This window comes from Sphaeramia orbicularis, chromosome 24 (assembly GCF_902148855.1).
Source record: "Sphaeramia orbicularis chromosome 24, fSphaOr1.1, whole genome shotgun sequence".
In the NCBI taxonomy this organism is placed as follows: Eukaryota; Metazoa; Chordata; class Actinopteri; order Kurtiformes; family Apogonidae; genus Sphaeramia; species Sphaeramia orbicularis.
In genome coordinates this window covers 1,947,646-2,019,734 of record NC_043979.1, presented here as the reverse complement: position 1 = coordinate 2,019,734, position 72,089 = coordinate 1,947,646, and the positions used below count along the sequence as shown (strand labels likewise).

The 72,089-nt window shown below is 38.8% G+C and overlaps 3 protein-coding genes across 4 annotated transcripts in view; 2 read left to right on the top strand and 1 right to left on the bottom strand.

The window, feature by feature from the left end:
- The first annotated feature begins 14,602 nt into the window (after positions 1-14,602).
- Positions 14,603-33,346, top strand: ptger2b (prostaglandin E receptor 2b (subtype EP2)). Its single transcript, XM_030128064.1, has 2 exons — positions 14,603-15,446; positions 32,101-33,346. The coding sequence occupies exons 1-2, from the start codon at positions 14,652-14,654 to the stop codon at positions 32,428-32,430; spliced, it is 1,125 nt and encodes a 374-aa protein (XP_029983924.1). The 5' UTR covers positions 14,603-14,651; the 3' UTR covers positions 32,431-33,346.
- A 7,042-nt stretch (positions 33,347-40,388) lies between these two features.
- Positions 40,389-57,688, top strand: psmc6 (proteasome 26S subunit, ATPase 6). Its single transcript, XM_030128062.1, has 14 exons — positions 40,389-40,521; positions 41,019-41,098; positions 42,147-42,186; positions 42,270-42,322; positions 43,200-43,267; positions 45,067-45,181; positions 48,754-48,841; positions 49,294-49,355; positions 50,804-50,927; positions 51,041-51,102; positions 52,147-52,267; positions 55,472-55,552; positions 57,263-57,334; positions 57,442-57,688. Exons 1-14 carry the CDS (start codon positions 40,437-40,439, stop codon positions 57,558-57,560), a joined length of 1,170 nt encoding a protein of 389 aa, XP_029983922.1. The 5' UTR covers positions 40,389-40,436; the 3' UTR covers positions 57,561-57,688.
- Positions 57,689-60,485: 2,797 nt separating this feature from the next.
- The window catches only part of cgrrf1 (cell growth regulator with ring finger domain 1), a 12,171-nt gene continuing 567 nt past the window's right edge, over positions 60,486-72,089 (bottom strand). Inside the window, exons 2-7 of one of the 2 annotated variants that reach the window (XR_003934716.1) lie at positions 68,332-68,468; positions 68,071-68,248; positions 66,665-66,812; positions 65,110-65,217; positions 61,783-62,370; positions 60,486-60,499 (exon numbers count right to left, since the gene is read on the bottom strand). Coding sequence is in view for 1 of the 2 variants with exons in the window: in XM_030128065.1 (XP_029983925.1) it covers positions 62,008-62,370; positions 65,110-65,217; positions 66,665-66,812; positions 68,071-68,248; positions 68,332-68,468 (934 nt within the window). In the remaining variant the exon portion in view is untranslated. Of the gene's footprint in view, positions 60,500-61,100; positions 62,371-65,109; positions 65,218-66,664; positions 66,813-68,070; positions 68,249-68,331; positions 68,469-72,089 lie in introns of those variants that run through there. The other variant, XM_030128065.1, reaches the window with a different exon arrangement.

Sequence of the window (72,089 nt, the reverse complement as noted above, 5' to 3'; positions counted from 1 at the left end):
CACTCGGTCAGATCATCCACTCACACAGCTTCTCATATCATTGCTATGCTGATGATACCCAGCTCTATCTGTCATTCCCACCTGATGACTCCACAGTCTCAGTGCGGATCTCAGATTGTCTCTCTGACATATCTGCATGGATGAAAGCCCATCACCTTCAGCTGAACCTGTCCAAAACTGAACTGCTGGTCTTCCCAGCTAAGCCAACCATACAGCAGGACATCTCCATCACTATTGACTCCATACCTCTGGCTCCTACCAGTGTAGTACGTAACTTGGGAGTCATGATTGATAATCAGTTGACCTTCACGGATCACATTGCCTCTGTCACCCGATCATGCCGTTTCACTCTGTTCAACCTAAGAAAGATCAGGCCATACCTAACCGAACAGGCCACCCAGCTCCTGGTGCAGACTATGGTTATCTCCACCCAGCTCCTGGTGCAGACTATGGTTATCTCCACCCAGCTCCTGGTGCAGACTATGGTTATCTCCCGTCTTGACTACTGCAATGCTCTTCTAACGGGCCTCCCAGCTTGTGTTGTCAAACCACTACAGATGGTCCAGAATGCAGCAGCGCATCTGGTCTTCAATCAGCCTAAAAGGGCACATGTCACCCCCTTACTCATTGCGTTACACTGGCTACCCATAGCTGCCCGCATCAAATTCAAATCTTTAATCCTAGCCTACAAAATTCTCCGTGGGTCTGCTCCTGTCTACTTAGGTGCACTAATAAAAGCTTATGTCGCCCCACGACCACTCCGCTCGTCTGGGGAACGTAGTGTGGTGGTCCCCAGACCTTGTACAAGACAATCCAGGCTCTTTTCATGGGTCGTTCCACGTTGGTGGAACGCTCTACCAAGTGCTACAAGAACAGAGTCATCCCTGCCTATCTTCAAGAAGCTCCTGAAGACCCAGCTCTTCCGAGAGCACCTCCTGTCCTAGCACTTTCAAACATTCCATTTTAAATATTCTAATAAGGTTTTTCCCAGGACAACCACAGATTCTTTCACGATTATCTCTGGACCTGCTGCGGTGGTCCGGCCTCTTCCCTGCCCTCATCATCACCACTCACTTATCCTCAACACCTCCATGTGTCTCCCCCTACTCCCCCCTTCTCCCCCTTTCCCCCAGTCCCTATCTCTATCGCTCTCTCTTTTTCCCCTTCTCTACTCTCTCTCTTTAACCCCAACTGGTCAAGGCAGACGGCCATCCTCCAGGAGTCTGGGTCTGCTCCAGGTTTCTGCTGTTAAAGGGAAGTTTTTCCTTCCACTGTCACCAGTCACAAGTGTTTGCTCCTGGAGGATTCTGTTGGGTTTCTGTAGAATTGACTTAGAGTCTGGTTTTGACCAACTCTATATATAAAATGTCAAGAGATAACTTTCTTGTGATCTGGCGTTATATAAATAAAATTTGATTGATTGAGTGATTTAATTGGTTTTCCCCTGTAAGTCGCTTTGGAAAAAAGCGTCTGCCAAATGCGTAAACATAAACATCACCTGGTCTGTAGACTCAGATGGACCCAGATGGACCCAGACCACACAGTGAAACTGGATCAATGCCTTATCAACATTAGTTATTGACAGGATCAGACATAGTTTTACTGTGTTTGCGTCACTGCTCAGACTGGACTGAGGTCAGCAGAGCTGTGGAGGACACTTCTGCAGGCAGAGGTTTGGATACAACAACAGGTGGTGGTGGGCCAGAAGACCAAACTGCTCTCCCTCTGAAGGTAAAGCAGGGCCAACACCAGCTGGAAACACACCTTTAACCAGGTCACAGTCTAAGAGCACGTCATGTCACGGCACAGGAACAAAGCCCAGTTCTGTTCCCTGCAGAACCACAAAATCACCAGAGTCAGAGTGAGACCAAAAAGGCAACACTGACTGAGCAATGAACGAATGTTTAGCCCCAGTGTCCCACCACACCTTGATGTCCACGCCCCTAGGGATGGGAATGGATAAGAATTTAACGACTCCGATTCCATGATCGATTTTGCTTATTGATCCGATTCCTTTTTGATTCTCTTATTGATTCTCATTGGGTGAGGGAATAAAAGAGTACAAACGGGTGTGTTTGCATGAACTGTCTTTTATAGTTCCATCTCTGCACAGACAATATACCATACTGACATGATAAAATCATGTCAAAATTTATTTATTTAAGTTATTGACAAGTTTCAGGACAAGATCTCATTATCTGTTCTATTAGTTATAGAATCTTTACCTGAGGGTCTCCAGTCTGCATCCTGGACTCGTCAGTCCATCTGACAGTATCTTCAGTCCTGAATCCTTCAGGTCATCGTTGCTGAGGTCCAGATGTCTCAGACTAGAAGACTGGGATCTGAGAACTGAGGACAGATCTTCACAGTCTCTGTCTGACAGGTTACAGTCACTGAGTCTGAACAAAACAAAAGGCATGAGTATAAAGTTATTGATCTGGTTGAAACGATACGTACTTGAGGTTGTTTGATCCAACTGTTTGTTCTCACACAGCTTTGTTGGAGGCTTTGACCACTGGCAGCAGCCTCAGAAGAACCTCCTCTGAACCAGAGTATTCCTTCAGGTCAAACACATCCAGGTCTTCTTCTGATGACAGTAAGATGAAGGCCAGAGCTGACCACTGAGCAGGAGACAGTTGTTCTGTGGACAGACGTCCTGATCTCAGGCACTGTTGGATCTGATCCACCAGAGATCCGTCCTCCAGTTCATTCAGACAGTGGAACAGGTTGATGCTTTTCTCTACAGACAGTTTCTTATTGATCTTCTTCTTGATGTACCCAACTGTTTTCTGATTGGTCTCTGAGCTGCTCCCTGTTGGTTTCACCAGACCTTGTAGGAGACTCTGATTGGTCTGCAGTGACAGACCCAGGAGGAAGCGGAGGAACAGGTCCAGGTGTCCATTTGGACTCTGTAAGGCCTGGACCACAGCGGTCTGGTAGAACTGTGCCTCTGCAGATCCAGACCTCTGGGATGTGGTTCGTCTCTTTGACACCAGATTGACTCCAGTGTTGGTGAAGGTCTGATGGACATGAAGAGCAGCCACAAACTCCTGGACACTCAGATGGATGAAGCAGAACCTCTTGTCCTGGTACAGTCCTCTCTCCTCTTTGAAGACCTGTGTGAACACTCCTGAGTACACTGAGGCTGAGCTGATATCGATGCCACACTCTGTCAGGTCGGATTCATAGAAGATCAGGTTTCCTTTCTCCAGCTGCTCAAAGGCCAGTTTTCCCAGAGACTCAATCATCTTCCTGGTCTCTGGACTCCAGTGTGGATCTGTCTCAGATCTTCCATCATACTTGACGTTCTTCAGTTTGGCCTGAACCACCAGGAAGTGGATGTACATCTCAGTCAGGGTCTTGGGCAGTTGTCTTCTGTCTGTGGTCTTCAACACGTCCTCCAGAACTGTAGCAGTGATCCAGCAGAAGACTGGGATGTGACACATGATATGGACGCTTTGTGACCTCTTGATGTGGGAGAGGATTGTTTTGGTCTGTCTTTTATCTGTGAACCTCTTCCTGAAGTACTCCTCCTTCTGTGGGTCCTTGAACCCTCTGACCTCTGTCACCATGTCCACCCACTGAGCAGGGATCTGATTGGCTGCTGCAGTTCGTGTGGTTATCCAGAGGCGAGCAGAGGGAAGCAGGTTCCCCCTGATGAGGTTCATCAGCAGCACATCCACTGAGCTGGACTCTGTCACATCAGTCAGGATCTGAGTGTTGCTGAAGTCCAGAGGAGGTCGACACTCATCCAGACCGTCTAAGATGAACACCACCTGGAGGTCCTCAAAGATCCAGATTCCTGCTTCTGTGGTTTCAGTGAAGAAGTGATGAACCAGTTCCACCAAGCTGAGCGTCTTCTGTTTCAGCACATTCAGCTCTCTGAAGGTGAATGGAAATATGAAGTGGATGTCCTGGTTGGCTTTGTCTTCAGCCCAGTCCAGACTGAACTTCTGTGTGGACACTGTTTTCCCGACGCCGGCCACGCCCTTTGTCAGCACCGTTCTGATTGGCTGATCTCTGTCAGCTGGTGTTTTAAAGATGTCTTCACATGTGATGGTTGTTGGTGGTCTGTGTGGGTTCCTGGATGCTGTTTCAATCAGTCTGACCTCATGGTCCTGGTTGACCTCTGTAGCCCCTCCCTCTGTGATGTAGAGCTCTGTGTAGATCTGGTTCAGGAGGGTTTTGGGGTTTCCTGCTTTAGCGATGCCCTCAAACACACACTCAAACTTCTGCTGCAGGTTACGTTTCAGTTTCCGCTGCTGACCTCCAGACTGACTTCCTGAATGCAGACCCAGATCAAACATCAGTCTCACAGTAAATCCAGTATTTTCATCTGTTCAATCTGTACAGAATGGTCTTACTGCGGTGCAGACGCTCAGCCAGCTCCTCCTGCTTCAGCCTCCTCAGGAAGTTCAGTGTGATCTGCAGAAAAGCCTCAGAGCTCCTCCTCTGCTCTTCATCCTCATCCTTCAGACTCTCGAAGCATTCTGGGTAATCTGGACTCAGAACCTGCTGGAACTTCTTCAGTTCATTCTTGACAAAAGTGCAGATGTTCTCCTCCAGCAGCTGGAACACAAAACACAATGAAAGACACAAAGTCCAACATGGACCAAAGCTCAGGTCCATGTTGGACACAGTGACGCCCACTGGTCTGAAACCAGCAGCAGGACATGATTGGACAGAACAGATGGACCAGTAGATGTTGGACATGTACACACCTTAAATATGGAGTCCAGCTGAGTCTGATCCTGTAGACCAGTGGGAACCTCTGAGCTCTGCTGCTCCACTCTGTGGACCAAACATCAACAATGAGCTCACATTATGTCTGTCCACACTGACACCAACAGGTGGACACAGGGTGTGATTTGTTGGGGGTGATGGGGGGGGGGGTCCCTACTTCTGCTGAATGAATTTCATCCCCGATTAAAAACCAACTGAAATAACAGGCAGGTTGTGACTGACTTTTCTTCCACCTAGAGCCTACATTGCTGGCTCTAAAGGCTTCCATAGTCGGGCATACTTGACTCCGCAGACATCTGCGCATACTTGAGGTGGACCCAAAGCAGACGTCAGCCAGACACGTCCGTGCAAAGCTCAGTTTTTATGCCCACACAGACTCCGTGTATGCGTGCTCAGTGTCACAACATAAGATCATGTAAATGTAGGAAATTGTCACAAGAAATGTGGGAAATTGGTACACTCGACTATGAAACCTCAAACATCTGCAGACAGTGCACAGAGTCAGTGCTGCACACAGTACACCTGACTCTGTGGGAGCTATAGCTTTCACCTGAACCAAACTGTCGGCAGTCTCAGAATTCACAAACATCCCCATGCATGTAAATACATTGCATGCCATACTTATCTCTCTCTCTGTAGGCTGTATATCAGTCTCTGTCTGAAAGTAACTTTTTTTTTACCTGCCCCAGCTCGACCCATGGGTTACCCACTGGTAACCCACCGGTCTGTGTCCCTATGTCCTGTTGCCTGTCTGATTGCCTACCTGTGTATGACCCGGTTCTGCCACTGACATCCCTCTGCTTCTCCCTAGTCGGATTACTGACGGGCTCTACCGATCCGGACTGTGGGTTTTCGTCTCCGGTCCGGTGTACTAACCCAAAGAAGAACCCGATGCTTGTTGTCCTCAAGATTTTGTTCATTATTATTATTATTATTATTATTATTATTATTATTATTATTATTATTAGTGAACTGTCAGTGAGCTTGGTGTTTAATAAACACTGTGAACTTTTACATCTGTCTCTGGGTCGTGCATGTGGGTTCAGTTTACGTACTCTGAGCATAACATCATGTGGATTAACCTACCTCTATATTTACTGTCATCTTCCACATCTGTTTTTTGTAAACTCAGGTCACTGAGATAACTGTCTGACCAATCAGTGGTCTGCAGTGTTCATACGTCACGTTTTAGTATCTGGTCCCCAGTCTTGGAACCTCAGCAGAGGTGATACCAAAAAACTAGTACCAGGTACCAGATTCCAGGTCCTTTTTCATAATGGAAACGCAAAAAGACAGAGGCGAGTCGAGCCGATACCACATAGTGGAAATGTGGCATATGTCAAGAGGTAACATCAGTTTGATTGATTGAATGTCCATTTATGTCATACTCATGAAACCTTTTGATGATAAATGATGTGAAGAATCTGAGCTGAAAATGAACACGTTATAAACCTTCAAACTAAAGTCGATATTAAGTATACATTTAATAAACGGTCGACACAAACTTACGTCTCTGCAGAAAAGCAGAGTGGGTTCTCCTTGGACCGGTCACTCCTGAAGGACACACAGCTGGGTCCAGGTCCCGGATCAGGTCCAGAGGACTCTGGTCTCTGGTGGATCCTTTTCATCAGTAAATATGATGTGAACAGTTACCTGTGTCCAACTTTACCTCCAGTTCAGGAAGGAACACTCACGTCATGTTTTAAACCATTTAGTGCAACAAATGGTAATACTGTTCAACTTGGCGCTGGAGGCTCTGCTCTTGGATACTTCCTGATTTTTTTAGCTCAGGCCAGGGGCGGATCTAGGAAAACATTAGTGGGGTGACAAGAGGGGGGTGGGAATTTCTGAGGGGTGGCAACATATGACAGACGTATATATACTGAGGCAGTTATCACAGTTTGATGAGAAATAGATAATAATATAATTTACACTCAAGAAGTTCTTTTTTTGCTCATCCTTCCAAAGATTGAGCTATTTTTGTCTACATTTGTCTTGTTCTCTGTCCATGCAAACTTTGCATTAACATGACCTTCAGATCTGGCATGAGAACAGAAACCACTGTCTTTCATTGTAGCTTTTTTCCAGTTGCGATTACCCTCGAATGAGGTGAAAACAGCATCGGGGAGGGAAAAATGTCTACAAGCAAAACAGTTAGCTACATCTCTTGATTGTGAGTATTCTAATCAGGGATGAGATTTGTACCAGTCACTGCAGAAGCTTCGTCTGGCTTCTCCCTGGAGGGTCTTCTGGAAACTTTTTCACCTTGGCTGTGCTGGTACCTCACACCTGGACTTGGATACCAGAGTTTTTGATATATATCAGAGTAGCGACACTTCCATAGACTCCCGCTGTATAAAATGGTGGACGAAATATGCACCTACTTCTGGGTTTGGGGGGGCCGGTAGGTCCTACACTGAGTGTAACGCTGTCAGAACACATTTCTGTTGCAGCTGATCTAGCAGTTCCACTGCTAAGTTAATACGACATCGTCATCTTTCAAATGATCCAGTGTATTTCCTGTATTAGTGACATTTATGTTGTAAATTCTGTTTTCTTTGGTATGTGTTAGCGTTTGTATAAATTTATATCTTAAACAACTGTTATGTTGGATTGTCAGCTGTAGTCCTATAGTTTGCTAGCTTGACTTGTCCAGATGTTGAGATTTAACCACTATGACGACAAATTATGGAGTTGTTATGATAAGGTAACGTTAGTACAAATGTAGTTATTAGTGGGTTTTATTTTAGTTGTTTTGCTGAACCTGGTGGTGTTTGGTTAAATTTGTCTGCTGAGGTCATGTGATCATTAGGAGGAGAGTTACTGTAGAGCTGAGCTCTGATAAATAAAAGTTCATTAAAGTTATTATTCATGAGTTAAAGGAGGACAAACTTCTGTCACTTGGTGTTTGTAAGATCTGACTCATCCTATACGAATTCTGTTGAGTTTTGAGTTTGTTAATGTTGAGTTTTTAATGAGTTTAGTGTCCATGCTAATGCTAACATGCTAAGGTAGCCGCTACACTATCCACCGGTTAATGCCTTATTGTGTGTGTCTCGTGCTGCATTCACTGTTATTGGACATCCGAGTGTCGCACTCATAAATGTTAAATTGGCCATAACTTTTCTTTGAATTCATTGCTGCCAACTGGGGTGGCAGCAGGGGTGGCAAGGGTTTATTTTAGGGTGTCATTTGCCCCCCTATGCTACCCCGCTAGATCCGTCCATGGCTCAGGCTGAGGTGGTCAGAAAGCCTGATGTACAAAGCATAGGCATCCAATAAGAAGAGGCTGTTTAATAAACAATGGACACACCTGACATTTACATCACACTTACGTCTCTGCAGAAAAGCACAGTGGGTTCTCCTTGGACCAGTCACTCCTGAAGGCCACACAGCTGGGTCCAGGTCCAGGCCCAGGTCCAGGCCCAGGTCCAGGTCCAGGTCCAGGTCCAGGTCCAGGTCCAGGTCCAGGTCCAGGCCCAGGCCGGTGAATGTTGATGTCAGTGGTTTTAGTGCTGAGGTCTCATGTGGAACACTGGTGGACAAATCCAAATGGTGGTCTCACCTCTGAGCTTTGGGGTGTCTGTCAAGTCCAGGTCCTGTGGGGGTCCCATCTGTGGTCTTTGGGGGAGGGGTTCCTGTGTCCTCACACTGATCCATTCTGATACATCCAAGACACAGACATTTCCCATCTGATCAGTGTGTTTTACCAGTTTGTTGGATCTGTTTTATACAGTTTAATTAAATACTTCCTGTTTTAGTGAATGAGCTGCATGAATCTGCCTCTCAGGGTCTTATAACTGTGGATCTATTTGACAGATCAGCATTTTCAAAAACAGGTTGCAGAAAACGGCCAAAAAATTCTGAACTAAAATAACAAGAATAATTTTATGAATTAAACATAAGGTGCTGCACACTTTTAATCCCCCTCGGCCAAATATAGTGTTAGATTCTGTTGAAAGTTCCAGCCCTATAATTTAGATTGGATTGTCTTTGGGGAAAATGTATTATATGTTTATACTTGAAAGTACTCAGATATTATAAATGCACAAGGACATTGGACTTTGAAAAAGTAGGTCAAGGTCACCTATTTTCAATATTCTTCTGCTCCATGTCTAGATGCATCCACAGTATAAATGTGGTGTAAATAACTATATTGCCAAAAGTATTTGTTCACCTGCCTTGACTCACACATGAACTTAAGTGACATCCCATTCTTAATCAATAGAGTTTAAAATGACATTGATCCACCCTTTGCAGCTCTAACAGCTTCAACTCTTCTGGGAAGGCTGTCCACAAGGTTTAGGAGTGTGTTCATGGGAATTTTGGACCATTCTTCCAGAAGCGCATTTGTGAGGTCCCACACTGATGTTGGACAGAAGGCCTGGCTCTCAGTCTGCGCTCTAATTCATCCAAAGGTGTTCTATGGGGTTGAGGTCAGGACTGTGTGCAGGCCAGTCCAGTTCATCCACACCAGACTCTGTCCTCCATGTCCAAATGGACCTTGCTTTGTGCACTGATGCACAGTCATGTTGGAAGAGGAAGGGGCCGGCTCCAAACTGTTCCCACAAAGTTGGGAGCATGGAATTGTCCAAAATGTCTTGCTTCAGCTTACCAAGATATACCAGCATAACCAAGTTTGTTGTAGATGAATATTTTGAAGATTCGTCGTTAACTTTGAGAAACCCAGATGTCTTGTTTCCCAGGGTATGTGCCAACTCCCATCATGCCTTTCCCCAGCCCTGCCGTCTGTGTCTGGGGCACTCCGTCATATACTTGCTGTTCAGTGGAATGTCTTAAAGCTGCTGTCGTTGCTCTTAAAGCTGTCTACCTCTGATAAATAATGTTCACTGAAGCATGAGATAAACGCCTTCATTCACATTTTGTGTTTAAACAGTGTTCAGACTTCACTTCTTAACGCCGTCTGACACTCGTCTTGATGTTATTTGCACGTTAGACCCAAACATCAACCTAAACCATCTACTGATCTAAACTGTTTCATTCCTGTTGATCCACTAATCCTATCAGTCCATGTCAATAATTGGTGTCAAATACAGTTCTTCATCTTTTCATGGTCATCAGATATGACCCATTTGGACATTCAGAGGCTCCGTAGTTACCGTGGAAACCAGTGGCGGCTGCTCGTCTTTCAGAGGGGAAGCTCACTGTCAGCTTACATCAAAAAAAAATTGTCAAGTTATTTAAACATAAATTTGTCCTCCATTCCTTTTTAAGAAAATGGCCAGTGACCTTCGTACCAAGTAAACAAGAAAACACTGAAATTATGTTAAATTGAAACAAGGAAGTACAATGAGTGTGTTTTATTTACAGTGAAAGAAATGAACAAGTAATTTGGTAGTGGTCTCTCTGATTTCACAGCAGAATGTGTGACGGTATTAAACTGAACTGTGTCAGTGAAGGAGCAGATCTGAAAACAGCTGTCAATCAAACGGGATTCAGCCTTTGGACTCATCCTCCAATCAGCACGTGGAAGCTCAGCGTCCGGCCCGGCCGAGCTCCGCCCACAGCTCCATTCACCCCCAGAGACGCTGAGCGTCCGCGGGCGGGACAACATGGTGTCATTTATCCAATAGGCGTCCAGTTCAGAGTCGTTGAAAAAGCCAGTTCCACTCAGTCCCATTGAAGTGCATGGACGCTGAGCGTCTACGGACAAATGCACTGAGCAGAGATGGAGGAGAAAACACAGACACGGGAATGGAGGAGAAGTGAACAACATCCAGTCCACTGATCTGGGATCAAACTGATTCTGAACCAACTGGTCTGAGAGATGAACGTGTTCCAACACATTTGGAGTCAATGAAATGAAAACAACTGAACAGATTTGAGCATTTAATGGGAGTCATTTTAGGGGAAGAGGAGCTTCACCTGCAGTCTGACACTAAACACCTGTGGTGGAAACACCGTCATCTTCTACAACATTGATTCTCCAGTCAAACCCATGTAGTTGGATCAATGACAGTGTATGGACACACCAGGTTTATGTTCAGTTAATGATATTTTACTTTAAAAGTTCGTTTTTCTTCAGTTTTCTCTGTTTTTGATATAATAACCCTCAAATATAGTCTCAGCTGATGATTAAAGTATATGATCAGTAAATTAAAAATCAGAAAATTGCTGATTTTCACTGAAAAATGCAACATAGAGAGGATAATATTATGATAAATCATTTAAGAAAGGTTAAATAGTGAGAAAAATGAATCTGGGGACTGGAACAAAAGTATCTCTGGGTGTTTATGGGTTAATGCTTTTATTGAAGCTGTTCTGTATCATTGGTTTCTTCTGGCAGTGTTCATCATTTTCCATTCGTGGCACTCAGAGGACCAGTGGGATGTGGTGGTGTGTTCCTGAACTGGACAGTTTTTCTCTGCAGACCTCTGCTGTTCACTGACAGACCACAGAACGTGGGCCCTGACGTAACTACAAAGTCACATGATTAAACAAATGTGTTTATTTGATCTAGAAAAAAGGGAAATGGGATTTTCAGTTATAAGCAGCGGAGGCTCGTCAACAGAGGGCGCTATAGCACCGCCCCACCTGTCTCACATGAAGAAGAAGAAGACGACCATCAGAATCATATGAAATAATTTTACAAACATTCATATTTAAGGGGATGACACGGTGGTGCCAGAAGGTCCTGGGTTGGATTCCAACACCAGTCCATGGGGGTGGGTTCTCTCTGTGTGGAGTTTGTATGTTCTCCTCATGTCTGTGCAGGTTCTGTCTGGGTGCTCTGGCTCCGCCCACCATCCAGACACATGCACTGATAGGTTCATGGGTTCATCTAAATTGCTCATAGGTGTGAATGTGACAGTGATTGGTTATTTGTTTCTGTGTCAGCCCTGAGATGAACTGGGTGGGAACAAGGTGAACTCCGCCTTCACCCATACGTAGCTGGGATAGGCTCCGCCCCCATGACCCTATTGAGGATGAATCAGGTTCAGAAAATGAATTAATTAAGTTAAGATTTCGAGTTAAGACTTCTCAAAATAAGCTAAAGTTGATATGCATTTTGAAATTTTTAAGAATATGGTTTTATTCAGAAGAGAATTTCCCTCCTCAGACCCAGAAAAGGACAAGTTTGGGCGGATTTTAATTCAATAATTGCTGATGTTGGAAACATGATGATACAGAAGTTTTTTTCAGATGCATATTTAAAACATTTTATGGGATGTCCTTTACAGTGGACGGTTTGTATATGTGTGTGTGTGTGTGTGTGTGTGTGTGTGTGTGTGTGTGTGTGTATATATATATATATATATATATATATATATATATATATAAACTTGTGAAGCTCTTGTCCAATGGTGGGCAGTAAACCCATGTGTGGGTCTGAGGAGGTTCATTTTATCAGATCTCAGATCAGTCCACATTCTCCAACTCAGATGATCCTTTAGTTCATTGTCTGTCTGAGGGTCTGTACAGACTGAACCCATGTGGTCTGGACTAAATTACCTTTAGAACCCTTTGGAATGTCAGTTCAACTATGGGTCCACAAATAAATATGGACGTCATGAATGGAAGAGTCAATAAATATTTAATGCATGAAGACTCAAACATGCACACTGCAAAACATGCCCTCCTAGAAATCAGCCTCATATTCCTAAATCTGGTCTAATTGTCTTATATTGAGCAAAAAATCTGCAAGTGGGGTCAGAAAAACAATCTTGTCTAGAATTCTTAAAACATGCAAAAAAAAAAAAAAAAGTCTATCAACTAAAAACCATAATGTGCCTTAAAACGAGACAAAAATGCTAGAATTTTATCAGACAATACTTAGTACAAGAATTAAAATCCCACTCATTTCAGACAGAATGAGTTCAAATGTTGAATTAGAGTGTGTGACTGAGCTGGAGATGAGAATTCAAAGGTGTGGGAGACTTTCATCACCAGTTTTTCCTCAGATCTGTCCATCCTCAGTCATATCCTCAGTATCATGAATCTGTTAGTCCTTCTGTCATTTCTCAGCTGAATCTCTTGCATCACAGTGAACAGTTTCTTAGTTCCATCCACCAGAAACAAACCATGTGTTTACAAACAGAGCCAGGAGGGAACTAGGGGGTCTTTGGAATTTTGTTGTGACGTGCATTGTGGGAAGTGAAGGCTCATGCAGTCAGCTGACAGCAGCAGCTTCCACAGACACCACACAGAAACGGCAGGAACTCCCCTCTGCATGCATATTCCTGCTGCTGTTTCTGCGTCGTGTTTGTTTCATTCATATAATATCATATGGTTCTGCTGCCGCTGTCAGGTGGCTGCACAAACCTCCGTTTCCCACAATGCACGTCCCAAAAAAATTCCAAAGATGCTCGAGTTTCCTCCTGACTCCATTTGTAAACACATGGTCTGTTTGTGGTGGATGGAACTAAGAAACTGTTCACAGTAATGCAAGAGATTCAGCTGAGTAATGACAGACAAACAGATTCATGACGCTGAGGATATGACTGAGGATGGACAGATCTGAGGAAAACTGGACCATGACAGTCTCCCACACCTTTAAGTCTAAAAAGAAGAGCAACGGGGAGGAAAACACTCTAAAACTAGAAAAGTACTGGGAGAGCGCACACCTCTGCCAAGGCAGACCGAATGCAAAGGGTGTTGTGTAAACAAAGGAAGAAGGAACACGACAGTTCAGAGAAGGATATCACACACGTCTGTAGCCCCTCCTTCCATTTTTAATGGATCCACCACTGACTTAATTGGAAACTGCATAATACAGCATTTTTGGGGTTTTTTTTCCAGATACATTTTTGAAATTATTTGTATTTATTTATTTATGGAATGTCTGATTGCAATGGACAGCATATTTTAAGTAAAACTGTCAAAAATTTGTCCTGTACGGAGGACAAAAATGCATTGCTGGGTCTCAGGAGGATACACACACACATGTGCACACAACTATATAAATATAGTAAGTAAGTAAAGTTTATTTTTAACCTCCTCAGATCCAGGAAATGTTAGCAAAGTACCAGGTTTTTTTTTTTGTTTTTTCTTAAATCAGTGCCTCTATTGGAAACATCCTAATGCAACAGTTTTTTCAGATGCAGTTTTTAAAATTTTTATGGAATGCCCTTTGTGGTGGACAGTTTTCTTTTTTTTTTTTTTTTTTTTGTATAAAGCTGTGAAACTCTTGTCCACAAATGTGGACAGAAAACCCAGAGCTGGGTCTGAGGAGGACACACACACACACACACACACACACACACACACACACACAACAATATAAATATAGTAGGTAAAGTTGATTTCTAAAGCGCTTTTCACAAATAAAAATCACCAAGTGCTGTACATAAAATGGGTGCAATAAAACGACATAAGAATAATTTAATAAAATAAATTTACATTTATGCATTTGGCAGATGCTTTTTTCCAAACCAACGTACAGGGGAAAAACCAAAAATGAAAGAAAAATACAAGAATAGATTAAGAACATAAAACAGCTGTACAATTAAAACAGTGTCGTACAGAAGAATAAACAGCAAAATAATCTACTAAAGTACAAGAATAGATTAAAACGACATAAATGCAGCTGTACACTTTAAAACAGTGAAATAAAAATACCAAGTAAAAAACAGAATAGACATGATAATCCATTTAAAATGGGATGAAATAAATAAATAAATAAATAAAAAGGATAAGTCCATCAACCCAAAGCTGCACATATTCACAACAGGAAAGTGAAACTCTACCCATACATTTACATATGGGTCTTTTTTCCACATGTCCACTCTCCAAACCCCTAAACTGGGCTCTTGGTCATGTGCTCCTCAGATGTTCCATCCAACTCCAGATCCCACAACAGCTGGAGTCCCGCCCACTCAGGTCCACAGCTGCGCGTCCCGTGCGTCCACGCGCACTGTCCCACTGCGTCCCGTGTCCTCGGAGGGTCTATGGAGCGGAATTCTTCTCATGTCCTCTGTCATGAGGCTGAGGACGTGGGCCCCGGGAAGCCCGCCGTCCCTGCCGTCATGTTCTCGGTGGGTGTGGTGGGAAACGCGGTGGCGCTGGTGCTGCTGGGGCTGTGGCGCACGAGGACCACTCTGTACCACATCCTGGTGCGCGCGCTCCTCACCACGGACCTGCTGGGCTCCGTGTCCGTCAGTCCCGTGGTCCTGTGCGCGTACGCGTGGGGGAAGACTCTGTTGGGGATGAGCGGGGACATGAAGGTGTGCGTGTACTTCGGCTTCAGTATGACCTTCCTCACCTTGTCCACGCTCGGCATCCTGTGCGTAATGGCACTGGAGCGCGTGCTCTCCATTGGACACCCGTACCTGTATGAGAGACACCTGAGCAAACGCGCAGGTCTGGTCGCCGTCGTCCTCATCTACGGGGCCAGTGTCGTGTTCTGCGTGGCTCCGTTTGTTCAGGTGGGGAAATACGTGCAGTACTGTCCCGGAACCTGGTGTTTCCTGGAACTGGAGAGGACGGAGCTGGATGCAGAGGGCCGCGCGTACGTGCAGCTTTACGCGTCCATCATACTCCTGCTGATCTCCAGCACGGTGCTGTGCAACATAACCGTGATCGTGTACCTGGTGCAGATGTACAAGAGGCGCAAGATGCACCGAAGGGGAATGACGTCACACTCCCGCTACCGGAGGTCCCTATCCATGACGGAGGAGGTGGAGCATCTGCTTCCGCTGGCCATCATCACTGTGGTGTTTATGGCCTGCACCATCCCGTTAGTGGTAAGAGCAGAGGCACGGACGAACGGAACCACAACACACACTGTAGCACCAGGTCTGTCTGTGTAACCCACACTGAAAAAACATCCTGTTTTTACGCAAAAAAAAACTGGCAGCTGTGTTTCCAGAACAATACTGTAAAAAACACATCCAACTGTAAACATATGTACAGAGTAACATGTAGATTCAACAGGTTAAACATGTAGATTTAACAGTATAAACATGTAGATTTAACATTTTAAACACAGATTTAACAGTTTAAACACGTAGATTTAACATTTTAAACATGTAGATTTAACAGTTTAAACATGTAGATTTAATATTTTAAACATGTAGATTTAACAGGTTAAACATGTAGATTTAACAGTATAAACATGTAGATTTAACAGTTTAAACACAGATTTAACAGTTTAAACATGTAGATTTAACAGTTTAAACCTGTAGATTTAACAGTTTAAACATGTAGATTTAACATTTTAAACATGTAAATTTAACAGTTTAAACATGTAGATTTAATATTTTAAACATGTAGATTGAACAGTTTAAACATGTAGATTTAACATTTTAAACATGTAGATTTAACAGTTTAAACATGTAGATTTAACAGTTTAAACACGTAGATTTAACATTTTAAACATGTAGATTTAACATTTTAAACATGTAGATTTAATATTTTAAACATGTAGATTTAACAGTTTAAACACAGATTGAACAGTTTAAACATGTAGATTTAACAGTTTAAACCTGTAGATTTAACAGTTTAAACATGTAGATTTAACATTTTAAACATGTAAATTTAACAGTTTAAACATGTAGATTTAATATTTTAAACATGTAGATTGAACAGTTTAAACATGTAGATTTAACAGTATAAACATGTAGATTTAACAGTTTAAACACAGATTGAACAGTTTAAACATGTAGATTTAACATTTTAAACATGTAGATTTAATATTTTAAACATGTAGATTTAACAGTATAAACATGTAGATTTAACAGTTTAAACACAGATTTAACAGTTTAAACATGTAGATTTAACAGTTTAAACCTGTAGATTTAACAGTTTAAACATGTAGATTTAATATTTTAAACATGTAGATTTAATATTTTAAACATGTAGATTGAACAGTTTAAACATGTAGATTTAACATTTTAAACATGTAGATTTAATATTTTAAACCTGTAGATTTAACATTTTAAACATGTAGATTGAACAGTTTAAACATGTAGATTTAACATTTTAAACATGTAGATTTAATATTTTAAACATGTAGATTTAATATTTTAAACATGTAGATTGAACAGTTTAAACATGTAGATTTAATATTTTAAACATGTAGATTTAACAGTTTAAACCTGTAGATTTAACAGTTTAAACATGTAGATTTAATATTTTAAACATGTAGATTTAACATTTTAAACATGTAGATTTAACATTTTAAACATGTAGATTTAACAGTTTAAACCTGTAGATTTAACAGGTTAAACCTGTAGATTTAACAGTTTAAACATGTAGATTTAATATTTTAAACATGTAGATTTAACATTTTAAACATGTAGATTTAACAGTTTAAACATGTAGATTTAATATTTTAAACATGTAGATTTAACAGTTTAAACCTGTAGATTTAACAGTTTAAACATGTAGATTTAATATTTTAAACCTGTAGATTTAACAGTTTAAACCTGTAGATTTAATATTTTAAACATGTAGATTTAACAGTTTAAACCTGTAGATTTAACAGTTTAAACACAGATTTAACAGTTTAAACCTGTAGATTGAACAGTTTAAACATGTAGATTTAACATTTTAAACCTGTAGATTTAACAGTTTAAACATGTAGATTTAACAGTTTAAACATGTAGATTTAATATTTTAAACATGTAGATTTAACATTTTAAACCTGTAGATTTAATATTTTAAACATGTAGATTTAACAGTTTAAACCTGTAGATTTAACAGTTTAAACATGTAGATTTAACATTTTAAACCTGTAGATTTAACAGTTTAAACATGTAGATTTAACAGTTTAAACATGTAGATTTAATATTTTAAACATGTAGATTTAACATTTTAAACATGTAGATTGAACAGTTTAAACATGTAGATTGAACAGTTTAAACATGTAGATTTAATATTTTAAACATGTAGATTTAACAGTTTAAATGTGTAGATTTAATATTTTAAACATGTAGATTGAACAGTTTAAACATGTAGATTGAACAGTTTAAACATGTAGATTTAATATTTTAAACATGTAGATTGAACAGTTTAAACATGTAGATTTAACATTTTAAACATGTAGATTTAATATTTTAAACATGTAGATTTAACAGTTTAAACCTGTAGATTTAACAGTTTAAACAAGTAGATTTAACAGTTTAAACCTGTAGATTTAACAGTTTAAACCTGTAGATTTAACAGTTTAAACCTGTAGATTTAACAGTTTAAACATGTAGATTTAACATTTTAAACATGTAGATTTAACAGTTTAAACACGTAGATTTAACATTTTAAACATGTAGATTTAACAGTTTAAACATGTAGATTGAACAGTTTAAACATGTAGATTTAATATTTTAAACATGTAGATTGAACAGTTTAAACATGTAGATTTAATATTTTAAACATGTAGATTTAATATGTTAAACATGTAGATTTAACATTTTAAACATGTAGATTTAATATTTTAAACATGTAGATTTAATATTTTAAACATGTAGATTTAACAGTTTAAACATGTAGATTTAATACTTTAAACATGTAGATTTAATATGTTAAACATGTAGATTTAACAGTTTAAACATGTAGATTTAATACTTTAAACATGTAGATTGAACAGTTTAAACATGTAGATTTAACAGTTTAAACACGTAGATTTAACATTTTAAACATGTAGATTTAACAGTTTAAACATGTAGATTTAACAGTTTAAACATGTAGATTTAATATTTTAAACATGTAGATTTAACAGTATAAACATGTAGATTTAACATTTTAAACATGTAGATTTAACAGTTTAAACATGTAGATTGAACAGTTTAAACATGTAGATTTAACAGTTTAAACATGTAGATTTAACAGGTTAAACATGTAGATTTAACATTTTAAACATGTAGATTTAACAGTTTAAACATGTAGATTGAACAGTTTAAACGTGTAGATTTAACATTTTAAACGTGTAGATTTAATATTTTAAACATGTAGATTTAACATTTTAAACATGTAGATTTAACAGTTTAAACATGTAGATTGAACAGTTTAAACGTGTAGATTTAACATTTTAAACCTGTAGATTTAATATTTTAAACATGTAGATTGAACAGTTTAAACATGTAGATTTAATATTTTAAACATGTAGATTTAATATTTTAAACATGTAGATTTAACAGTTTAAACCTGTAGATTTAACAGTTTAAACATGTAGATTTAACAGTTTAAACACAGATTTAACAGTTTAAACACGTAGATTTAACATTTTAAACATGTAGATTTAACAGTTTAAACCTGTAGATTTAATATTTTAAACTTGTAGATTTAACAGTTTAAACATGTAGATTTAACATTTTAAACCTGTAGATTTAACAGTTTAAACATGTAGATTTAACAGTTTAAACACAGATTTAACAGTTTAAACACGTAGATTTAACATTTTAAACATGTAGATTTAACAGTTTAAACCTGTAGATTTAATATTTTAAACCTGTAGATTTAACAGTTTAAACATGTAGATTTAACATTTTAAACCTGTAGATTTAACAGTTTAAACATGTAGATTTAATATTTTAAACCTGTAGATTTAACAGTTTAAACCTGTAGATTTAACAGGTTAAACATGTAGATTTAACAGTTTAAACACAGATTTAACAGTTTAAACCTGTAGATTTAATATTTTAAACATGTAGATTTAACAGTTTAAACCTGTAGATTTAACAGTTTAAACATGTAGATTTAATATTTTAAACATGTAGATTTAACATTTTAAACATGTAGATTTAACATTTTAAACATGTAGATTTAACAGTTTAAACCTGTAGATTTAACAGGTTAAACCTGTAGATTTAACAGTTTAAACATGTAGATTTAATATTTTAAACATGTAGATTTAACATTTTAAACATGTAGATTTAACAGTTTAAACATGTAGATTTAATATTTTAAACATGTAGATTTAACAGTTTAAACCTGTAGATTTAACAGTTTAAACATGTAGATTTAATATTTTAAACCTGTAGATTTAACAGTTTAAACCTGTAGATTTAATATTTTAAACATGTAGATTTAACAGTTTAAACCTGTAGATTTAACAGTTTAAACACAGATTTAACAGTTTAAACCTGTAGATTGAACAGTTTAAACATGTAGATTTAACATTTTAAACCTGTAGATTTAACAGTTTAAACATGTAGATTTAACAGTTTAAACATGTAGATTTAATATTTTAAACATGTAGATTTAACATTTTAAACCTGTAGATTTAATATTTTAAACATGTAGATTTAACAGTTTAAACCTGTAGATTTAACAGTTTAAACATGTAGATTTAACATTTTAAACCTGTAGATTTAACAGTTTAAACATGTAGATTTAACAGTTTAAACATGTAGATTTAATATTTTAAACATGTAGATTTAACATTTTAAACATGTAGATTGAACAGTTTAAACATGTAGATTGAACAGTTTAAACATGTAGATTTAATATTTTAAACATGTAGATTTAACAGTTTAAATGTGTAGATTTAATATTTTAAACATGTAGATTGAACAGTTTAAACATGTAGATTTAATATTTTAAACATGTAGATTGAACAGTTTAAACATGTAGATTTAACATTTTAAACATGTAGATTTAATATTTTAAACATGTAGATTTAACAGTTTAAACCTGTAGATTTAACAGTTTAAACAAGTAGATTTAACAGTTTAAACCTGTAGATTTAACAGTTTAAACCTGTAGATTTAACAGTTTAAACCTGTAGATTTAACAGTTTAAGCATGTAGATTTAACATTTTAAACATGTAGATTTAACAGTTTAAACACGTAGATTTAACATTTTAAACATGTAGATTTAACAGTTTAAACATGTAGATTGAACAGTTTAAACATGTAGATTTAATATTTTAAACATGTAGATTGAACAGTTTAAACATGTAGATTTAATATTTTAAACATGTAGATTTAATATTTTAAACATGTAGATTTAACATTTTAAACATGTAGATTTAATATTTTAAACATGTAGATTTAATATTTTAAACATGTAGATTTAACAGTTTAAACATGTAGATTTAATACTTTAAACATGTAGATTTAATATGTTAAACATGTAGATTTAACAGTTTAAACATGTAGATTTAATACTTTAAACATGTAGATTGAACAGTTTAAACATGTAGATTTAACAGTTTAAACACGTAGATTTAACATTTTAAACATGTAGATTTAACAGTTTAAACATGTAGATTTAACAGTTTAAACATGTAGATTTAATATTTTAAACATGTAGATTTAACAGTATAAACATGTAGATTTAACATTTTAAACATGTAGATTTAACAGTTTAAACATGTAGATTGAACAGTTTAAACATGTAGATTTAACAGTTTAAACATGTAGATTTAACAGGTTAAACATGTAGATTTAACATTTTAAACATGTAGATTTAACAGTTTAAACATGTAGATTGAACAGTTTAAACGTGTAGATTTAACATTTTAAACATGTAGATTTAATATTTTAAACATGTAGATTTAACATTTTAAACATGTAGATTTAACAGTTTAAACATGTAGATTGAACAGTTTAAACGTGTAGATTTAACATTTTAAACCTGTAGATTTAATATTTTAAACATGTAGATTGAACAGTTTAAACATGTAGATTTAATATTTTAAACATGTAGATTTAATATTTTAAACATGTAGATTTAACAGTTTAAACCTGTAGATTTAACAGTTTAAACATGTAGATTTAACAGTTTAAACACAGATTTAACAGTTTAAACACGTAGATTTAACATTTTAAACATGTAGATTTAACAGTTTAAACCTGTAGATTTAATATTTTAAACTTGTAGATTTAACAGTTTAAACATGTAGATTTAACATTTTAAACCTGTAGATTTAACAGTTTAAACATGTAGATTTAACAGTTTAAACACAGATTTAACAGTTTAAACACGTAGATTTAACATTTTAAACATGTAGATTTAACAGTTTAAACCTGTAGATTTAATATTTTAAACCTGTAGATTTAACAGTTTAAACATGTAGATTTAACATTTTAAACCTGTAGATTTAACAGTTTAAACATGTAGATTTAATATTTTAAACCTGTAGATTTAACAGTTTAAACCTGTAGATTTAACAGGTTAAACATGTAGATTTAACAGTTTAAACACAGATTTAACAGTTTAAACCTGTAGATTTAACATTTTAAACATGTAGATTTAACAGTTTAAACATGTAGATTTAACAGTTTAAACATGTAGATTTAACAGTTTAAACATGTAGATTTAACAGTTTAAACACAGATTTAACAGTTTAAACATGTAGATTTAACATTTTAAACATGTAGATTTAACAGTTTAAACCTGTAGATTTAACAGGTTAAACATGTAGATTTAACAGTTTAAACACAGATTTAACAGTTTAAACCTGTAGATTTAACATTTTAAACATGTATTTTTAACAGTTTAAACATGTAGATTTAACAGTTTAAACATGTAGATTTAACAGTTTAAACATGTAGATTTAACAGTTTAAACCTGTAGATTTAACATTTTAAACATGTAGATTTAACAGTTTAAACCTGTAGATTTAACAGTTTAAACATGTAGATTTAACAGTTTAAACACAGATTTAACAGTTTAAACACGTAGATTTAACATTTTAAACATGTAGATTTAACAGTTTAAACCTGTAGATTTAATATTTTAAACCTGTAGATTTAACAGTTTAAACATGTAGATTTAACAGTTTAAACATGTAGATTTAACAGTTTAAACCTGTAGATTTAACAGGTTAAACCTGTAGATTTAACAGGTTAAACATGTAGATTTAACAGTATAAACATGTAGATTTAACAGTTTAAACACAGATTTAACAGTTTAAACCTGTAGATTTAACATTTTAAACATGTAGATTTAACAGTTTAAACATGTAGATTTAACAGTTTAAACATGTAGATTTAACATTTTAAACATGTAGATTTAACAGTTTAAACATGTAGATTTAATATTTTAAACATGTAGATTTAACATTTTAAACATGTAGATTTAACAGTTTAAACATGTAGATTCAACAGGTTAAACATGTAGATTTAACAGTTTAAACATGTAGATTTAACAGTTTAAACATGTAGATTTAACATTTTAAACATGTAGATTTAACAGTTTAAACATGTAGATTTAACATTTTAAACATGTAGATTTAACAGTTTAAACATGTAGATTTAACATTTTAAACATGTAGATTTAACAGTTTAAACATGTAGATTCAACAGGTTAAACATGTAGATTTAACAGTTTAAACACAGATTTAACAGTTTAAACCTGTAGATTTAACCGTTTAAACGTGTAGATTTAACAGTTTAAACACGTAGATTTAACAGTTTAAACATGTAGATTTAACAGTTTAAACATGTAGATTTAATATTTTAAACATGTAGATTTAACAGTTTAAACATGTAGATTTAACAGTTTAAACCTGTAGATTTAACATTTTAAACATGTAGATTTAACAGTTTAAACCTTTAGATTTAACAGTTTAAACATGTAGATTTAATATTTTAAACATGTAGATTTAACAGTGTAAACATGTAGATTTAACAGTTTAAACATGTAGATTTAACAGTTTAAACATGTAGATTTAACAGTTTAAACATGTAGATTTAACATTTTAAACATGTAGATTTAACAGTTTAAACCTGTAGATTTAATATTTTAAACATGTAGATTTAACAGTTTAAACCTGTAGATTTAACAGTTTAAACATGTAGATTTAATATTTTAAACATGTAGATTTAACAGTTTAAACCTGTAGATTTAACAGTTTAAACCTGTAGATTTAACAGTTTAAACATGTAGATTTAATATTTTAAACATGTAGATTTAACAGTTTAAACATGTAGATTTAACAGTTTAAACATGTAGATTTAACAGTTTAAACACGCAGATTTAACAGTTTAAACCTGTAGATTTAACAGTTTAAACACGTAGATTTAACAGTTTAAACCTGTAGATTTAACAGTTTAAACCTGTAGATTTAACAGTTTAAACATGTAGATTTAACATTTTAAACATGTAGATTTAACAGTTTAAACATGTAGATTTAACATTTTAAACATGTAGATTTAACAGTTTAAACATGTAGATTTAATATTTTAAACATGTAGATTTAACAGTTTAAACATGTAGATTTAATATTTTAAACATGTAGATTTAACAGTTTAAACCTGTAGATTTAACAGTTTAAACATGTAGATTTAACAGTTTAAACACAGATTTAACAGTTTAAACCTGTAGATTTAACATTTTAAACATGTAGATTTAACAGTTTAAACATGTAGATTTAACAGTTTAAACATGTAGATTTAATATTTTAAACATGTAGATTTAACAGTTTAAACCTGTAGATTTAACAGTTTAAACATGTAGATTGAACAGTTTAAACATGTAGATTTAACAGTTTAAACACGTAGATTTAACAGTTTAAACCTGTAGATTTAACAGTTTAAACATGTAGATTTAACAGTTTAAACCTGTAGATTGAACAGTTTAAACATGTAGATTTAACAGTTTAAACACGTAGATTTAACAGTTTAAACCTGTAGATTTAACAGTTTAAACATGTAGATTTAACAGTTTAAACCTGTAGATTTAACAGTTTAAACATGTAGATTTAACAGTTTAAACCTGTAGATTGAACAGTTTAAACCTGTAGATTTAACAGTTTAAACATGTAGATTTAACAGTTTAAACCTGTAGATTTAACAGTTTAAACATGTAGATTTAACAGGTTAAACATGTAGATTTAACATTTTAAACATGTAGATTTAACCGTTTAAACATGTAGATTTAACAGTTTAAACATGTAGATTCAACAGGTTAAACATGTAGATTTAACAGTTTAAACCTGTAGATTGAACAGTTTAAACCTGTAGATTTAACAGTTTAAACATGTAGATTTAACAGTTTAAACCTGTAGATTTAACAGTTTAAACATGTAGATTTAACAGTTTAAACCTGTAGATTTAACAGTTTAAACCTGTAGATTTAACAGGTTAAACATGTAGATTTAACATTTTAAACATGTAGATTTAACCGTTTAAACATGTAGATTTAACAGTTTAAACCTGTAGATTTAACAGTTTAAACATGTAGATTTAACAGTTTAAACCTGTAGATTTAACAGTTTAAACATGTAGATTTAATATTTTAAACATGTAGATTTAACAGTTTAAACGTGTAGATTTAACAGTTTAAACGTGTAGATTTAACAGTTTAAACGTGTAGATTTAACAGTTTAAACGTGTAGATTTAACAGTTTAAACATGTAGATTGAACAGTTTAAACATGTAGATTTAACAGTTTAAACATGTAGATTTAACAGTGGATTTAAATGGTAAATGTTCTGCACTTCTTTAGCTCAGTTTCTCCTCCTTCATGGTGTCCACAGCTCTTTCCAAATCCACCAGGTCCAACTGGGACCAGTTTAGGGTTCAGTGTCTTCCATGGACACTTGGACATATGGACAGTCAGAGCCAGGATTGGAACCAACAACCCTTTGGTTATTGGACGAGCCGCTCTACCAACTCTACCAACACATTCATTTACACATTTAAAATAGTACATTGTTAAATGTTTAATTTTTTATAACTTTTTATATATACATACATACATACATATATATATATATATATATATATATATATATATATATATATTTTTTTTTTTTTTTTTTTTTTTTTTTTTTTTTAAAGCACATTATTTCAACATTACACTCTTTGCAGTTTAAACGGCATCACATTGTTTTTCAATTTACAGTTTTATTTTCTAAAAACATCAGAAATCCATCATTTCTTCATCCACATCTGCTATTGTTCACATACTCTTCCTGTAAAAACTACAGCTATATTGGATTCAATCGTTAACACAAAAATCTTTTCAAGTAGACAACTTTGCTTTGTATTGTCACTTACAGTTTTTTATGTTGCAATTTTTCAACTTTTTGGCGTTAATTCTACAGTCATTTTTTTACAGTGCAGAGTTTCTCAAACTGTGGGGCGAGTCCCCCAGGGGAGGCATAAAGACTTGCCAGGGGGGTCATGGGATCACTCCTGGGTGTTTTGTTTTTTTTTTCTTCAGGTTAGCACATGTAGCAGGTGGAACTAATGTTTTAGCATTGGAGCACCCTGGAATTCATTTTAGGGATGCACAACAGACAAATGTCCTGCCATGGTGATCTGACACTAGACTAAACGAAGAGTTTAGGTTTGGAGAACGGACAAGGATTTGACTGCAGTGTTTCTGTTTTTGCATAGTTTATACAGTTTTCACTTTAATGTTCTGAGATGTGCAATGTAAACAGGCTCACTGCAGCCTCTGATATTGTGAAAATCTTTGTTACCAAAATTAGTTTGTTGTTCTAAAAAAACTTACTTTATTGTCATAATTATAAGATAATTGTGCATTTTCTATTTTTATTTGGAAAAATATTGCCTCAGGGAGCAGTCTGGTTGAGTTTATTTGTATTATTCAAGCAAAAATCTAAGTTATTAATTATTCAAGGAAAAGCAAAAAGTATGTTTACAATATTGATGTTTCTGTCAATAAAAGTTGTAATTGCCTCACTGTTGCAATGTTGTTGGGGTTGAGGGGGGCCTGGAGATTTTTTGTACTCCAAAGGGGGGGCCCACAGAAAAAGACTGAGAACCACTGGTTTAACCCAAGGGGTCAAACATGTGGCCCACGGGCCAAAACCGGCCCACCACAGGGTCCGGTCTGGTCCGCCACATGGTCCAGTCCGGTCCACCACAGGGTCCAGTCGGATCCGCCACAGGGTCCAGTCCGATCCGCCACAGGGTCCAGTCCGGTCCACCACAGGGTCGAGTCCGGTCCGCCACATGGTCCAGTCCGGTCCACCACAGGGTCCAGTCGGATCCGCCACAGGGTCCAGTCCGGATCCGCCACAGGGTCCAGTCCGATCCGCCACAGGGTCCAGTCCGGATCCGCCACAGGGTCCAGTCCGATCCGCCACAGGGTCCAGTCCAGTCCATGGGATGAATCTGTGAGATGAAAAAATTACACTGAAGATATTAACAATCATTTTAGTTCAGGTTCCACTTTCAGACCAACTGAGTGTCAAACGGGTCAGAGCAGTAAAATACTGTCATAATACCCTATAAATAATCACTCAATCAAATTTAATTTACATAGTGCCAAATCAGAACAAAAATTCTCTCATGACACTTTCATATAGAGCTGGTCAAAACCAGACTCTTCAGCCAAATAATGACAGTTCAGATATTTTCACTTTGTAAATGCAAAAATGTTCATGCAGTTTTACTGTATTTACACTAAAACAAACCAACATTTCACAAAAAACGTGCAGAACTTAAATACTCAAATATGAACAACCTGAAATGTCTTAAGAGAAGTAAGTGTAATTTTAACAATATTCTGCCTGTTATTTACCCTTTCATGCATGAATTATGAGAACCTAAGTCAATATTTTTTTCTTGAGTGATTTTATTCCTTCATACTTTTCTTTTTTCTTTTGTTCAGAACAAAAGAAAAAAGAAAATATAATTACATTAACAGAAGACAAAATGAATGTCATTAGCCTGATTTTATTCCTCTGTAAGCTTAAAAGAACAATGCAATTGAACATTTTTTCAATGAACCTATTTTTCATGGAGTTACAAAAATGTCCTCTCAGCTGGACACCATGCATTTAATTTTTGAAGCAAAGAAACATGTATTTAAAACCCATCATCAGACAGTGATAAACTGTGTGAAAACTATGAAATAAAAACATTTTTAATGCTACTAATCTGATGTTTTCTTACATTTTAACATACTCTAATACTGGTTATTACTCACTTCATGGAGATGATATGCAAAAATAAATAAATAAATAAGAAAACTGTTAATTACAGTTTAATAAGAATTACTGCGGATCAGGTTTATCAACAACAGCAAAGTTAAGTAATGGTCTGAATGTCAGTGTATGGGATGGTGTGTAAGTGTTCACTGTGTTGGCTGATATGGAACTAAAACAACAAAACCCATGAATATACAAGAGAACAGCTGGAGAAGAACTGTCCACTGGAGTGACCAGTATGCATGACAGGGTTAAGTGTTTTTTGCATTTGTAGATCCATGTTATAATGAACATGTGTAAATAAGAAGCTGAGGTGGAAAATTTTTTCTTGGTAAGTTTTAGTTTGTTCATGGTTGTTCTTGGTATTCACATGTTTTTACAGGACACTTTGTAGATATAAACGTTTCATAATTGTACTTTTTTCACTCTAAAACACAGAAGTTAGGAATAAAAAGTCTGGAAGTGACATTATTTCTATATTATGATGTAACTAGAAAAGCACTTGGAAAGCACAGACCTCCTCTGAGGCAAATCGCACACACCCCCATCACCACCAAAATGTAATCATTTGTTCCTTGTGCCAGTATCAACATTTCCTGAAAATTTCATGAAAATCCATCCATAACTTTTTGAGTTATTTTGCTAACAAACAGACAGACAAACAGACAGAGCCCATTGAAAACCTTACCTCCACTGACCCACTGCAGGTTATACTGGGCTGAATGTGGAGCCTGAACTGACCTGAGTTTGACCCCCGTCACATGACCAGCCTGATTCTACCAACATCACAGGCACCAGTCTGATTACCTCCACCAAGGAGGTTATGTTTTTGCAAGAGTTTGTTTGTTTGTTTGTTTGTTTGTTTGTTTGTTTGTTTGTTAGCAACGTAACTGAAAAAGTTATGCATGGATTTTGATGAAATTTTCAGGAAATGCCTGGAATATGGACGAGTAACAAATGATTAGATTTTGGGAATGATCCGGATCACTGTCTGGATCCAGGAATTTTTAAAAGGATTCTTTATCACTGGGAGATAGGGATATTTTCAACATATATATATATGTGTAACTCCACAATGAATGGTCAGAGTGCTTGGTCAAAGAAAATATATATACTCAAAATAAGTTCCCAACAGGTTTTACAGGATATTGAAGACTGATTCATCATGTGTAGCAAAAGTGATATAGTTGTTTGTCTGTTAGCAAGATAACTCAAAAAGTTATGGACGGATTTGGGTGAAATTTTCAGGAAATGTTGATACTGGCATAAGGAACAAATGATTACATTTTGGTGGTGATCGGGGCGGACTGATCTGCCTTGGCGGAGGTCTGCGCTCTCCAAGTGCTTTTCTAGTTTATTATCTGACGCACACAAGTGTATGTTTCACACATGGAACCACAGACCAAGGACAGACGGACGCAGAAGGAGAAGTTTTCCCTGTTAGAGTAGGAGGTTGAAGTCAGTGAAGGAAGGGGAAATCCCCAAATCACAGCGGAAATAAAAAATAGAAACCATGACCCATGACATAAAGGAGACGACGCACAGGAACGTCTATTTATAGTCACTGCACTGTTTAGGCCTTTCACAGACTGGTGTTTGTATCAGGTATGACCAGCAGATGCATTTATTCCCTGTCAGTTCTATATTTTATATATAATTATAGTCAAGGCAGTAGGTTTGATTCTGACATTGGTGGGAACACAAAAGTGCTCCAAGGCAGCACTCCTGAAAGTTGATGGTTTTTTTTACCTCCACCATGATGTATTGTGATCACTTTACTTTGTTTGTTTGTTTGTTTGTTTTTTAGCAACTTTAGGGGAAAACTCTTCCCCCCATCTTTCCCAGATCTTCCCCACAGATAGGCCTAGGCCCTGGGACCAACCCAGTCCATTTTGGTCCCAGTAGGACAAAGTTCAAGGTCACAGCAAGGTCACAACATCTACAATTTTCCATCTGTCATCATTGAGACATTTTCCAAAATTCATAAAAAATTCAAATCGACTCTGATTAGCCTCAGTTGGATCCACCTGTAGCTTAGGACAGTATCTTGTATCTGGAACTAAACTGTCTACATCCACTGTGGACTCTGTGGACATTTACATTGAACATTGAAAATCCCATTTCCCACACATTTTTCACTTACATATGTTTCTATCTGATTACCTCTGCCACGGAGGTTAGGTTTTTGCCAGGGTTTGTCTGTTTGTTTGTTTGTTTGTTTGTTTGTTTGTTTGTTTGTTTGTTTGTTTGCAAGATAACTCAGAAAGTTATGGACAGCTTTGGGTGAAATTTTCAGGAAATGTTGATACTGGCACAAGGAACAAATGATAAAATTTTGGTGGCAATGGGGGGCGGGCACACGGACAGATCTGTCTTGGTGAAGGTCTACGCTCTCAGAGTGCTTTTCTAGTTTGCATTTGCGATCATAATTTCACGTCATGTCGAGCTGAAACGGTCAGTCAGAAACAAATTCAGTAACTGACATGTTTAGAATGCATATCTGAATATCTAAAGACAAAACAAGAATTTAACGCATTCTGCAAAGTTATTCTAATGATGAACATATGCATTATTAGTGAACCAACTGTGAATTTACAGCCTCTCCTCCTCCTCCTCCTCCTCCTCCTCCTCCTCCTCTCTCCTCTCTGTCTCCTGACATAAATATGTTGTTTCATGTCATATGATCAGATCGTGGATACACTGTTCATACAGTTTGATGGTTCAGTTACTGCCGGAGCAAAAAAGGTTTTTACTTTTAATTATTACATGTAATTTATTCCCAAAAATATGAATAAAATCACATCTAGAGTCACATTTACAATCTGAGGCTTTGTTGTATTTTCCCCACTAATTTTCTCAGTGTGTATTTTTTAAACAGTTGCTCTTCCATAGAAATACATGAAAATAATAAGTAAAGTAACTTTTAAAAGTGTTTCTGTTTGTCATTTAATATTGTCTTTTCTTCAGTATCTGTGTTGAGCCTCTACAGTTCTACACCTGGAACTGACACTGGGACTCCTATAGAAGTGTCTGATGACCAGTTTTCTTTTCTTTGACATCCTTTACATCCTAATTACTGAGCACACACACACACACACACACACACACACACCTACAAACACACACACACATGTCCAAATGTACATGTAACTGACTCCACTCGTATTTAAATCCGTCTAGTTGATGTGACTCAGACAGAACAAATACAAACAGACTGAAAACTTACATTGGCGCTCCAACTAGCAGGTTCCTTTTACAAGTAGATGGAGTGACAGCGGGGATGTACATTAGCAAAACCAATGAGCCAATCAGAGAGCGATATTTATGTTAGAGGCGGGACTTCTAGCAGAGACCAACTGTTAACCCTTTGTGTACCAGAATCATTGACTAAACAGTACGGACAGTGGTTGGACTGATAGGGACAACACAGCAGTGGATGGATACTGGTAGGGACAGGTCCCGAATTCTACGCCCCTGATTATAGTTATTTTTAAACATCAGTACGATGAAGAAACTGTGTGATATGTGCATTGATGACAGAACCATGAATAACCCTCTACATTTGAACACTGAGGACCTCATGTGTTTCATAGAACTTTGTTTTTTTAACACTGAGCCCATTTACATGATCAAAATAATCTGATAATACACTGTAAAAAAAAAAAAAAACTCTGTAATTCAACAGAATTTTCACTGTTTATTTTACAGATTTTTCCTGTATTTTTAAGATATAGGAAAATATCAATGAAATGACAAAAACAGACTGTGGTTTTACATGTCAAATGGAAAATAACATGAAAAAACTGTAACTGTGAATAACCAAAAAAATTTAATTTTTTAAAAGAATTTTTTTCTTTTTTCACAGAAAAATAGTTAAAATACATTTGCAAATGTATCATAATTTCACTAATATTTCTTTTCTATTTATGAGATTAAACTGTTCATTTAAAGTTTAACATCGTGAAAAAAAATAAATTAAATGAGATAAAATTACTGACAATTAACAGTAACAGAAGTATTTGTTCTGTCAGTTGAACCAGACTTGTTTGTTCATTGACAAATATCTTGTGTAATTACAGGAGGTTTCACAACAAAAATGTTGAATAAATGTATAACATGAATGTATAACATGTATAAGCACTGATAAACTGTCCAAATACAGTTTTTATCAGTGGATTGGACAACTGAGTCTCACTGAAAATTATATATATATATATATATATATATATATATATATATATATATATATATATATATATATATGTATATGGAATTGGATTGTTTTAATACATGAAAATATTCTTTATTAAACATTAAAAAAAAAAAATCTCATGTAAAGTTAGGGCAAAAAAAATTTGTATTTTAATTATGGAAAATTACCGTATTTTTATGAGATGGTTATTTTCCGTTATTTTACAGTATTTTTTCGACACCCCTGCTGCCAGAATAATACCATTTTTTACTGGGGATTTTTTACAGTGTAGTCTGATAATAATCCAATAGTTGCATAATAAATACATTTGGATTGTCTTTTCTTTCTCCCCTGTAGATCCGTGTTCACACATCCACCAGCCAAAAGGAACGAGACGCAGCTGATCTGCGCGCTATGCGTTTACTGTCCGTCCACTCCATCATCAACCCCTGGGTCTTCATCATCCTCCGTCCAGCCACTCTGAAAACCATCTGGAGGAAGTTGGGCCGGTCTCAGAACCACCCGGCCCTCACCTGTATGTCGACCCCCACAGCTCTGGATAGACAGACCAGGGGAGGCGGGACCAGGGGAGGTGGGGCCAGGGGAGGCGGGACTGAGCCGCCCCAGCATCAGCACGAAGAGACACATGGAACTGTGGAGGAGCTCCATCCAACTACTCAAGCTTGATTAGTTTGATAACAGGAAAAGCCTCAGAGGTTTCTGTTGAATGCACTGAAAAAACTTTGGGGGGTTATTTACTTCGGAAAACTTAGGAAAGTATTTGCACTTAGAATTGTAAGTAAATTCTACCAGGGCGATCGTCAAGTAAACTTTACTTGTGGATATACGTTTATTTTACTAACAAACCTCAGGTAATTTACTAATGATAATTCATATGGTCATTGAATTTGAGTCTCTCCTTTTTTGTAAGTTTTACTCAGACTCTGACTGCTTCAAACTGAAAAATGCTAACACATCTAAAGCTAACGGCTTTTCAAGGTAATTTTTTAAATACTGTGATGTTTTGGTAGAACAAAGTTACAGTAGAATGAACGTTGGTCGTGCTTCTTGGGTCCAAATACATCACACGCTTGTGAAAAGGCACTGGTATTAACTTTCATTAAACTACATGTTGAAGAGTAATTATAGAATAATTACAGTACTGCTCTGAACTGCTCTAAAATGTCATATATTTCTTTACTGATGAAGCTTGTCTCCCAGTAAACTCATGGACACCAGTACTGATGAGTTCAGGGTCAGTTCAGTCACTGAAGCAGATGTTGTGTCTACAGAAGCTAGGACCTTCCATTCCAACAGATCCATGTCTAAAACAACAGCCATGACACTTTGCATAGCACATCCCAGCAACAAGACGTGGACTGACAGTTGGCAAGTCACGTCAACAGGTGAGGTCCAATCAGAAGACAGAATCAGATGATGTTACGAAGTCCAACCCACTGTTTGGGGGTGGCGTCACCCAAGAAGATAACTGTCAACCACACCTGCTGTTCGGGGCTCTTGGACTGGAGCTCCTGCTGGAGCTCTTGTCCAGAGAGACCAGCGCTGGCTTTTATATTTCACATGTGATCAGAATAAATTCTTAAACTGAGACCAAGTGCATCCTGAACTCGTCTTTGGAGCTTCCAATCAACAAACACGAAAAATCCTAACAACGAGCGTAAACCAGCCCAGACTGTCTGACAGCAGCACAGAGCGTTCAGTCCTGGAACCAAACTGAAATATTCCTTCAGTTCACTCAGATACTGTCCTCTATAGGCAGAGCATGAGTCATAGAACTACAGAACACAGAACAGACACTGGCTTTGAACCAGTATTTACAACTTGTAAGGTAGCACACAGTCACATGACTCAGTGACACCGTAAACTACATGAGTCACATGACTCGGCACAAACTGCCCCCATTACGATCATTATGGCTCGCTACAATACTTTTTCTAACTTTTATTAATGGACAATATGTAAGTAACATTTGACATATTTTTTCTGCAGTTTAAATTGCCTGAATTTGTTCTTAATGTTTTTGGGTTAGGGTTGTTATATTTGAACTTTTATATGCGTCCATTAACCCTGACCGCCATTGTCGTCTTCTTGTGTTTTGGCGGACAGCAAAGCACAAGGTGCACGTGTGGAGTCAGAACACGCAACACTATTAAAACTTACTCTGTATTTCTAGGTTCATGTGCAATGACTATAACCTTTGAATATTATGTGAAAATACAGAATACAACTTACTCTTCCATCACAGTTTATTTATTACACAAATGACATATTTAGTTTTACTGGAATAATTCCAGTTCTTACTGATACTTACAATTAGAAAATAAAAATTGTGACAGTTAACCTAATAAATATTACTACACCAAAAAACCTTTTTTTTCAGTGTGTAGATTGGTGAAACCATCAACTCTAATCCAGCACAAATCAAAAAGGAGAAATGATACCTTTCCTGCTCAACATGGGGAAATGAATTATTTTTCTGTATCAGTAAACTTTTTTGTCTTACAAGTGTGTCAAGGAGACCTGTACGGTGGTCGACAAAGGCCAAATTCATTTCAACGGCCCAATGCGTCTCATTTAGAGAAAACAGCTGCAAGTACAGAAACGATACAAATTCCCAAACTCAAACAAAGTCTAAACCATCCATCCATTATCTGCCACTTATCCGGGGCCGGGTCGCGGGGGTAACAGTCTAAGCAGGGACGCCCAGACTTCCCTCTCCCCAGACTCCTCCTCCAGCAGGGGGACCCCGAGGCGTTCCCAGGCCAGCTCAGAGACATAGTCTCTCGAGCGTGTGCTAGGTCCGAGGTCTCCTCCCGGTGGGACATGCCCGGAACACCTCCCCAGGGAGGCGTCCAGGAGGCATCCAAAACAGATGCCCAAGCCACCTCAGCTGGCTCGTCTCGACGCGGAGGAGCAGCGGCTCTACTCCGAGCTCCTCCCTGGTGACTGAGCTCCTCCCCCTATCCCTAAGGGTGCGCCCAGCCACCCTATGGAGGAAACTCATTTCGACCACTTGTATCCGGGATCTGGTCCTTTCGGTCCTGACCCAAAGCTCATTACCGTAGGTGAGGGTAGGAACGTAGACTGACCGGTAAATCCAGAGCTTCTCCTCTCTGCTCAGCTCCTTCTGAACCACGACAGACCGGTACAGCGACTGCATCACTGCAGACGCTGCACCGATCCGTCTGTCAATCTCACGCTCCATCCTTCCCTCACTCATGAACAAGACCCCGAGATACTTAAACTCCACCACTTGGGGCAATGACTCCCCACCGACCCGGAGAGGGCAGACCACCTTTTTCCGGTCGAGAACCATGGGCTCAGATTTGGAGGTGCTGATCCTCATCCCGCTCGCTTCACACTCGGCTGCAAACCGCCCCAAGAACACGCTGAAGGTCCAGGTTCGATGAGGCCAACAGGACAATGTCATCTGCAAAAAGCAGAGATGAAATCCTGTGGTCCCCAAACCGGACCCCCTCCAGCCCCAGGCTGCGCCTAGAAATTCTGTCCATAAAAATTATGAACAGAACGTTATTATGTTCAGTTATTTCATGATGAGAATGGGGGTGGGATTAAATAAGTTTTTCTTCTTCCCACTCCTTTTCAAGTATAGATGAATGATTTTGGAATTTTGAATTTGCATGTATTCTGTAAATGCTTGAAATAAACGAATGAATGAATGAATGAATGAATGAATGAGTATTAATTGTCCTCCTTGTAAATCACAGCTGGACTGACTGTACATATCCAGACCAAGGAAAATCCAATTCTCCCTTTGTGCAGTAATCTACAGCTGGATTTACTGCCTCTGTCCACAATAATAGACATTTTTAGACTAAATGTCCTCTAAAACAAACCTGTATTTGAAACATAGCATAGCAAACTATTACGTGATCAAAAACAAATCAATTTTAGCAAAAAAAAAAAAAGTCTCAGTTTTGAATGTCTGGGGTCACGAGAAATTTGTGGTGTTAAAATGGGGTCAGGAGACAAAAAAGTTCGGAACCACTGGACTAGGCATTAAAAATAGGTAATAAATCCACATTCTTATTACAAATTTATTGAAACAAATAATACATGTTCTTTATTACATGGAAAATGAAAGTAAATTTTCATATTTCAACGTAATCGTCGTATTTCAACATAATCTTTGTATTTCAAGAGCCTGGAATGGAATGAACAGCCTTCTGAAGGACGCCATCTGGGAGAACACTGACAACCTCCTGAATCTGTGAAATAAGAAATAAGACGATAAGAAAATAAGAAATCTACATTAGTGTTGTCTGTTTAAAAAATGTTTTCATCGTGACTTCAGTGATACCAAAAATTCTATAAGTAATTTCTAATGCCTAGTTACATTTCACCACCCTGTAGAATAAGTAATATAAATATGGAAGTAATAATAATAATAATAATAATAATAATAATAATCACTAAATAACATTGCACCACAGATTTGCACAGATACATCAACACAGTGAGCAAATGAAAGCAGACAGTAAAAAGATGGGGTTTTCATCAGGACAAAACTAGTTGGTTAACTACGTGCAGATTTGGTCACATTTCTTTCTCAGGCAAAGTAACAGGATGTGATGAGAGCCAGGCTCCGCCCCCCAACGGTCCCATCAGTGTTTACATGTCCCTCTGACCCAGAGTGCTTGGCCCACCACTGTTTACAATCCACTGGAAGAAGAGCACACGCACACGCACACACACACACACTTAATCACAACATCACTGATGATCCGCTGACATAAACTCCTTCAGCTTCCATTTAAGTGTATTTTAAGGCCTGTTTTATTATGACACCAAGAAAAGTCCACCTCCAAAGTCCAAGGAATGAGACAGAACATGTGGGATCCCAGCTCTAATATGAGCTGTGGTCAGTTCAGTGCACAGCTGTAAACATACAGGACCCTCTGCAGCTGGTCAGCCTTTTTCTAGGTCAACATCACACACCCAAATATAGACACATGGAGCAAATGTGGCTCTAAACAGCATTTATACACAGTTATCCTCCCAAGACCCAGCTCTGGGTTTTCTGTCCACATTTGTGGACAAGAGTTTCACAACTTTATACAAAAAAGAAAAGAAAACTGTCCACTACAAAGGACATTCCATAAAAATTTTAAAAACTGCATCTGAAAAAACTGTTGCATCATGATGTTTCCAATATAGGCACTGATTTAATAAAAAACAAAAAAAGCTGGTACTTTGCTGACATTTCCTGGGTCTGAGGAGGTTAAACATGCACTTATGTAACTGTTATCGCTGACATCTAGACATGAACTAACCCTTAAAGACCCAAACAGTAACCATCTACTGATCTGAACTGTTTAATACCTGCTGATCCACTAATCCTATCAATCCATGTCAATAATTGGTGTAAAATACAGTTCTTCATCTGTTTATTGTCATCACATATGACCATATTTGGACGTTCAGAGGCTCCATAGTTGCCAATGAAGCACCATCATCTTCTACAACATTAATTCCCCAGTAAAAGCCATGGAGTTGGATCTGTGACAGTGGATGGACACACTGGGTTTATGTTCAGTTAATGAAAGATTGGACTGAAAAAGACACTTTTTCTTCAGTTTTCTCCATTACAGTTCTCTATTCTTCAGTTTTCTCTATTATACCCCCATACACACACATGCCCCACACCCCCACTTGCCCCGTGGGGGCGTCCCGTTCCCTGGGTTGGGCCTGGGCTGGATGTAAGCCTCCTGGTTGTTTTTGTTTGTTTGTTTGTTTGTTTTTTAACTGTCTGACATCCACCAATGAACTCTTGTATGTGCTCACACAAGGGCATCAACATCTTATCCTGTGTTTTTGGAATCCAAATTTGATATAATCCTCAACTTCAGTCTGAGCTTTAATGAACATCTACATGATCAGTGAATTAAATATAGGAAAAATACCAGATTTACACTGAAAAAAAACACAAAATACACAAGATAATATTCCAATAAATGGTGATAAATCACTTAAGGAAGGTTAAATATAGACAAACATTAATTTGAGAATTGCCACAAAAGTAACACTGGGTCCTTCTGGGTTAAGACCATAAGATGTTTTAAAGGTGCTGTATGTAGGACTGTGGCCAAAACTGGTACTGCAATCACATTCAAATACTGTAGAGCATGGTATCCTCTGCTCCTCCCCCCAGACTAGGGGTTGCCAGATCCAGCATGAGCGTCTACTACTAGTGTTTCCACTAATCCTTGCCACCACACCATACATTTCATACAAAAAAATCATCACCAGACTGATTCTAAGTCTAATATAGAATAGAACAGGACAAACGTCCTGACCACTCAAATGAAAGTTTGCACAGATTCAGGAGATAGAGAAAAGAGAAATGAGCCTTAAGTTTACCTTTTACTGTATGTGAAGTACAAGCGGCACAGATTGCTACCATACAATCCCCCCCCCCCAACCAAACACCCCCAGGCCGAACCACAGACACTACTGAACCCCCCCCCCCCCCTTTCCACATGCAGAGGTCACTTCCACAGAAAACACTGAACTACAAGGAGCTACCATGGACAGAGACAAGTCCTACAGCGGTACCAGGGCCAGGAGGAGAGACCGCAGCCCGGCCCCAGGTGAAGGGACCGGGTGCAGAGACCGCAGCCCCGGCTCTCAGTGGTTCTTACGGTGATCAGACTAAGGCAGAGCCGGTGTCGGTCTTCTAATCCTTCTCCTCTTTCAGCCGTCTCCATGTTTCTAAATCATCTCCTCCAGATCCTTGTTTTGTTTCCCACGTTGTCACTATGTATTTGGAATAATCAGAGTCCTTTTAGGTTTATTAACGTCAGACATTTGTGCTCATAAATGTTCAGCTGCAGCTCAGTGGAACTGCCAACCTGGATGAACAAAGGTACTGACTCTGTGATTGGCAGACAGGTGATGGGCGGAGCCTCAGACCAAAACACACAATGACAACATAAACACCATTTGGGGGCTGACACTGAGCTTTTCAAATACAAATATTCTGTCTGGACTACTACTGTCAGTGAGATCAGGATTTAAATGAACAGGATTCCTTCATGTCTGCTGACAGTCAGGACCATTTTATAATTACTGAGAACAAAATTCCTACAGACTGCACCTTTAAACAGAAACAGGACGAGAACCAGATGTTTTATCACGTTTAGACACAAAAAAAATACTCAAGGTAAAGACATTTTGACAAATGGAAGATCTAAAAAGAAAACAAAAACTAACTTTGAAGCATTGATACTTAAAGGTTCTGTACAGAGAATTGGTTTAAAGTGGATTGCAGCGACACATTCGGCCGGAATCGTTGGTGTTTTTAAGAGACAAAGACTCAGCTTCCCATGAGCACTAGCACCTGCTGCCGTAAGGGCATAACTGTGGCCAAGGTGTTTTGAAGCTAATGAATGAGGAGCGGATCCTCTTTACAACTCTGCATTTCTTTTTTCAAGACAGCAAAACTCTGCTGGTCGGTGTGTTGTTGTCATAGTGACATAAGCTTGCTGTAAATCAGTCCAATCTTGTCCGACCCGACCAGGGAAGCTGGAAATAGCATTTGAAAATAACTTATTTTGGTGCTGATAACCTCATTTTAAACTGCAGACTGTGATCAGGCATATATATATATATATATATATATATATATATATATATATATATATGAATGAGACTTTTTTAAGATCACACAGAAAGTCTGTACAGAACCTTTAACCATGAAGACCCAGTGTTACTTTTGTGTCTGATTTTGTGTGTGATTTTTTTTATCATCAGTTTGAGGCTTTATTTTAACAGAAGACAAGGGAAGAAAATATTCGCATAAATTCACAGATTTGCAACCAATATGTCAGGTGTTACTTTGTTGTGCTATTTTTTTCTTTTTTTTTTTCTCAACTTTATTGAAAATATTTGGCTATACAAGACATAAATTTTGAACAAACAAACAACAAGATGTCAAAAAGGAAAAAGCATTTGAACAAATAAGTTTAAGAAAATAATGTATAGATTTAATGACACAAAGCAGAATAGACAAATAATAGTATAAAAATCAATAAATCAATAAATCTAACGAAAATAAATAAATAAATGCAACAGAGAGTTCAGTCTATTCTAAAGAATTGTTCATAAATTGCCAGGGTGCTAGAGCTTTTTTTGTTAAAGATAAATTCTAAAGATTTAATATATTTTTCAAATTCCATTAGGAAGATTTTAACATTTGGGTGTGTTTAGGTATATATTTTTATGTATATGAAATTTTCCAAATAAAATGATAAAATTTACAATAAATTCTACATTACAAATGTTATGTTTAAAATACGTAATTACTTTGTGGGATTTTTTTTTTTTTTACTGTTTACTATTTTACTGTTACTGTTTACGGAGCCAGATGCTGCGTTCGAATGATTGCGTAACTTCAAGCTCCCGACAGTATACTGAATAAAATGTGCTGGAACAGTCCATGAAATCTGACATTCACAGTGATTGTTGCATCATTTTGAAGAGTTTTGCAAACTCCAATGAAAATGTAATGCCAGCCGTTGAATGATGCGCCGAGTGTTGGTCGAGTGACAAGAGTTTCCTACATGAAACTTAGAATTCCGACGGAAACGAATGTATCATAATTACGTAGTACTCATGGGAGGCTGCATTTTCCCAGCATTCAGTGAAATATCATGGCGGACACCAGGGAGAAGGCGCTACAAGACTACAGGAAAAAGCTTCTTGAACATAAAGAAGTGGATGGGCGATTAAAAGAATGTAAGAGACAATGGATTTATTGTTGTTTTTGATAAATAAGAAAAAAAAAACACACTATAACATTTAACGTTTACCGTGTCGGAGAAACAGCATCAGCAGAGTCAACAGCTAGCTAGTGCTTTGTCATGCAGTCAGCACAGTCATTGAAATGAATAGGAGTTAGCCGGTTAGCCGTGACAACCTAGCATAAAGGGTTAGCTAAAAATTACAACAGCAGTCGCTGCGATAAAATGTACACAATATACGACAATTATTTTAATATTAACGCTAACTTCTGTCTCACTGTACAAGAGCATTGTCGTCATACAAGTCAGCTAATATAGTAGTTTAGCTAGAGTTATGCTAAGCTAGGTACAAGGATAGCGCTAACTAAAAGAGTTTTAATGATGTGGCCCCAACATTTATCTGGTAACACTCAGGAAAAGTAATATTTCAAGAATTTGTGCTGGAAAGTACAGTGTGTGGTTACGTTACATCTGCTGTGTTTTTTATTCCAGTGAGGGAGCAACTCAGAGAACAAACTAAACAGTATGAGAAGTCTGAAAATGACCTGAAGGCTCTGCAGAGTGTAGGACAGGTAAGTGAAGATCACATACACCCCAAATACCATGAAATGACAACCCCTGTGTGATTTTACTTTATTTCGTTAACTTCTGCTTTTATATCAAATGTGCTTTAGGGTTTGGATGAATTCACAGTTTAATAACGAGGGTCAGATCCAGCCAAAGTGAACATCAGTGTATAAAATTAAAGTTTCACCGTCATTTCTCAAAACAGGCTCATTTTTTAGCTTAAGAACTCTATTTTATGGAACTATTTACAAAATTTCAGTATCACTTGTAGAAAAAAAGGTATAAAGATATAATCAATGTTAAATGAAACCCAAGAAGGACTCGTATATGTAAATGCACTATTAACTTAATAATAATATTAGTTCAGACTCATATGTAAATGCACTATTAACTTAATAATAATATTAGTTCAGACTCATATATGTAAATGCACTATTAACTTTAATAACAATATTTGTTCAGACTCATATATGTAGATACACTATTATCTTTAATAATAATGTCTGGCGGGAAGACCTTTCAACAGCTTTGTCATAATTTATCTGAAAGGGAAGTTTTCATTTTAAAAGGTAAAAGCCTTTTATGCAATTCAGGACTTTTTGTTTATTTTAATTTTGCTGTTTCCCCTTTTGTCACATTTTCTTATGAAAAACTTTTATATGAGCTCTAAATAGAAATGCATCAACTGACACTTTTAATGAATGGTTGAGCAGTGCGTGTCTTTTTCATTTTTTGACATTTGAATGGTAACATTGGAAACAATCCCTATTTCACATGTCACATAATTCAACATGAAACATATTACATGAAAATCAACATGAATTCACTGGTTCATTCATTATAATGTAGTGTGGTTCTTATGAGGTTTTAAGTGCCTGAGGGCTAGTCAAATGACTAATAGAGTAACTAACAATATGTGGTAATGCATGTTGATTCCATAAGTGCAAACATGTCTTCCTCTGGCATGTGTGCCGTACTGACAGAAGGACACGTATGATTTCACTAATTAACATTAAATAATTCTGTGAAACCACATGTGCCTTATCCCTGCAGATTGTTGGAGAGGTGCTGAAACAGCTGACTGAGGAGAAATGTAAGTTGACTGGTATAAACACAATGTCCAGTTTGAACTGTAAAGCTCTGCCATGTTGTGTTAACTGTGGTTTTTCATTTCAGTCATTGTCAAAGCTACCAATGGTCCCCGATATGTGGTTGGATGTCGCCGACAGGTGAGTGCCCACCATGATCCCCACTCTCAGTGGGGTCACCAAAACAACGTTAGACACTTTTACACACAGATCCAGGTCAAAGGTCAGATAGTGATCCCATCTTTTTTCCACCGTTGACTGATTTCCACAGCCAAAGGAGTAACAGAGGTGAGACAGGCTGGACTTGTACACAGCGGATCTGCGTTCACTAATCAAAGGGGCGGTGACACAGGGCAGCGAATAGTGTGACGTATAATTTGCACGTTGGAAATACCCTGAGCATAGCGGTGTTGCTAACCTCTCCAGAGTCGGCCCATCTTTCACCGTTATGCAAATGTTCTCATGGATAGAGTCCTCCGCCCAAAGTGCCAACAGCTGGTGGATCTGGGCATGTCCCCAGTTCCACATCAGTCTGATCGTGTTGATATGTTTGTTTGCTTTATATGGCCCACGCAGTTTTTTAATCCCCCTGGCATGGGGGTCGCACACGCAATACGTCATCCAAACGTCACTCCTTGGTTGTAGAATGACAGATGTTCCTTTTCCATAGTGTTCCTGAATCCTGATTCCACCTTCATCAGGGCACTGTTCCTACCTCCAGAGGCGTTACAGAGGTGGAACCAAATAATCCACCATTTCATTTACACAGAATAAAGGTGGAATATTCCAGGAACAGAAGTGCTGTGGAAAAAGGGGCTGTTGATTTGAGCACGGCGTATTTTCACCAGACTGAGAACAGGATGGAGAGCTGTCTGTTTTTAGATGGAACATAACCAGACTTTCAAATCTGTTCAACATAAGACTTTTAAAAGTATGCATTTTGGTTTATTTGTACATGTGTAGTGTTAAGCCACAAGCTGTGCTTCGTATTACCTCCTTCTGTGTCTTTCTGTTACAGTTGGACAAATCTCAGCTGAAGCCCGGCACCAGAGTGGCTTTGGACATGACAACTCTCACAATAATGAGGTAGGCTGGTCAGTGTACCTGAGAAAGAGAGGACCATGTGACTAAAGAAGGGAAAGATTTATATCACAAACATGGTAGTTATCCTAATAAGTCTAAATTTCTGTCATTATCATTATTGTTTTGTTGCCCTACCCTTGCAGATGCAGACACACAGAAATATTAGTAAGATAATAATTATATCCCTGAAATGGAGTTTCAGGGATGTAATGGTTTTACCCCAAACACTGTCAGATCTCCTTGGTGTTTTGTAAATAACTTGGACAGATTTGGTTGGATTTCTTCTCCTTGAAAACCAACACAGGGGACCCTTAGTGGAAGAACCATATGGATTTCAACCTCTTTATCAGTATTATAAGTCATCCACATGGGGGCGCTTAAGTCGAACATCAGTTTTTTGGACATAAATCATCAATAATAGGCCGATTGAGATCAAATTCTGTTCATATTGATGGTCTTCCAGATGTCCACGTTCTGTCTATCATCACATGGGGTCATTTTCATTCACTAGGTGGAGTTTTTTTTGGGGGGGTGGGTGGGCAGAGGGATTGGTTCATTGATCATTGGTCTGCCACTATCAGGTTCATGTAGCTCAAACTAAGATCATATCGATTATCTAACAGTTATTGTGGATAGATAGATTTATATACAGTAGAGGACTGGGGGGGTTTGGGGAATATACCCTTGGTGTCAGCCCCTGACAGTGTAAACCTCGTTATTAAATACAAGACGTTGAAAACGTGGTAAAGTTATGGAGTTTAAAAATCTAACCATGTCAGATTAAGGCGAAGACACTGTTAGGTGACCTCAGGGTTTTCCTTAAGGCTCATTTAGACTCTGTGTTGGATCACCATACGGATACGCACACAGCCGTCTGTCTGTACTCTGCGTTCATTCCATCCCTCTCCTCGAGGCTTATGGGTACGGACCAACCCAAGCAGTACCATAGGGAACCGTAGGGACAGTGTTGAAATTTGAAAAGAATAATTTCCAGAAATGGTGTAACTTTTTGAAGAGCGACTCTGAGTTGGTGAGAAACTCCAAGCATTTATGACGTAACGATTGGACAAGAAGCTTTTACAGAACAGCTGAGAGGAGATTCTTTCAGATTCTTCTCAATTAAAACTCAACCCTTTTTGGTGTTTAGTTCATGTTAATGCAGAGTGGTTCCCTCTGGTGGATTGATTCATTCCAATTCAGTGGACACATGAAGATATAAACTTAGTGACGTGTCCGTGTTTGAATCTATTTTTGTGTGTTTGTGGGGCATAAATGAGCCTGAGGGTTTGTGCAGGGCTTTGTTAGTGAGGTGACTTTTGATGTCATCTGACTCTTAAGCGTAAGCATTTTTACATAATGTTGAATCTAAATCATTCCAAACCATAATAAATGATTTTAAAATCCAAAAGAAGCTTACTTGCTAAATTGTTTTAGAGTGGAGAGTAGTTTTACGGTATTGAAAATGCCAATTGAAAAATCCTGCGGGAGTATTTAAATGTATTCCATTGTAGACCGTATGATGCCAACATGTTTCTGGTTTTCTGTGGTTGACTTCATTTAATTTTTAAATATATATCCTTTCCTCATATTCATGGAAAAAGAACAGTAGCAATTTATGACTAATAATGACATAAAGCACTGAAATAATAGTGTGATTTGAAAATTATTGAAATGTCAAAATCAGTTCCTTAAGTAAAGACGGTGAAGGGATTTGGGCGTCTGTTGTTTTCTATGGTGCAGAACAGAAACTGTCATCGCCATGGTAACCCACTGCTGCTGTTGGCTTTGTCCTCCTTGTTCAGATACCTGCCCAGAGAGGTGGATCCTCTGGTCTACAACATGTCCCATGAGGACCCCGGCAGTGTGTCCTACTCTGAGATCGGGGGCCTGAGTGAACAGATTCGGGAGCTCAGAGAGGTAAAGGCTTCGGGAGTTCACGTGGTAACTGTGTTTTTGACATTTACAGACTGACCTCAGTAAATGGTGTTGTATGTCACGTAGGGCTGTAGTGATACGATACATGATATTCAGCTCACAATACAATATATATCATGATATTTGGCCAACAATACGATTCGATATACTTGCATCATTTTCTGAAAGATTTTAAAGGGACAGAGTGATTTTGGTGACATCTTGTGACTGTTCCATTGACTTAGATTGAATTAATTAAACTGAAAACTGAAAGCGTCGATCAGTTACACAATATATAGCTCTGACTGGACAGAGAGTCTACAGCACAGGTGTCAAACATCCAGCCCGCCAAAGGGTCCAATACGGCCCGGGGGATGAATTTGTGAAGTGCAAAAATTACACTGAAGAAATTAACAATCAATGGTGTCAAAATAATTTTAATTCAGGTTCCACATACGGATGCGTGCAGGCCAATTAGTTCTCAAGTGGATCAGAGCGGTAAAATATTATCATAAATACTGACAACAGCAAATTTTCTCTTTGTTTCGGTGTAAAAAAGTCAAATTACATGAAAATTTTTACATTAACAAACTATACTTTTATTAAAAAAAATTTGAATAACCTGAACAAATATGAACAACCTGAAGAGAAGTAAATGCAATTTTACCAACATTCTGTTATTAAATGTTATGTGTAATTGTGGATCCACCGTGATCTGTAAGTTATAATGTACATGTGTAAATGATAAACTGAAGCAGAATATTTTTTAAATTGCACTTATTTTTCTTATGGTATTTCAAGTTGTTCCTATTATTTGGATTTTTAAGGAAACTTTGCAGATGTAAACATTATCATAATTTAACTTAACTTTTTTCACTGTTATTATTTTACTGGTCTGGCCCACTGCAGATCATATTGGGCTGAATGTGGAACTGAACTAAAATGAGTTTGACACCCCTGGTCTACAGCTTGCAAATGCTGGACAAAATGAATCAAAGATGTGATGAGAAAATGAGTTTGATTTCTTGAAACGGTGCAAACTGTGGCTTACAAGCCTTTGAAAAGTGAACAAAACTGACACATGTGAGGTAGCCTGTCACCACCAGGAGAGTTAGACAGCTTCTTAGGCTCCTCAGTTAGCATTACCTTGTCCGATTAGTGACGTTTTAGGGGGGCTCATAGGTTGGTAGTATTTCCAGAGTATTTCACGTTTGTGTGACACAGTTTGCAAACCGCCAGGCTTTTATCTAAATCATCGCTTTCCTCTTTCTTTTTAAACCTGAAGTGCTCCCACACCAAGGTTATCATCGTTAACGAAAACTAACGAAATGACGACAACTAGAATTGAAAAAACACTTTAGTTAACTGAAATAAATAAAAACTATAATTAAAAGAAAAAAAACGATAACTAACTGAAACTGTATTGTGTGTTTACAAAACTAACTAAAACGGATAAAAATTATGGATAAAATTCCCTTCGTTTTCATCTTTGTCAATGTCGGATTGATATGAAATTAATTTATTTTGCTTGGACAATTTTGGCTAGCGGAACCATACAACACTTGAAGGTTGGTCACTTCTCGTCACTTGTCATTTAGACTGGTCTTCTGGTCCCCACTTTACCTGGAAACATGAAGACTAAAGTTGGGAGAAAGCAGCAGAGTCCTGTATGTGAATACAACAGCGAAGAAGATAAAAAATATGAAAAAACTAAAACTACGCTAAACTGAACTAGAACTAAGCATTTAGAAAAAAAGGAAAACTAATAAAAACTAGCAAACCTGCTCTAAAAACTAATTAAAATTAACTGAATTAGAGAAAAAAAGTCAAAACTAAATAAAACTAGACTATAATGAAAAATCCAAAACTATTAAATCCTTGTCCCACACATCTGCCTTTAAGTATGAAGGTGCTGGATTTATGTTCGCCACCATTATTCTGAATCTCTTAGCTCTGACTGTGTAAACAGGAAGAGAAAGACGTTGGCGTAAAGACAGTATCTAGACGGTAACTTACTAGAAATGCTCTACAGTGACACTAGCGGCTGGCTGACCTAATCGCTCTTCCTGCAAAGCGAACGGGGGAAATGGGCGATGAGCAGAGTGCCAGACGGAACACGGGGAATTTGAACGGGGCTTAATGTATTGATAGTTGCGGCTGAAAAATCGTTACTTTCTGGGGAAACAAAATATCGATATATATCGCAGAGTCAATAAAATTGCTCAGCCTTAATATCACGCCAGTTCTTATGGCATTTGGCTGCCATACCTACACATTAACTGATTAATCAATTAGGTGCTTGAAGTGAATGCAAAAATTCCCGATTCTATTAATCAACTCAAATTGATTGAAGGGAAATATTCTATTGCAGTGTTCCTGAATCTAAGCTTCTCTGTGTGTCACAATAAGCGTCTGTGTGAAACACAACAGTGGAACCAATGTTTAACAGCAGAGAAATGAAGGAAGCAAAGCTTTGATTCAGGAGAATTGTGGTTGAATGATTTTTTTTTTTTAATCACTTTGAGTCGATTAATCGTTTCAGCTCTAATTTGATGGCGTGTCAATTTACGGCAAGATCTCAGTTTCACATAGCCCTAACCCTCAGTGTGTGGTATTTGACGCATTATTCAGGTTGGACAGGGGGCTGATAACGGAGTGAACATACACGCAGACAGCTTATAATGCATACAGATAACACGCCAATTAAAAGTGCAGTGTATATTTATGCAAGTCATGATATGATGTTGACATTTGAACTACAGACTGAGGTTCTGTCTGAAATCCAAGCTGCATCAGATCTAGGGATGTAATGATATAAAAAATTCATATCACGGTTATTGTGACCAAAATTATCATGGTTATCATTATTATCATCGTATTGTTAAAACTGTCCTCAAAATTTTAAAAAAGTACTGAAACACACACTGAAATAATTTAACCAAGTTGTATTTTGAAAAAAAAAAAAAAAAAAAACCCAAACAAATAAAATCATTGGCACAATGCACTTTCTCTTGGCAGAAACATTCAAGTATTAACCCTTAGTAGTCTGAGCCCATTTTGGCTGTTTTTTTGTTTTTTTTCTATTTTTCCTTTATATACTATATAAACAAATGTTTACTATACCCATGTGTGGTTTTTTTTTTTCAGCACAACTTCATCTATATCATCTGCCTATTTTTTCACTTTAACCTACTATATCAACATAAAAGGACAAAAAAACATACAAAAAATATAAAATCTGATTTGAAAAATGCATATAATTTATTGCATAAATAACACAAAGATGCTTAACTTTTCAAAGACTTTAAAAGTGAATATTCATTCCAGATATTAGGTATATAAAATCAAAACTGTAATAAATTAAAACTATACTCAAATATTTGACATAAAAGCAGATCTTTGGATAGGTGTTTTCTCCGGAAAAGTGCGGTAATCAAACACAGTTATCACGATAATTAGAATTTGAACAGTAATACTAACCGTTGGTAATTTTACCGCGGTTTATCGTTATACCGGTAATTGTTACATTCCTAGTCAGATCCAGATTTGAGCTTGTTCCCATTTTGCTTTGGCAGGTGATTGAGCTGCCTCTGACCAACCCTGAGCTCTTCCAGAGGGTGGGCATCATCCCTCCTAAAGGCTGCCTCCTCTATGGACCTCCAGGTGAGAGACTGCGTCCAGTGCACCTTCAGCAGCAGTTCAATAAGAAAACACCTGATGTGTCCGTCAGTGGTTGTCAAACTTTTCACATGTCCTGCTCTGTAGACTTCACGGCTGACATAGCTTCACTTAATCTTGCTGCTTAAAATAACCTGTCACCTCCCTCCGAGCCGTCCCATGACTTCATTCAACTTTTGGGAAACCTCTAGTAAATTAAGTTAAACCTCTAGTAAAGGGTGCATGACAAATAAGTGTCTTTTCTATTTCATAAATGACATGTGCCTCTCATGTATGATTGGTCCAGTCTGGGCGCCAACATGAAAGTCAACGAGTAATAACTGCCACCTATGTGAGAGGTATAAACAGGTGACAGCGTTTGCTCATTAGGGAACGTCAGGGCATGTTCACTGTGATGAGGCGGTTTGGGTTCTGATGAAAAACTCTGTGTGTAACAGGAACAGGCAAAACTCTCCTAGCCAGAGCGGTGGCCAGTCAGCTGGACTGTAACTTCCTGAAGGTGAGTATCTATTATTATTATTATTATTATTGTTATTATTGTTATTATTATTATCTGAACAGTCACTGAGCCTGTTTACATGACCGTATAAATCTGATGACTGAAAGCAATCACATAAGTGTACTGCAGTGTATCTCAACCTTCTTTGAACAAAGGCATCATGAGCCTTCTGCCCCCCCATCCCCCCAAAAATTTGGGATGGGGGGTGTTGCATTTTTCTAAAAGTAATGCAACAACCCTATTTGTGCAGGACATGGTGGCATATGTAGCTCTGTAGATAAAGTCTCCCTTCAGTGTATTAGGCAGCGAGCTGTGCAGCCATGATTTGCACGGTTCATTTTCTAAAAGCACGGCCAAAACATGGTGCACGGCTCATAGCCACATTAATGATAAATATATTGTTCTCTTAACTTGTCATGGGTGTTACCATGTCAAAATGAAAGAGGTTGGACTCTTAGTGTTTCTCAGTGGGGCGGTACCCCATGTAAACACCCCATGTAAGCGCAAATTTATTATATTATGTTTGGCAGGGAATACCATACAATCACCCCACCGGTCTAAACTTTTTGGGGGGGGGGGGGTTAGCAGGAGGTTCATTGTGCTTTTACGCCCCCCAGAATATTACACACCCTTTTTCTTTTTTTTTTTTTTTTTTTACGCACCCTGTTCCTCTGTTTCAGCTTAATACACTGCCCCCCTCACCTCATCATTTCCCACCGGTTGTCTTGCCCCCCGAAAACAAATTTGCGACCGGGGGGATGATATGCTTCTATGGAGTATGTGCCTCTGTTATACGTTGGAGCTTACGCAGCGTTTCCACTTGCATTTCGACATGGGAACAATCTGCTGCATCTCCTTTGTACTAATATCCAGTGACTCTTGATTTTTCATGATTTATTCATTTATTTATTTTTTCCCCTCCCATCCTGTGCTCTTGCCCCCATGTGACAGTGTCAGCACCCCCAGTTTGACAACCACTGGTGTAATGTGTTTACATGCACTTATGAAATACGATAATCATAAAGCCTGGTTTAGACGCTCCGGTCCATTATTGGATTTCCTTCTGAGTTTGTACGTACGTAGTGATGGTAGAATCAAACTTCCTGTTATTGTCTTCAACTCATGTTTGACAACGTAACTTCCGTTTTCTATGGTTTAAATTGTAAATTGTTTTTGCACATATGCCGATGTAATAGAACTAAATAAATCAGATTAACCTGTACATAAGCAGGAAGACATGGGAGTATGGGGACCAGGTGTGTTAATCTGATTTATTATAATCAGATTACTACTGTTATCTGATAAAAACAGATCAGATTATGCTCTTTGTGATCAATAATAATCTAATAACTCCAGATTTCAGATAATGATGGGAGTATCAGTGTGCATGAAGGGGCTCAGTGTTGACCGCTGTGCCCACTCACTCACTGCTCATGTGTGGACTACAGGTGGTGTCCAGCTCAATTGTGGACAAATACATTGGTGAGAGTGCCAGGCTCATCAGGGAGATGTTCAACTACGCCAGAGACCACCAGCCCTGCATCATATTCATGGACGAGATTGACGCGATCGGTGAGTGAAACTGAATCCACAGAGGCTTGGACTTGGATTCACAGTCAGCTGAATCCAGGTTTTAGAACAGAAGGACATGAGTTCAAAGGACAGGCTTTGTGTTGTTCCTGCAGGCGGCCGTCGATTCTCTGAGGGAACGTCTGCAGACAGAGAGATCCAGAGGACTCTGATGGAGGTGAGAGGGTCCGGTCAACTCACAAAGGCTCAGATCAAACCTGTCAGACCATTTCTGTGGACAGAACTATGACAGGAAATGATGTCACAACACTGAACAAATGCTTTTATTGGCACTAAAACCTACTGTAATTCCTCTGTGCCATGTGAGTGTTGAATGGAAACTTAACCCATAAAGACCCAAACGTCCACCTTTAACCCATAAAGACCCAAACGTCCACCTTTAACCCTTAAAGACCCAAACGTCCACCTTTAACCCATAAAGACCCAAACGTCCACCTTTAACCCATAAAGACCCAAACGTCCACCTTTAACCCTTAAAGACCCAAACATCCACCTTTAACCCTTAAAGACCCAAACATCCACCTTTAACCCTTAAAGACCCAAATGTCCACCTTTAACCTAAACCATCTACTGATCTAAACTGTTTAATACCAGCTGATCCATTAATCCTATCAATCCACGTCAATAACTGGTGTAAAATACAGTTCTTCATCTTTTCATGGTCATCAGGTATGACCATATTTGGACGTTCAGAGGCTCTGTAGTTACCGTGGAAACACCGTCATCTTCTCCAACATTGATTCCCCAGTAAAACCCATGGAGCTGGATCAATGTCAGTGGATGGACACACTGGGTTTATGTTCAGTTAATGACAGATTGGACTGAAAAAGACTGTTTCTTCAGTTTTCTCTGTTTTTAATGTAATAACCCTCAACTTTAATCTGAGCTTTAATGAACATCTACATGATCAGTGAAGTAAATACAGGCAAATACATGATTTTTACAGAAAAAACACAAAATACAGAGGATAATATTAGAATAAATGGTGATAAATCACTTCAGAAAGGTTAATTAGAGAGAAAAAATAGTTTGGGAACTGACACAAAAGTAGCGTTGGGCCTTTATGGGTTAATACAACAGTGATGGATATAGATGAGATATTGCTATAATGTGCAGTTCTACAGAACCAACCCAGTGAGTAGACGATGAGTAGCAGTGTTCTGATTAATACTGTGTGTGTGTGTGTGTGTGTGTGTGACAGCTGCTGAACCAGATGGACGGCTTCGACACATTGCACAGGGTCAAAATGATCATGGCCACCAACAGACCGGACACCCTGGACCCGGCCCTGCTGCGGCCCGGCCGGCTGGACCGCAAGATCCGTAAGAGCTCCAGTTTGTTCTGTCACCGGTGTTTGTCATTCAGACCAGAGCCATAGAGAGAGAGAGAGTTGTGACACACTTTGATGTCGCTGCTACAGTGATCAGGTGGTTCATGTCAGCCTCAATAGTTCCAAACAAACGGTGCTGTCATGTTGTTCTATGGGACAGACAGCAGTGAGTGAGTTAATGCAGGTAAATATCCAAATAAACCACACACTAGTCTGTTTCCAACTGTTGTGTCACTACTGTACGAGGGGCGACTGAAAAGTTTTGAGCCTAATATGGAAAGGATTAAGATATGAAGACCAAATTTGGTCCATGAAATCTTTCACATATCTTAATCCTATCCACTAAATTTCTTGGTCATAGCAGTCTTTTCCCTGTTTTACTGGTCCCTGAACTTTCTATATCAAATGTTTCCTGAAAAATGGGCAAACTTGAGTACGGGGCTGTTTTGTGACGATGGATGAGACTGGGGTCCATCACTATCAGCCTGAGACCAAGGAGCAGTCCAAACTATGGAAACATCCCATGTCACCAACCACAAAGAAGGCAAAGGTTGTACATGTACTTGATGACAGCCCCATTCTCCAGTTCGTCCATTTTTCAGGAAACACTTGATACAGAAAGTTCAGGGACCTGGAAAACAGAGGAAAAGGTCGCTATGACCAAGACATTTAGTGGTTAGGATTAAGATATGTGAAAGATTTCATGGACCAAATTTGGTCTGCATATCCTAATCCTTTCCATATTAGGCTCAAAACTTTTCAGCCACCCCTCGTATGTATGTTAGTGTCATTTGTGTTTTTGAGTGGTGGGGTCGACCACCGAAAGGACCGACTTTAGTACTGTGAACAGTTTTACATTCAGTTGTAGGTTTCAAGGTTATTATCGTTAACAAAATGACAATAACTAGAATTGTAAAAACATTTCCGTTAACTGAAATAAATAAAAACTATAATTAAAAGAAAAAACGATAACTAACTGAAACTGTATTGTGTGCTTATAAAACTAACTAAAATAGATAAAAACTAAAAGCACTCAGAGAGCGCAGACCCCCCCCCCCCCCCCCCGATCACCACCAAAATTTAATCATTTGTTCCTTGTGCCAGTCTCAACATTTCGTGACATTTTCATCCAAATCCGTTCATAACTTTTTGAGTTATCTTGCACACAGACAGACAAACCAACACCGACAAAAACAGAACCTCCTTGGCGGAGGTAATAACGGTCCGTCACTTGTGGTTTCCAGTCGTCTTCTGGTCCCCACTCTACCTGGAAACATGGAGACTAAAGCAGCAGAGTCCTGTCTGGGATTTATTTGAATATGACGACAAAGAAGAGAAAAGAGACGACAAAACTAAAACTAAACTAAAACTAATAATTTCCAAAAAAAACGAAAACTATTGAAAACTCGCAAACCTGCTCTAAAAACTAATTCAAATTAACTGAATTAGAGAAAAAGTCAAAACTAACTAAAACTGAACTAGAATGAAAAATCCAAAACTATTAGAACCTTGGTAGGTTTATGAGTGCAGGACAAATAAAAGTAGTGACAGGCATCACATGTCATTATGAAACATTAATCAATGACAAATAGAACAAGTGGTTCCAGACACAACCCCCCCCACACACATATCGTAGCTGATTTTGTCATGGATCCAGCTGATGTCATCATGCCTGTGTGTGCTGATGTCATATCAGTTATCTCTATATATGTGCCAAGTTTGAAGTAAATTGAAACAAAATTGATGTTTTTATATACGTGTGAAATTTCAGCCATTAGTAGTAAATGGGAGGAAAAAACGATTTTAGAAATTCATAAAAAACTAGAACTTTGACCTACTTTTCCCAAAATGTCATCACATCTATTCTGGGTCAGTGGTAATCTATAAACCCAGTTTTGTCTGAATTCAACCAATAGTTCTGCTGCTAGTGTTAACAAACAAGCAAAGACCTTTTTCTTGGTAGTTCGTCTGGGTTCAACTGGACTGGTTTAGCTTTTCTGAAAACATTTTGTCTCATCCAAGAGACTTCTTCAGTTCTAAAAACTGGTGGACTTACAAACCTGCAGGGGGAGGGGTCTGTGCAGGTGTCGTCCCACCTTCAGTGTTAGGGTCATAAGGGGCGTGTGTCTGTGGGGGTGTGGTCAAAGAAATACACCCAACCAAAAACAATACCTCTTGTCTCCTCTTCGGGTGGGCGGGGTGATAAAATAACTGTCAAAGTGGACCCATGGATCTCACAGTGGAGTCCAGCAGGTAAACCACCCAGGTGTTGGTCTCCCCCTGGTGGCCGGCTGCAGTATGGTTCATAAAACCTGCCTCCCACTTTAAGCAGAGCCGTCAAACTGATTTCAGCTCAAGTTCCACATTCAGCCAAGAGAATCTGAAGTGGACCAGACCAATAACAGAATAATATATAAATATTGTCGACGCCAAATGTTTTTCTATGTTATAAAGAGAAAAAAGTAAAATTACATAATGAAAACATTTACATCTAAAAACTATCCTTTAAAAAATCTGAACAACATGAAGAAACTGAAATTTCTTCAGAAAATTGAGTGCATTTTAACAATATTCTGCCTCTGTTTATCATTTCTACACATCCGTACAGATCCCAGTGGATCTACAGAAACACAGAACATTTAAGAACGGGCAGAATATTGGTCCAATTACACAGATTTGTATGAAGACATTTCCTGTTGTTCATATTTGTTCATATTTTTTGTGAAAGTTTGTAAATATAAACATTTTCAAGTAATTTTGTGTAACTTAGTTTTTTTTTTACACCCAAACACTGATAATAAATAGTAGTTGTCAGTATTTCTAGGTTATTATGACAGTATTTTACTGGTCCAACCCATTTTAGATATGAAACCTGAATTAAAATGATTATTAATGTCTTCGGTGTAATTTTTGCATTTCACACATTCATCCATCGGACCGGGTCACACTTGTTGGAGTTATTTTTGATGATCTAAAAGTCGATGGTCGACAGTTGTGAAGACTCAAGTGTGTCGGGTGGTCTGTGGGCAGACGTCACACAGAACATCTGACAGATGAACCAGAAACAGACTGAGAACCAGTGGTTTAGTGTAAACGTCCAAATGATGTCACAGAGGAGACACGGCAGGAAAGGAAAGCCCACATTTAAGTCTAAGTCTGACCCCCTGACCCCCCCCCATGTGTGTTTGTTCTGCAGACATCGAACTGCCCAATGAACAGGCTCGTCTGGACATCCTGAAGATCCACTCCAGTCCCATCACCAAGCACGGAGAAATAGGTACGAGTCCCACCTTCCTGCAGCCCCCCCGCCCCCCTGGGCTGTCACTGTCCTCTTCTCAGATCTGTGGTCGAACATGTAAATGAAGGTTCAACTACAGGAGTTTGGAACTGGAGGAGTTTGAGTCCAACATATTTAACAGCCTTGTTCAGACTGAGCATCAGTAGACAGAAGGAAGAAAACCACAGTATACAGAGGATACATGGAACTTTATATGGAAAATAAAAACATTATTCTAAAGTTTAGAATAAGGTGACACCATTAAAGAAAAATGAGAATAAAGCCTTGATTTTGAGGAAAAAGGAATACTGGACAACAAATGTAATTGCACTTAAAAAAATCTGAACAAAACAATAAATTTGTAACGTTTCAGGCTGAAAAATTAAGTCTGACTCATCTTAATATTCCAAGAAAAAAAAAATACAAGAGTGTGATTTTTTTATTGAAGTTTCATACTGAAATCATTTTGAGGCTTTTTTTAATGCGTGAAAAGTTTTGAGTCTATTTTGTAACATGACTTTTTTTTTTTTTTTTGGAAACATGTTTATTCCATCCCCATATTCTGAGTGTAGTTTTTTTAATACTGAGTTTTACTCAGTTTTGTTGGTGGAACTTTTTTATGGAGTTAAACAGGTGTCAAAAACTGGACTGATTTAGAAAAAACAGAACCCAAACTAAACCTACTGGGTCTAAATTCAACTGCTTGTTGTTGTTCAGTGTGTTCACAGCTGATGTTCAACATCCTGAATCTGTTCTTCATGTCCACTCTAGTGCCTTCTTCAGTCCAAACCTGTCCAGCTTCAGTTCCTCTCTGTCTTTTTCTGTTCTTCCACCTCTTTGCAGCCGAAAACACAGTCAAAAGCACTGAAGAAAAGGAACACAAACACAAACTGACAGCAGCTTTAACGAACCTGAAACAGACGCAGATCCACAGCAGAACCTGTACCTGGAGTCAGGGGTTAAAGGGTTAATACAGGGCTGTCAAACTCATGTTAGGTCAGTTCCACATTCAGCTAAATTTGATCTGCAGTGGGCCGAACCAGCAAAATTATAATGTAATAATACATAAATAATGCCAACTCCAAACTTTTCTCCATGTTTTAGAGTGAAAAAAGTAAAATTACATTATGAAAATGTGTTCATCTACAAACTACCCTTTAAAACAATGTGAATAATATGAACAAACTGAAAAAAAAAGTGTAATTTTAACAATATTCTGCTTCAGTTTATCACTTACACATGTACTTTACTACTTACAGATCACAGTGGATCCACAAACACACCGAACATTTTGTAACAGGCAGAATATTATTAAAATTGCATGTACTTCTCTTAAGACATTTCAGGTTGTTCATATTTGTTTCAAGGTATTCAGATATTTTTGCAAAATAATACTTTGTTTCAGTGTAAATACATGAAAACATTTATATTTACAAAGAGAAAAATTTGGAGTTGTGAGTATTTATCGGTTATTATGACCCATGTGAGATTGAATTGGTCTGAATGTGGAACCTGAACTAAAAGGATTGTTAACATCTTAGCGTCATTTTTGCATTTCACAGATTCATCCCCAGGGCCGGACTAGACCCTTTGGAGGGCCGGTTTTGGCCCCTGGGACGCATGTTTGACACCTGTGGGTTAATATGTGAACCTTTACCTGAAATCAGGGGTTAAAGGGTTAAAGCTCCGTGTGTGTGTATGTGTTTTCAGACTTTGAAGCCATAGTGAAACTGTCGGATGGATTCAACGGAGCCGATCTGAGGAACGTGTGCACAGAAGCAGGTCAGCCGTTAAACTGAAGCAGAAACATCCATGTTCCTCCAGTTCTGATGCATGTTCATGTCAACATACGTGTGTGTGTGTGTGTGTGTGTGTGTGTGTGTGTGCAGGTCTGTTCGCCATCCGCTCGGACCGTGAGTACGTCACTCAGGAAGACTTCATGAAAGCCGTTCGGAAAGTGGCCGACTCCAAGAAGCTGGAGTCGAAGCTGGACTATAAACCTGTATAAAGGCCTCGTGTACCTGCTGTTTTTCAATACCTGACCTTTTTTCATTGCATTCTCCATTTGCCGTGTTGTACGCTTCAAGGTTTATGTCTGTGGTGAATAAATATTTGAAAATCGACTTTGTCCGTTCAGACGCCATCAGAGCAGCCACGGCGTGTGTGTGTGTGTGTGTGTAGTTCACTGCATTATATCCTACAGACACACACCTGTATAAAACAACCTCCGAAACTAAAAATAAAACTGAAATATCCACACTTCACTGGGATGACTCATGTCTTTTACACTAAAGTACAAACTCACACCTGTCTGTAATACAGGGGTCGAACTCATTTTAGACCACGTTCACACAGCAGGTCTGAAGAATAAGAATTAGGAAAAAAAAATAATACATTTTATTTGTATCGTGCTTTTCATAGAACTCAGACACTTTACATACAGCAGATAAAAAACAGAAACCAAACATTTAAAACATAAAAGGCAGGTATACAAATATAAAAGACATTCAAAGCAATCTTAAATAAGTTTTGATTTAAAGGTGTTGAGGTCGGAGCAGTGTCGGACAGAAGGTGGGAGGGGGTTCCAGAGGTTTGGAGCAGCAACGGAGAAGTCTGAACGCAGAGTTTGGATTTTTGGGTGAAATCTGATTTGTTTGTGTGTTGGTTCATATTCCATGTTAAATGTGACTTCTATTAGTTTTGAGTCTGAACTGAATGTGACCCTGAAGTGACCCACATGCACTAAAGAGGTCCTGAAGTGACCCACATGCACTAAAGAGGTCCTGATGGAATACCAGACCACGCAGACACACACTGGGTCAGATCTACCAAGATCCCAATCTGTGTGTAGTAATGTACTTGGACAATCTAGAATTTTGCATGTGGGGTGTGACCACGGTTTGCAGGTGATTTACTCAGACTGCTTGCGCAAATTACAACACGTGCAAAGTCTTGCAGACCGCCCTGTTTAAATGAGGGTTTTGCGTGCGCTACTGGAGACAATACACTGGAAAAACTGCAGTGGGATAAAGCAGCACTAATGGAACAGAGACTGAATGAACCAGAGGCACAGAAAAGTAATGTTGGAGTTTAGTCATAGAAGGTACTGCATGACTCAGGCATTCATTCATTTTTCATTTTAAAGATATGTGTGTGTGCGCACGTGCGGGTTGAATGGGGGGTTGTATGTGGATAGAAGGACTGTCAGGTGCACATAATTTTGTCACAGTCGCCCTGGGGTCTCAAACTCGCAGCTGCAGTATGTGAATTTGTGGTCCCCCCAGTTGATACCAAAGATTAATGTTAGTGCGACCCATAAGTTTTTCTCACAGGATCTATTTTTTGTGGGGGAATTTATTTAAAAGTAACTATTTATAGCTACTTGTTACGTTCTCCTTCATTAATGTTGATGTTTGGAATTCCGACGCCCGTGAACGCACCTTGCATATGCGCGATTAGTGAAGGAGGACGTGACAAGTAAGTGACATAAACATGTGTCCTGTCCCAGTCATGGCTTTTTCAAAACCTACCATGAAGAGAAAGATTAACGACGAGCACAGAATATTCCAGGAGCAGTGGGAGATGGAATATTTATGAGCTGAGCACAGGAGGACCCCGAAGGGTCTGATATACACAGAAAAAGTGTCTGTGCACAAAGAATACAACAGCAAAGGTCATTATTGAACTGGACATGATGAGCATCTGCAGCACATACTGAGAGTCTCCACTGCTTCCACCCTGAAGACAAATGTGGTTCATCTGTGCAGGAGGAAGAACTGACAGACGTCTGGGAGCAACAAGTAACCAATGGAAGTCTGTTCTGAAGGAACGCTCATGTTTGAAGAAAGGTTCATGTTCAGCAGTAGTGTTTGTGTTCAGTAGTGTTTGTGTTCAGAAGTGTTTTTGTTCAGTAGTGTTTGTGTTCAGAAGTGTTTGTGTTCAGAAGTGTTTGTGTTCAGAAGCGTTTGTGTTCAGAAGCGTTTGTGTTCAGAAGCGTTTGTGTTCAGAAGCGTTTGTGTTCAGTAGTGTTTGTGTTCAGAAGTGTTTGTGTTCAGAAGTGTTTGTGTTCAGAAGCGTTTGTGTTCAGTAGTGTTTGTGTTCAGTAGTGTTTGTGTTCAGAAGTGTTTGTGTTCAGAAGTGTTTGTGTTCAGAAGTGTTTGTGTTCAGTAGTGTTTGTGTTCAGAAGTGTTTGTGTTCAGAAGCGTTTGTGTTCAGAAGCGTTTGTGTTCAGCAGAAGTGTTGTTGTTGTGCAGTACTTGATGCGGCCCAGCCTCACCCAGACTCCACCTCCAGCGGACCCCAGGTAAACTGAGTTTGAGAGCCCTGCTGTAGCTGAATGTCGGTGCGTTCTTTAAATCACAATCATCAGGAGTGGAAAAGAGTCCCGTAAAGTGTGTGTGTGTGTGTGTGTGTGTGTGTGTGTGTGTGTGTGTGTGTGGGGGGGGGGGGGGGGGCATATGTCTCAGTTATTTTTTCTTCCATCATTCCAAAAATGTTCACGAGGGTGAAAAATACATTCTCTGTATCTGGTTTCATCATTTCTGTGTCTCCTAACCACAGCCATGTGTGTGCACTTCCGTATCCAAACCGTCTGCTCCTCCTTTTCAGACGTGTTAAATACAGACTCAGTTCCTATCAGCAAAATTGCTTTCAGGTTTGATAAATCACTTTGCGTGTGCTAAATTAATATATTAACATTTTGTCCTCCCACCACGCACACAACTGTGTGTAAACGCCCCAGATTGCATATTCATTGTGGTAAATGTACTAACTGGATGCATCCACACTATTTTGCACCTTTGAAAGACACAACCCTTATTGTGCGCTGTTAGTAAATCAGTTTGTACATATTTTTACGTGTGCAATGAGTTTGCACACGTTTTAATACACGCAAACCTTTGATAGATCCAGCCCACAGTGTTTACAGAAGTGTCACATGGACTGGACCTGACACATGGATAGACCCAGAGGTCGCGTTAGCTGAAAATATTCTGTCACTGACGGATTTTTTTTTTTAAAATGACGGAAAATTCTGAAGGCTGTCCATCATTTTGACAGATTAAAATACTGAGGGTAATCTACCAAAGAAAGTTTTCACACAACACTGTGAACAGAACCTGCTGCAGGATCGCTGGTCTGTCTGTGAGCAAGGCATCAAACATTCTGTAACAACATCCTACCAGTATAGAACCAACACCTGTATAGAACCAACACCAGTATAGAACCAACACCAGTATAGAACCAACACCAGTATAGAACCAACACCTGTATAGAACCAACACCTGTATAGAACCAACAGCACCACTGTTCACTACTACACTGAACACAACAGCAGTACTGCAGTCACATGACTCACAGTTGGTCCACCTGTAGTAGACCCTGTCCACTTAGTCCACCTGTAGTAGACCCTGTCCACTTAGTCCACCTGTAGTAGACCCTGTCCACATAGTCCACCTGTAGTAGACCCTGTCCACTTAGTCCACCTGTAGTAGACCCTGTCCACTTAGTCCACCTGTAGTAGACCCTGTCCACTTAGTCCACCTGTAGTAGACCCTGTCCACTTAGTCCACCTGTAGTAGACCCTGTCCACATAGTCCACCTGTAGTAGACCCTGTCCAGTCTTATGTCGTCATTTCTCTGACTTCAGCCTAAATTCGATGCTCCTTTAGTTCAAACTGTGCAGACAGCCCAGTTCACTCAGTTCTTTTAAAGCCCAGTAAATGTGACGGCATTGATAAACGCAGTGAAAAAAGAAGAACTGATGTGGTGAAGGATGAAGGACAAGCAAGGAATACTCCAGTTCTTCTTTCATTTGGTGTGTTATACGTACACATGTTCTACCTTCCATGTGTTATTAGATGGCATGTCCATTTGTTTCCAGATCTGTGCTTCACAGAACCTGAACTCTAACCCTCAGTGCATGGGACTGGACAGTGTGTGAACAAACACAAGGAAAGTTTAGAATGTCTGCAGATAACACACCAGTTCAAAGTGGCATATATAATTACGTGAGTTGTGATATCAGGTTGGTTTATCAGCCAGCAGCAACTACAGCTGCTGCATCACTGAGATGTTTTTGAACATTAAATACTACTAAATATGTCTCATTATCATTAAAAAATAAAAAATTTGAAATGACGGATAATAATAATGTTATGATGGAATTTTTACAACCCTGTCCGTCAAAATGACGAACAATAAAAATGTCTAGCGCAACCTCTGAGATGGACCTACCACATGGACAGGTTCTACCACATGGACTGGACGTTCCACATGGACCACATGGACTGGACCTACCACATGGACTGGACCTACCACATGGACCACATGGACTGGACGTTCCACATGGATGACAGTCCAGCTGAATGTCTTCCCTGATCCCTGTGGTTATGGTTTCATATGAGGGCTACCCCTGGGGGTCTGTATGGTGGTCTGTAAGGGGGTCCGTATGGGGGTCAGTGCTGTGCAGCCCCTCCCTCTGACAAAGCGAAGGACTCTATGATGAAGGCCCTGCACATGGGACAGTGTTGGAAGTGGGCCACACAGCTGTGGCACACACAGGCGTGTCTGCAGGGCAGCAGGACTCTGTTCACTGCTGCATTCTGACACACCACACAGTCCCTGCGCCTCCTCTGACTCTGGTCCTGCTCCTCCTGGTCCTGGTCCTGGTCCTCCTCTGACTCCAGTGCTGGACTTGGCTCTTCTTTACTGCCCTCTTCTTGCGGTCCGTCCTCCTTGTTGGCTTTAGTGGGAGGTGTGCTGTGGTCTGGACCTGGGGGGCTGGACTCCCCCCTGCTGTCAGCTGACATGAACAGAGGCTGAAGGAAACAGGAAACAGGATTGAAGAATAATTAGAGAATCAATACAGTCTTGCTCTGAGCTGTTCTAAAATGCCACAGTAACCTCATGTATTCCTCTGCTGATGAAGCTTGTCCCCCAGTAAACACACGGGCACCAGTACCAGTAGATTCAGGGTCAGTTCTGTTCTCTGAAGAAGATGTTGTGGCTACAGAAGCTAGGACCTCGCATTCTAATAGACTAGCGGCATTGTACCCGTGGTTACTTGTACGATAGCACCCTCCTGTGGTGCCACAGCGGCATTGCACCCAAACGCCCATGTTTGCAACATCGGTGGGACATCGATGGATGGGACGGCCACGGGGCGGGGCCAAAACGTGCATTATATAGTAGGATACACGTCTAAAACAACAGTCATGACACTTTGCGTAGCGCATCCCAGCAACAAGACGTGAACTGACGGTTGGCAAGTCACGTCAACAGGTGAGGTCCAATCAGAAGACGGAGTCAGATGACGTTGCGAAGTCCAACCCATTGTTCGGGGTGGAGTCACCCAAGAGGATAACTGTCAAACCACACCTGGAATTCGGGGCTTTTTGCGACTTGAGTTCCGGCGTGAGCCCTTGTCCAGAAAGACCAGCGCTGGCTTTTATATTTCACATGTGACCAGAAAACATTCTTAAACTGAGACCAAGTGCACCCTGAACTCGTCTTTGGAGCCTCCAATCAACGAACACGAATTAGCCTTACAGGCAGTAGGACGGAGCAGAGACCGTCAGAAGGTCATCTACAGTCTTTTACCAAAAATCAATGAGAACGTTTCAGGATATTTAAATTCAAGTGGTCTGGAGGGGAATCCAGACTTCTACCCACTGTCTGGATTATGTTTCTGGGATGGGGGGGGGGGGGGGGGGGGGGGGGGCACCAGGGCTCAGATCCACAGGTGGCTGATGGTCGGTTCCACAGTGGCACATGTGGGTTCTCTCTGATGGCATAAACCACTTTTCACTTCACACTAGTGGACAGTTGGCAAAGAACAGTACTAACTCCAATTTATGCAAATTATCCAACTTTACAACTAATTTATAGACTTTTTTGATTGACCATTGTAGACACTAATGGCAGACTAATCTCAATAAATGCTGTTCTATGTCACGCTAGTTCTTATGGCATTTGTTGTGCTATACCTATGCATTTTCGACCTTTCCCGTGTTGTTCAATGCTATTTGATCATGTGTCAATTTACGCCAAGATCTACGGTCCACATAACTCTAACCGTTAGTGCGTGGTATTTGACGCATCGGTTCAGACTGAACAAGGGGATGATAATGGTGTGAAAATACACACAGAAAGCTTATAATGCGTACAGATAACAGGCCAATTAAAAGTGGTGTGTATATTTACGCGAGTTATGATATCATGTTGCTCATGGAGAAGAAAACATCCTGAACAAATGCACACAACATCATTAGTCTCTTTTCCATTGGACATCTGCGCAAAAATTTTACCAATATTTACTAAATGTCGCAAAAAACAGAAGTGCGTAATGTGAGTTTTTCCATTAAATCGCAAATATGATGATTTGTTTATTATCGCGAGATGACAGGAGAAGTCATTCCATAAACATGGTGACAAACGTAAATATGGTGTTTATTTACAGATATATTCATTATTATTATATATTACCCCTCTATCTCCTACTAAATTCTAAAATCATTGGGTTTCCTGGTGTGTCCACACATACACACACGTTTGTTTTAAAACTCGTCTTCTTCTCTTGTTATAATGTCTGTCATCATCATTTTTTTTAAATCATGTGACTCTAGTTGTGGATAAAGGTCCTTCCATTTCAGTTTATATATATATATATATATATATATATATATATACCAATACCAGGTGTACTTCGCCTGAAAAACAGCCTCTTGCCAGCGAAAACACTTTTCATCTAAAAATCAGAGTTTTGGTGAAATTGTCATTTTTCCATTAGGCAAATTTTTATGCGCAAGTTCTATTCATGTAATTTGAGGGTCAATGGAAAAAAGACAATAGTGTTGTGTTGCTTCTGAACTGTCTGATAGTAAAGTGTCATTCTGCCTGTATACCTCTGACCTGGTGAGAGCTGCGGAGCACGTCTGTGACTGCTGTCTGCCCTGCATCCAAGACCTGCACACCCGCAGGAGCAGGAAAAAAGCCCAGAACATCATGGATGATCCCACCCACCCTGCACATGGACTTTTTACCCTTCTCCCATCAGGCAGGAGACTACGGCACATCCAAGCCCGGACCACCAGACTCCCAAACAGTTTTTATCCAGAGGCGGTTAGAATGATGAACTCCTGCTGAACTCTGAGCCCAGAATGCACTTTTAAATTGGCACTTTACTGCTGTGCACTTTATAGATAAAACTTTTTTTTTAGTTATTTATAAGTAATTTTAGGGGGGGTGTTATTGTTATTGTTTATATCAGTATTTTATTATTTTTATTATTTTATCAGTAATTTATACTGTTTTTACTAAATGCTGCTGACAGTCGGGGACCTGAGTACAATATTTCGTTTGTGTATTTTTATATGCTGAAATGACAAATAAACTTGAATCTGAATCTGAGATGTGTTTATGTGTGACCCTACCTCAGCAGATATAGTTAAACTGACCACAGTCTAATCTGTGACCAGTGGACAGACTGAAGCTGACACAGGTTTAACTGGAACCAGTACAGACTGGAGTGGTGGTGATGGAACAGGAATGGTGCTGACCTTCAGCTCGTACATGCTGCCCTGTGCAGTGAGGAGGTACTGGAAGAGGACACGAGCAGACAGAGGGTACGACTGGTCAGGGACATGGACGACGGTCACACTGGACACCTGAAAAAAGACAAAAAAAACATACACACCTGGGGTCAGCCTGAAAAACCAAACCAACCACTTCTAGTCCTCATACCCTATCTGCTCCAGGTCCTTCTAGTCCTCATAGCCTATCTGCTCCAGGTCCTTCTAGTCCTCTTACCCTATCTGCTCCAGGTCCTTCTAGTCCTCATAGCCTATCTGCTCCAGGTCCTTCTAGTCCTCATAGCCTATCTGCTCCAGGTCCTTCTAGTCCTCATACCCTATCTGCTCCAGGTCCTTCTAGTCCTCATACCCTATCTGCTCCAGGTCCTTCTAGTCCTCATAGCCTATCTGCTCCAGGTCCTTCTAGTCCTCATACCCTATCTGCTCCAGGTCCTTCTAGTCCTCATACCCTATCTGCTCCAGGTCCTTCTAGTCCTCATAGCCTATCTGCTCCAGGTCCTTCTAGTCCTCATAGCCTATCTGCTCCAGGTCCTTCTAGTCCTCATAGCCTATCTGCTCCAGGTCCTTCTAGTCCTCATACCCTATCTGCTCCAGGTCCTTCTAGTCCTCATACCCTATCTGCTCCAGGTCCTTCTAGTCCTCATAGCCTATCTGCTCCAGGTCCTTCTAGTCCTCATAGCCTATCTGCTCCAGGTCCTTCTAGTCCTCATACCCTATCTGCTCCAGGTCCTTCTAGTCCTCATAGCCTATCTGCTCCAGGTCCTTCTAGTCCTCATAGCCTATCTGCTCCAGGTCCTTCTAGTCCTCATAGCCTATCTGCTCCAGGTCCTTCTAGTCCTCATAGCCTATCTGCTCCAGGTCCTTCTAGTCCTCATACCCTATCTGCTCCAGGTCCTTCTAGTCCTCATACCCTATCTGCTCCAGGTCCTTCTAGTCCTCATACCCTATCTGCTCCAGGTCCTTCTAGTCCTCATAGCCTATCTGCTCCAGGTCCTTCTAGTCCTCATAGCCTATCTGCTCCAGGTCCTTCTAGTCCTCATACCCTATCTGCTCCAGGTCCTTCTAGTCCTCATAGCCTATCTGCTCCAGGTCCTTCTAGTCCTCATAGCCTATCTGCTCCAGGTCCTTCTAGTCCTCATAGCCTATCTGCTCCAGGTCCTTCTAGTCCTCATACCCTATCTGCTCCAGGTCCTTCTAGTCCTCATACCCTATCTGCTCCAGGTCCTTCTAGTCCTCATAGCCTATCTGCTCCAGGTCCTTCTAGTCCTCATAGCCTATCTGCTCCAGGTCCTTCTAGTCCTCATAGCCTATCTGCTCCAGGTCCTTCTAGTCCTCATAGCCTATCTGCTCCAGGTCCTTCTAGTCCTCATACCCTATCTGCTCCAGGTCCTTCTAGTCCTCATACCCTATCTGCTCCAGGTCCTTCTAGTCCTCATACTAAACCAGTCCATCTCCCTACACACCCTGTGACCCTTTCTTTCTGAACATCCCATCATCTCAGTCTGCTGTGTGATGGACTCACTATGTTGAAGTTGTCTCTGGTTTGTTCGTCTGTCAGTGTCAGTAATGCCACCAGTGGGTACCGGTCCCTCGGCAACGGGCCGAAGTGTGTGACGCCCTGGTCTGGGGGGATCTGAGTGCTGCGCTCCTCTTGGTCATCTGTGTTGATTCTGACAGAAGGTGGTCAAAGAACCAAAACAGCAGTTTAGAACACACAGAAACAGATAGGAACGTCTGGTTCAGTTCACACAGAACCTTTAGTCCTGTTTTCTTTATTTCAGCTTTCAGAATCAGTTGTGCTGAAAAACAAAGAGTAGAAACTAAAGAGCAGAAACACAGAACTGCTGTGACGTGTGGAAACACTGCTGCTGACTGAACCCATATGTTTTGGTCATGCCCAGGCCTGACATCGTATTGGTCTGCGATCTTTAGAACACTGTCAGAAGAAAGTAGTATCACTGTCCAACCCAGTGCAGTAATGGCTATATTTGGCATCAGATTTAGGACCACATATGAAAGTGGTCCAGGTCAGATTTAGGACCGCATATGAAAGTGGTCTGGGTCAGATTAGTGCTGTTTAAACTGTCTTTAACAGATCAGATACATGTCACATATGGCCAAAAAAATCAGATTTGGACCACATTTATCTTCAGTCTGAACAGAGCCTAACACTGAGATCATTATCTGATTTCTGGAGTTATCAGATTATTAGTGATCGTGTAAATGGTATACATGGTACCTTCACTTATGAGTTTGATTTGTTGTGTGGCTGAGCTGTAATTCAATTTGCTGAGCCTTAGGCCCCATTCAGACTGCAGGTAAATGTGGCCCAAATCCGATTTTTTTGCCCATATGTGACCTGTATCCAATGTGTTACAGACGGTTTGAACAGCACTAATCTGACCCAGACCACTTTCATATGTGGTCCTAAATCTGACCCAGACCACTTTCATACGTGATCCTAAATCTGACCCAGACCACTTTCATATGCGGTCCTAAATGTGATATGTATCTGATATTTTGCAATGTGACGTCAGTCTGAACATCCAGGTCGCATTTATTTGACCTTTACGTCATTGAAACGCGGCAAACGTAATAATTTTGTGTCCCATGAGCGTTAATTCTGTAAACACAGTGTGTGTCTGCGTGGTCCCGTATTCCATCAGGACTTCTTTAGTGCATGTGGGTCACTTCAGGACCTCTTTAGTGCATGTGGGTCACTTCAAGGTCACAATCAGTTCAGACTCAAAACCAAGAGAAGTTGCATTTAATGTGGAATATGAACAAACACACAAAAAAATCAGATTTCACCAAAAAATCTGAACTGTGCGTTAACACCTGTTGTGTGAACGCAGCCGTAGACTTGTCCCGACCTCCGTGGTTCAACTAGACCCAGTGTTCCTCTGCTGTTTCTGTTCTAAAGGATACTGGAAGCTCTGGCTGTAGCAGTAGCGATGGCGTAGGGCGTCCTGGAAGCGTTGGGGGGTGTCGAGTCTTGGGCCGTGCTGGTGGGCCTGCAGCGCCCCCTGCAGAGCCGCCACCTCACAGCCCCAGAAACAGGTGAGGACGCAGGGCTCCAGGCAGCAGGGCCGCACAGATACGCCACCTGCAGGTCACACAGTTGAACTGCTGTTAGACTGACTCCAGTATGTGGGCCGGTCACACATGCAGTGGGTCAGCGGTTCTTACTGGTCACAGATGCCGGTCCGGAGCCCACCTCCAGGGCAAAAGGGTTGGTCACCTGAACCATCTGCTTTTCAGGAGTTGGAAGGACAGACTCTGTTTCATCAGAGTTGCGTAAGATCACTGGAACGTCAAAGCCGAACCTGCAGGATATAAAGCTGAGTCAATGTCAAAAATACTAATGCTGCCTTCACGCACTATGGGAATTATGGTAAATACTAGTTATGAACTGGTAAACTGCACATGAGCGCCCCCTCATGTTGTATTTTCCACTGAGGAACTGAGACAGAATGTTGGTCCATGAAATAAAAATAACCTTTGACTTTTTCAATATGGCAGAAAGCAACGAAGGATTCATATGAAACATGCTTTAAGAACCGTTTTGCTGCTGTTAGCTGAGGATTTTACAATTTATAAAAATATATAACAACAACAACAACAGTATAAAAGTATATATAAAAATATCTATAGAAATCAACGGCAAACCAGTCCAATGACATCTATAAATAACATGTCACTGCAGTCTTCAACACATTTGGATCCAACTTATACCAACTGAAGATGGAACTACCATCCTGTACAACTGAAACAAATATTTATGTTTGTGATGGTTCCAGTGTAGAAAAGTCAACATATAGACATGTTCTGCCTTTTTGTCCTCATCTCTTCTGTTGTTTGTGTTGATCCTGTGTCATGTCCGTCACAATAAGCGTCCGTGTGAAACACAACAGTGGAACCAATGTTTAACAGCAGAGAAATGAAGGAAACGAAGCTTCGTATCAGGGAAACTGCAATCAAATTGATTTTTTTCATCAATTTTAGTTAAGTCAATTAATCATTTCAGTTCTACAGCTTTTTCAAACAATCCCAGTTTTATTTTAGATGCTTACATACAGTGCTGTGAAAAAGTATTTGCCCCTTTCTGATTTCTTACATTTTTGCATATTTGTCTGAATTAAATGTTTCAGATCATCAAACAAATTAGAATATTGAACAATAATGACTTAAGTAAATAATGAGCTAAAAACTGCAGTTTTTAAATGATGATTTCATTTATTTAGGGAAAAAAACATATGTAAACCTACCTAGCCCTGTGTGGAAAAGTAACTGTCCCCTAAACCTAAAAGCTGGTTGTTCCACCATTGGCAACAACAACTGCCACCCATGGTTTACCAGAACTGGCACTGAGCCGTACACATCACTGTGGCCCACTTTCCTTTAAAGAATCCTTTTAATTAAGCCACACTGGACGGTTTTGAGTATGAACGGCCTGTTTAAGATCACAGCATCTCAATCAGATTTAAGTCTGGACTTTGACCAGGTCACTCCAAAACCTTCAGTTAGTTTTTTTAAGCCATTCAGATGTAGGGGTGTTTGAAAATATCGGTTCTGCAATATATCGCAATATTTCATTTCACAATATTGTATCGATATTAAAAAGTACTGTATCAATATTTTTAGGTATTTATTCAAATGCAGATATTGTGGAGGTTCATTTTTGGGTTTTTTTATTGTTTAAATCTTATTTTTATTATGATGACGGAAGCTAGCTGATCACAAACATGAACTGTAAACTTTTAATTTGAAAAACTGAACATCAGATGGATTTTATTTTGTGGTCAGTAACACTGATTTATTAAATAATGATTATTTGACGAATCCTAAAAGCACTTTTTACTGTCTGAGAGACAGATGGTAGTTCCTTTCTTGGGATCGCACAAAAATACTGTTCTGATGTTAGTTCTGAACTAACAGAATAAGAACATTTGAACAGGATCTTGAACTTTAATGTCTGTAAAACAGAATTTAAGTTTTAACACAGGAAAATTTTGTGATGTAGCATTAGATCCTGTTGTGATCATATAGAAATAAAAATTTAAAAAAAAGTATTTGTGCATATTTTGGGTGTAATTCAATTCTTCCAGGAAAAAATCATTTTAAAAAAAGAAACAAACAAAAAATTGCCTTTTTAACAGTATTGTGATGTATCATGATATATCATGATATATCGTATTGTGATCTTAATATTGTGATTTGTATTGTATCACCAGATTCTTGCCAATACACACCCCTACACATGAATATAAAAAATTAAACATATGGATCTGCATGTTGCCCAGAGGGGGGAGCTGTTGCTAGTTTGATTCCCAGCCCCCACTGTTGTGAAACGTGTGAATGATAGAAACTGCAAATTGCTTCGGGTGCCAACAAGAGATAAAAGCACTATATAAATGCAGTTCATTTCAAAATGTTACCCTAGAAATGCTTCTGAACAACATTATTCTCCATTTAACATTAGTATCTCAGTTTATACTGATAGAACCTGCAGCTGAGTCTCTGCATCGTTTACTGCTGCACTCGGACTGAGTTTGAATGAGCTGTTTATTTGCAGATCAATGCTACCAGCAGCACACATGCACTTCCTGAAGAGTACTGTCAGGTGGTTATGGACTTTAAAAGCATCCAGACTAAGAGGCTAGGGTCAGTAAGATCATTTTACACCACTACTTAATCCTGCAGCACAGACTGAGACACACTAAGTCAGCATGTCTTTAAGTCACATTGAACAATGATGTATAATCTGACCATGTGATTACTCTGTTTGCTTCATTTCCTTTTTCGATATGACACCCAGAGTGAATATTAACGACAGTGACCAGATGATGTGTCACTGTGTGTGAATGTGAAACATTTTTATCACCTCCATCTCTACACCTCTCTATAGACAGATTTGAGTTAACATAAGAACGATATCATTGCCTATTCTCTAAACTTTGTGCCACCACTGTAGAGAGTTTAGGGCCAGATCCAGACAATGTGAACTTCAGTGTCAAAAGTTTAAGTTTCTCCTATCATTTATCAAACAGGCTCATTTTTTAGCTTAAGAACAGTATTTTATGAAACTGTTTACAAGATTTCAGTATCACTTGTAGGAGAAAAAGTTATAAAGATATAATTAATATACTAGAAGCACTCAGAGAGTGCAGACCTCTGCCAAGGCTGATCAGTGGGCCCCCGAGGCCCCCCACCCCGATCACCACCAAAATTTAATCATTTGTTCCTTGTGCCAGAATCAACATTTACTGAAATTTTCATCCAAATCCGTCCAGAACTTTTTGAGTTATCTTGCACACGGACAGACAAATAGACAAACCAACACCGGCAAAAACATAACTTCCTTGGGGGAGGTAAAAATGAAAGCTAAAAAGGACTAAAATATATAAATGCACTATTAACTTTAATAGACTCATATATGTAAATGCACTATTAACTTTAATAATAATATTTGCTCAGACTCATATATGTAAATGCACTATTAACTTTAATAACAATATTTGTTCTTGTATCAGTGATATTTTCAGTCTGTGAATCTGTTGAACTAATTATTCAACAGTATATTAATATTCAAAGGTTCTGTCCAATCCAATGGGCTCTATGCACAGCTCCACTACTTCCTGAACTTCAGGTGGCTCCTTTATTTCCTGTCTTTCATTATTGGACACACTGATTAATCCAGGTGTGTCTGCTGCTTCTTGTTGCAACTTCTGATTAATTAGGCACACCTGGATTAATCAGTGTATCCAATAATGAAAGACAGGAAATAAAGGACCCACCTGAAGTTCAGGAAGTAGAGGGGCTGTGCATAGAGTCCATTATTAGTCAGATATGCTCTGCAGTCTCCTGTAGGTTTGGGAAGCGAAACGTCCAGACTGCAGGTGGCGGACCGCCTGGCAGCCTGCCCTACTGACATAAACACACAGTCC

What these genes read in the sequence shown, in the direction of transcription:
- psmc6 (XM_030128062.1), top strand. Translation starts at nt 40,437, where the DNA reads ATGGCGGACACCAGGGAGAAGGCGCTACAAGACTACAGGAAAAAGCTT. An exon ending in ACAGCTGACTGAGGAGAAAT is followed by an intron (nt 42,187 to 42,269) that starts GTAAGTTGACTG and finishes TTTTCATTTCAG; the next exon opens with TCATTGTCAAAGCTACCAAT. An exon ending in GGACGAGATTGACGCGATCG is followed by an intron (nt 50,928 to 51,040) that starts GTGAGTGAAACT and finishes TTGTTCCTGCAG; the next exon opens with GCGGCCGTCGATTCTCTGAG.
- ptger2b (XM_030128064.1), top strand. Translation starts at nt 14,652, where the DNA reads ATGGAGCGGAATTCTTCTCATGTCCTCTGTCATGAGGCTGAGGACGTG. An exon ending in CCTGCACCATCCCGTTAGTG is followed by an intron (nt 15,447 to 32,100) that starts GTAAGAGCAGAG and finishes TCTCCCCTGTAG; the next exon opens with ATCCGTGTTCACACATCCAC.